At 44.7% G+C, this 72,089-nt stretch overlaps 1 protein-coding gene across 1 annotated transcript; it reads right to left on the reverse strand.

The window, feature by feature from the left end:
• Positions 1-28,384: 28,384 nt before the first annotated feature.
• LOC146813122 (olfactory receptor 5V1-like) lies at positions 28,385-51,211 on the reverse strand. The gene is made up of 2 exons (XM_085615266.1): positions 51,116-51,211; positions 28,385-29,332 (listed from the first exon to the last, which is right to left on the reverse strand). Exons 1-2 carry the CDS (start codon positions 51,209-51,211, stop codon positions 28,385-28,387), a joined length of 1,044 nt encoding a protein of 347 aa, XP_085471392.1.
• Positions 51,212-72,089: the final 20,878 nt, after the last annotated feature.

Raw genomic sequence — 72,089 nt, forward strand, 5'->3', positions numbered from 1 at the left:
GCAGTATCAGAGTTCTGTGTTTCAGTTCGTTTGTCCGTCATGTACTCTGCATCACTGAAGGGGACAAGCCTAGGAACATGTTCTGTCTCGGATACACCAAATCCCTGTCTAACCCAGTTGTCGTAGGGGAGTGGGAGAGGCACACGCTTCATATGGGTAGCGTGCACCCAATTTTTCCTGCCAGCTAGGCGTACAGCAGTTCTTGTGGCCAGGAGCACCTGAAACGGGCCCACGAATCTTGGCTGGAGGTTCCGGGTCCGTCCAAAGTTTCGCACCACAACCAGATCACCGGGTTTCAATGTGTGACCTGGACTCTCTGGCAGCTTAGGCAAGGATTCAAATACCTGTTGATGAATAAGACTCAATTTAGCAGTCAGGTCAAAAAGGTAATCAATCAACATTGGATATTCGATCTGTTTGAATTCCTTGGGCCTAGGGACTCCCCAGACATTAGCAGGACGACCAAACACAATTTCATATGGGCTAAGCCCTACTCGAGAGTGTACAGTCGCTCTGGTGGACAATAAAGCCAAAGGCAGTGTGTCTGGCCAAGATAAACCAGTGGAAGCTTGGATTTTAGCAAGTTTCAGCTTCAAGGTACCATTGTACCCCTCAACCAAACCTGCTGACTGTGGGTGATTCGCACTGTGGAATTTTTGCTTAATTCCCAAACCCGCACACACACTCTGCATAACTTTCCCTACGAACTCGCTTCCATTGTCCGACCATACAATCCGTGGCATACCATACCTGGGGAAGTACTCTTTGAGGAGGATTTTGGCAGTGGACATAGCAGTGTTATCCTTTAATGGATACGCTTCAATCCATCTTGAAAAAGCACAGACTACCACTAGGACATATTTGAGATTATTACATCTGTCCATGTGGATAAAATCCAACTGAATCACTTCAAAGGGACAAGAAGGGGGAGCAAAGTGACCAGCTGGGGTTGGGGTTCCCTTGCCAGGATTATGCATCAGGCATACCATGCAATTTTTCACCACTCTCTCCGCACACTTAGTAATTCCATCGTTCTTCCATACTGGAGCTAACATCTTACAGATCCCTTTCGAACTGATGTGCGCCGCTCCATGCGCCATCGTGACTTCCGCAAGTACATACGCATCAGGTAACATCCAACGCTGATGCTCAGACAAATCAATCCAACATCCACTCGAATCCATTTTACCCGTTTTCTCCTTCCATGCATTCTTCTCATTTTCAGTTGCTTCATTCTGGATTGCCTTCACACTTTCAATCGTATTCTCACACATTCCTGATTCAGCAATCCATCTTGCAGACGTCGCAACGTACATTCGGCTCATCATGTTCTTGGCTGTCTCTTTGGCGACCTCATCAGCAAACGCATTCCCACGGCCAACATCATCCATAATCTTTCGGTGTGCACTGCATTTCACAATCGCAATTTCATTCGGTAAGGTCAGAGATTCCAACAGGTCATTGACTAACTGTCCATGTTGGATCTTAGTCCCATGGGACGTGAGAAAACCTCTTTCTTTCCACAAGCGACCAAAACTATGTGCTACGCCGAAGGCATACTGGCTATCAGTAAACACATTCACTCTCTTTGCCTGTGGCTGTCCTAGTACTCACTTTGCTGAACTTCTTCACTACCTTCATAATAATCCTCAACATGGTACTGGGGAGATCTACCTGATTGTGCAGATTGTACATTTCGCTGATCGAAATAATTAGATGGGCGATCAGTCTGTGGAGGCACAGTACCACGTCCTCTACCTCTAGGAGCTTGCATCAACCCACCATGACCTCTCTGAGCTGGGACACCACTAGTTTGTGGGTGCAGAACTGGACACTCATTCTTATAGTGACCCTCCTTTTTACAATAGGCACACTGATTCCATGCTAACTGTTGTCGGGGAAAACCATAGTCAAATCTTTGGGACATCCCTTGCTGGAATTGTGGCTGTTGCTGAAACTGGGGTCGCTGCTGTGAATCTGACTGATGCGAGCGAGGCGGATACGCCTGTTGCAAAAGAACTTTAGTTTTCAAGTCTTTTGTCTTCTTTTCTGACTTTTCCTTCTCTTCCTTTTCTCTATTTTTGTAATACTGAGCAGTTGCAAGTATCTGTGCTGTTGTCGACACCGCCCATGCACTCTCAGAATCCTTCAACTTGTTACTAAGCTCAGGCAATAAATTAAACACAAACTTGTCGACAAACAACCTCTGACCTCCCTCAGTACTCATATCCTGCCCACTGTGATCTACGAAGGTCTCTTCAAATCTAGTGAAGAAGTCAGAGACGCTTTCGTCCTTCTTTTGCTTACATGCTGATAGTTTATCCCAGTTGACCCGTAACGCTGGCATCAGTGTTTTCATCAGATTTATTATTCTGCCAGGCAAAGCAGCAATTAGAGGCTCAGGTTTAGCACCCCCAACTTGTTGTGCATCTGCCGCTACAATAGCTGGCCAATCACCTCCTAAGGCAACTTGGTGATTCTCATGGCGAATTTTGGCCCATATAGGCTGTGGCACTACATTGCCAAATAGCATTTCGATGTCTGCCAAATTCATGACGCACGCTTGAACTGTCTGGGTTAACTCTTTATAATAACCAGCAGGATTCTTACGTGGATCCGGCAATGCCTGCTTTACTGCTAATACTTCGGCCCGCTTCCAAGGGATATGTATCCACACTCTATGGAAATGTGCTGGAGCAGCTAAAATACCATTGGCCGCATCAGCTTGAACTGCTTCGCGCCATATCGGCGGAACTTCCCTCATCGGATACTGACCTTGCTTCTTCCTAGTAATCGGAGAACCATCAGAGTCCCTAGGTGATCGAAGAGGAGAATCAGACCTGTAGGCTAAAAACAGTTCAATCGCTGCCTTTACTTCCGAACTTATCACCATTCCTGCAGCGAACTTTTGCTGAATATGTATCAAGTCAGCGGGAACGGAATCTAAGTCATCATTGTCCCATTCCTCGCGCAAAAAGGAACACATTACGTCAAAGACATAACGCTGAGTTGGTTCATTCCATTGCATAAATGTATCCAACACTATTCATGCATCATACTTCACAGCTTTCGACATCCACCTAAGAGCTGTCGAATCTAATATTCCTCGTTCCTGGAGACCAGGAAGCTGACTACGTCTCTGTGTAGAGTCAGAAACGGGGGTCTTAATTAAAGACCTGTAGAGAGGAGTTAAGATATTAGTTACAGAGTCAGTTATTTTCCGACGAACAGAAAGCGGAGTCAGAATGTTTACAGAGTGTGGGGACAAGGAAGCTGGAGCAGATAAAATTGTAACGGTAGACGTAGTAGGTAAAGCAGTTTGTGAAATGACAGGCAAAGGCGGAATAGGCAACCCAGGAAGAGGGGGTGCCGGAGGAACACTAACCACAGGAAGAACAGGAGCTTGAATCAAAGGGAGAGGAACAACTATTCCAGGCTGACCAGCAGCCGGTTGCACAACGGGTGGTAACTGTGGTGCTGTAATACCCTGCGCATACGGTGGAGGTGATCTCAACAGATAAGACAACAAGGGATCTTTTTCAGAGTCCTCTATTGGTTTAGCAGGACACAATGGCAAGGCAGGGTAGCACTTGTCAATCGCCAAATTATGTTCTCTATTCGCTACCTCTATTGCTTTTTCAGTTTCGTTGACATGCAACTGCCTAGCAGACTGCATTAAAGTCAACCCTTTCTCTTTCTGTTCCTTCTTCATTTTTCTAATTTCTCTCTGTCTGGCTTCTTTACGCCAAAAGCGAAAAGAATCGAACATTGCCGGCCGGGCTTTCTTTTTAAACAACTTCACTTCTAGATTGTCTAGAATTTCAGTTTCAAAGCTACCCTGTGGTGGCCAACTAAGGACACCATCTTTTCTGGTGTAACGGACCCACACTCCATTATAAGTGATAGGACCCACACCATGTTTACAATAGAGCTCATATGTAGGAGTTCCAATCGGAGGAACCGGACACGGATCCTCCAACCGGGAATCCCTGTTGCAACTTAACCAGGACAGGAAACAATTACTACGGCTATCCATTACAAACTAAGGACAAATTCTAACCAATGTGCGCAAAGAACTTAGGCCTACCAAATGAACCAATACCAAATCAAAGATTATCTTAACAAGAGCAACCAATGATAATCTACAAATCCAAAACAAACGTATCCAGAGAACAAAAAGGATTATACGAACAAGAGCAACCAATGATAGATCCTTACAAGAGCGACTAAGAGCAACAAAACTGGGCGCGACCCACTTAATACTTAACTGAAATGTCGAAGACGTCACCAAGGAGAACCCGTCTACGTCTCGCCGTACTAAGGTCTGCACCTCGGGTCCAAGACAGGGCGACAGTCAGGGCAGCGGTCCTCTGTAGCCGTCTGGGAGCGAGAACCCTCGTGGAAGAGATCGTCGTGCCACTTTTACGACACACAGGGATCGATGAAGCGGGGTACCCCCCTCCGAAATCTTCACACGAAGCTCCTCGAAATCTTCAGGCTTTGGACCGGTACCGGTTGACGTCGGCCGACGTTGGGCGCCAAATTGAGGTTCCGGACTTTCTTAGAGTTCAGAGGTGTCAGGGAAACAACACCCAAAAGACCCCTGAGTTCCTTCCTGCCTTGGTGCACAAATAAACAGAGACACGGGCTTCTCGATGGTGGCGTCAGAGACCAAGGTTTATTTACTGCAGGGACACAGAAGTCATAGGAACCACACAAAGGCAGAATCTAGGAGACTGTTCGGCTTGTACAAAGTGGGTCGCTCCTTAAATACACCAAATATGTCTTTAGGCAAAATTGCAAAAATATCTTTCATGCCTAGCCCGGTATCCCAAACAAACAATAAACATATACCAAACGATAATTATTTGTAAGTTTCCAGTATTCGATCAAGTCTTCATGTCAGTTTTCCATTCTTCGACTGATCCTCCCCGTCATAAAAATTGTATCCTCCCCATAGTAAAAGCCCAGAAGGAGAGGAGCAGAGCCAGGTGTAAAAGATAGAAAAGTAGGATAAGAGATGCTTGTGGGTCATAAACGGGCATGGCTACTGTCTTCGGCCTCCTAATCGTGATCAGGACAACGAACTCAAGAACCAGTATAGCAGGACTGGCCTCAGGCAAGGGAGGCGGCTTCTGCCTAGTCACGCAGCATCAGCTTCCTTGGACTAAAGCTTACGTGTCCTTAAAAAGGTGATTCAGCCAGGGTCATTGCTTGTCCATTGACTATGTGAGGGCAAGAAACAAAATGGATGCCGTATCTAAAATGGATGCCATGAATTTACAACAGAATGCCCTATTTCTCAGTGAATCCATGCTCGTAGCACAGCGAAAACACTGTCACCTACTAAATGGATCATTTACGGTTCACTGGTACCAAAATCGTGTCAGTACTACGATACCGAACACACGGGTTCGGATCGCTACAGAACCTCAGGATAGCTTGATTCCAGTGGCACAGTGAGCCCAGGACCCACGTCTGGGCATACCTGGTGCACTTATGGCGAGAAAGCAAAAGACACACAATTGATGGACGGAATGCAGAACAAGTCAAAACATTCACCCCCAGTCAAGAGATCTGGGTTAAATCCATCATTCTTTTGCTGACCATGCTACCCCAGTTTAGACCTGGCCACAGCCCGAACTGCCAATACCGGTCCCAGGATGCTTGTTTCCGGTCCAGGGAAAACATTGCTTGGCAGTTCGGGCTGGACTGTTCCCATGAGGCACAGGGTCAGACTGATTTGCATATGGCCATGTCTGAACTGGGGTGGCGGAGTGAGCAAAAGAATGATGATGGATTAAACCCAGATCAGTTGACTGGTGGTGAGTGCTTGCATTGTTCAACACTCTGCCCATCATCCCCTTTAGTTTTGCTGGGTTTTAGCAGGAGCAGGTTCGAGGGTCGACAGGCCTGTAGGGCTGGGGCCAAGTCAGTTGGTGTCATCCTCTTGTTAGCAGCTGCACGGCAGGTCTTCTTTCTTCTTGTTCTTCTTGCTTGTTTCGGATTCGGGATCTGAGGAAGGAAGGTTCAGGGTGCCCCTAAATACAAATTTTAGGGGTGTTACAGGTAGGTAGTGGTCAGGGACCAATGGGGCCCTTCCCTGGGGTGGGTACACCCCCTATCCTGCCACTCTCCAGTGGGAGGGGGGCAGGAGCCTAGTCCTGATTGGGCAGTGCTCCCCATCTTCAAGATGGCGAGAGCCGGAGATGTGCTTCACCTCGCCTCCCCCACCTGAGGGGTGGGGTTGGTAGAGGCTGGCACACCCCCTTTCCTCACTTAGGTTTTCCCGCTGATCTTCCCGCCAGAGTGGGGGTCAGAACCGGTGGGGGCCAGTTGCTGAGTACAGCAAGTGGCCTGGAAAAGCTCACAAAGGCGGCATGCCTTTGAAGCTTCCCCTGCCCATCCTGGGGGAGGAGGCCTAGCACCTCGCCCAGGATGTGCATTGTTGCAGACCCACGAGAGCGGATGGCTCTCTACCCAGAGGTCCAGCAACATGTCTGCTGGGTGGCAGCCTCGGCAGCCTCTGAGTCAGGACACTGGTTGTTGGTTAGGTTCTGTCGTGCATCTTACATTAAATCCCACACTGGCATCAGTGTGGGTTTAATGTGCTGAGAGGTTTGATACCAAACTTCTCAGTCTTCAGTGTTGCCATCATTGTGCTGTGGAGTTCGTGTTGATGACCTCCCAGCACCATATACTCTTAATGGACCTGGGTACTGTAGGGCTACAGGGCTCATGCACCTGTACCCTCACCACTGGCACAGTGCACCCAGCTAGAGGGGTGACTGAGATATGTCAGGGCAGTGTGTTTGTGGGCATGGCACACAGGGATGTGTGCCATGTCGACTCTCTGTTTTGTTCTGCACCAAGACACTCAGCCTGCAAAGGCAGTGTGTGTGTGTCAGGGTGCAGGGCCTCTAAGGGTGGCACAATAAGTGCTGCAGCCCTTAGGGGCCTTTTCTGGTCACAGTGCCCTGGGTACATATGGTACCATTTACCAGGGGCTGACACTTGGCCAGAGATGCCAATTGGGTTTTGGCTTCAATGTAGTTTTAGGGAAGGAACACAAGCCCTGGGCACCTGATTGGCAGGAGCCCAGGGCACACTCAGTCAAAGTACATCAGCAATTCAGCAAAAAGTGGGGGCATACCATGCAAGAAAGATGGCACTTTCTCACATTTCCGCTTTCTGCACCTCACTTGCTTCTTTCCGCATCGCCCTTGCCTCTTATTGCACTTCTCTTGCCTCTTTCTTTACCCTTCTTGTCTCTTGCAGCACCTCTGATGCCTCTTTCTGCACTTCACTTGCTTCTTTCTGCATCCATCTAGCCTCTTTCTGTACCACTCTTGCCTCTTTGTGCACCTCTCCTTCCTCTTTCTGCACCCCTCTTTCCTCTTTCTGCACATCAGCTAGTTCTTTCTGCACTGCTCTTGCTTCTTTCTGCACCTCTTTTGCAAATTTCTGCATCCCTCTTGCCTCTTTCTGTACCGTTCTTCCCTCTTTCTGCGCCACTCTTGCCACTGTCTGCACACCTGTTCCCTCTTTCTGCACCCCTTTTGCCTGTTTCTGCAACTCTTGACTCTTTCTGCAGTTCTATTGCCTCCTTCACCACCTCACTTGCCTCTTTCTGCACTTCTATTGCCTCTTTATGTACCTCTCTTGCTTCTTACTGCACCCCTGTTGTCTCTTTCTGCACTCGTCTTCCCTTCTTTCTGTACCTCTCTTGCTTCTTTCTGCACCTCTCTTGTTTCTTTCTGCACCCCTCTTCCCTTTTTTGCATCCCTCTTGCCTCTTTCTGCTGTTCTCTTGCCATTTTCTGCACCTCGTTTGCCTCTTTCTGCACCTCACTTGCCTCTTTCTACACTTCTCTTGCTTCTATCCACACCTCTGTTACTTCTTTCAGCAATTCTCTTGCCTCTTTCTACACTGCTCTTGCTTGTTTCAGCACCTCTCTTGCATCTTTCTGCACCTCTGTTGCCTTTTTCTGCACCTCATTTGTTTCTTTCTGCACCCCTCTTGCCTCTTTTTGCACCCCATTGTTCTCTTTCTGTACCTCTCTTGCGTCTTTCTGCACTGCTGTTCCCTCTTTGTGCACCTTTCCTGCCTGTTTCTACACCTCTATTGCCTCTTTCTGTACCTCTGTTGCTTCTTTCTGCACTTCTCTTGCTCTTTCTGCACCCTTCGTGCCTCTTTCAGGACCTCTGTTGCTTCTTTCTGCACCTCACTTGCTTGTTTATGCACCCCTCTTGCCTTTTTCTATACTTGTCTTGCCTCTTTGTGCACCCCTGTTGGTTCTTTCTGCACTGCTCTTGCTTCGTTCTGCACCTTACTTGCCTCTTTCTGTACTTCTCTTGCTTCTTTCTATACCTCAGTTGCTTCTTTCAGCAGCTCTCTTGCCTCTTTCTGCACTTATCTTGCTTATTTATGCACTTATCATGCATCTTTCTGCACCTCTGTTGCCTCTTTCTGTACCTCACTTGTTTCTTTCTGCACTCCTCTTGACTCTTTCTGCACCCCTCTTCCCTCTTTCTGAACCTCTCTTGCCTCTTTTTGCACCCTTGTTCCTTCTGTCTGCACCTTTCCTGCCTGCTTCTGCACCTCTCTTGCCTCTTTCTGTACCTCTGTTGCTTCTTTCTGTACTTCTCTTGCCTCTTTCTGTACCCCTCTTGCCTCTTTGTGCACCTCTCCTATTTCCTTCTGCACCCCTCTTGCCTCTTTCTGCACATCTGTTGCTTTTTTCTGCACTGCTCTTACTCCTTTCTGCACCTCTTTTGCAAATATCTGCATGCCCTTGCTTCTTTCTGCACCCCTGTTGTCACTTTCTGCATCCCTGTTGTCTCTTTCTGCACTCGGCTTTGCTCTTTCTGCACCTCTCTTGCCTCTTTTTGCACCCTTGTTATCTCTTTCTGTATCTTTCCTGCCTGTTTCTGCACCTCTCTTGCCTCTTTCTCTACCTCTGTTGCTTCTTTCTGTACTTCTCTTGCCTCTTTTTGTACCCCTCGTGCATCTTTTTGCACCTCTGTTGGTTCTTTCTGCACTGCTCTTGCTTCATTCTGTATACCTCGTCCCTCTTTCTTCACCTCGCATGCCTCTGTCTGCACACCTGTTCCCTCTTTCTTCGCCTCTTTCTGCAATTCTCATGCCGCCTTCGGCACCTCACTTGCCTCTTTCTGCACTTATATTGCCTCTTTCTCCACCTCTCTTGCTTCTTTATGCACCCCTTTTGGCTCTTTCTGCACCCCTGTTGTCTCTTTCTGCAATCGTCTTCCCTCTTTCTGCACCTCTCTTGCTTCTTCCTGCACTACTCTTGCTTCTTTCTATACCTCTCTTGCTCCTTTCTGCACCCTTCTTCCCTTTTTTGCATCCCTCTTGCCTCTTTCTGCTGTTCTTTTGCCATTTTCTGTACCTCTCTTGCCTCTTTCTGTACCTCCCTGCCTCTTTGTGCACTTCTTTTGCCTCTTTCTGCACCTCTGTTGTTTTTTTCTGCACTGCTCTTGCTTCTTTCTGTACCTCTGACTTAAAAGGTAGTTTTAAACCCCTCTTTATTATTATGTACTAGGGCCTTACAGGGGAGGTCATGCCAATCACATGGGCACCCCAACCCATAGTGTACCCTAGTGTATGTAGGTGTTTTCACTGTATTCTAAGTGTCTTTTAGCATAGCACTGGCTCAGGGCCCGGTTAGTCAGAGTCAGTTACCACCAGTACCAGTCAGCAAAAAGTTGGGGGCACTGGATGACTTTGCAACAAGGCCTCTTTATACACCTCAGTTGGTTCTTTCTGCATATCTCTTGCTTCTTTCTGCGTCTTTCTTCCTCTTTCTGCATATGTTCTACCTTTGTAGGCATAGTTAGACATTAGCATTTAACAAACCTTAGACATTCACTGAAAAAAACATAGGTTTCAGGGACGTTATTGTTAGAAATTAGTATTTTAAAAAGCTATGAAATTCTCTGAAAAAAATAGGGTTCAGGGACGTTATAGTTAGAAATTAGCATTTAAAAAACCTTAGAGATTCACACCCATGAGGTCACTCATACATACTGGCTGGCCTTAAATTCAACCATGGGAAGTTGGTGGGACTGGTGGCTTCAGGGGGAGAGGTCCTCCTCCGACTGCTGCATCTAGAGAACCCTTTCTGAATAAACCTGGATTTGCTGCCATACCTGACCCCAGATCTGCATACCAATACTAGGACACATTTTCAACATCTTGTTCACTCACTAGGGCCCTCACCACTTCTTTGCATCTTCATGCTCTCTCCTGGATTGGGAGACTTGCCTCCTTCAAAATGACACCCCTCCCTGAGATTTTATATATGTTCCAGGCACTCCAGTCACCCCTGCATAGGAAGGATCAGGATTACTTGACGGTCATTTGAAAAACATTTATCTGGGCCGATAGACGCCCCAAACTCAGTCCCCATATGAGAATTCATCCTCTAAAGCAGGAGGGTTGGGGGTTCGCAATATTTACCTCTACTGCCTGGCTCTGCAGGTGAGATATGTGGTAGAGTTGCTCCAGGGTGAAACCAACAAACTGTGGTACTTTATAGACCACCTGACCATTAGCTGAGGTCCTTTGGCTCCACAGATTGCAATGCTGCCACAATCTCTACCACGCCTCAGTTACCAGGGTCACCCTTTGCGGCATGAGACTACCTGTCTAGATATAGAAGGGTTACTGATACCCGTCCCCGCTCACCCCGATACACTGGACCTTAGATTTTGCCACACGTGTCGCGAGATCACACTTTTAAACATGAAAAGAGAGTGGCTATTACTGCTCCATGACATGTTCCATAATGCCAGCGCCAGCCTTTGAAGAACATCAAACTCATGCTCCTAATCCTGGAGTAAGAGAGATTCTATTACTGGCAAAGTTGGCACTGGGTTCTGCAACCCTTAATAGAAGCACAGAAAACAAGTGGTCCTAGTCCATATTATTAAATAGTGCAATCAATGATAATAATATTTCTTATTCATAAATGTTTGAATCCTGAAATAAAAAAGAGAAACAAGGCCAAATACATTCAAAATGAGACAGTACTCACTTTTATGATTATGCCAAAACAACATTTAATTTAATTGTAGGCAATTATTCAATTCAAAACATACAATTTATTTGAAGAGAGAAAACAGGGGGGCTACTACCAGGAAGGGTGAAGAAGGTGAAGGATTGGTGCTCATGTGAAAGGGAAAAAGTCAGAATAATTGAGAATACAATAATTTCACTATCTAAAACATCCGCTAATGCCGAAGTCCTTAGGATTGACAGGCCTGCCCCTATTGTTATTCAAAATTTAGTCGAAATTATTCTTTAGTCCAATTACAGTAATACTTCATCCGTAATGATGGTAGAGGGGTGGGGGTACATAGAGTACAGGCCAAATTGGGGGCGGAAAATTTGTCAACGTTTCGACCCAGACGCAAAAGGGGTAAGTAATCTCCTCCGCTACAGGTCTTCCTCAGGACAGGGATAGGGGAACCTAAGTTCAGGGATGTAGCGCCCCCGGCGGTAGGGTGGGCAACCCGTCAATGGTGTGCCATAACCCACAATGTCAAAGTCAATTCCAAAATGGTCGTAATGAAAACGTCCAAAGGAAAGGGAGTAAATCCCCAGATAGCCGCTTTGATCTAGTGGCGAGAGACTATCAAGAGTGAAGATTATTAGGAAGTTCCACCATTCGTGTAAATTATGCCTTCAATAAATCAAGGCGCGTCTTCATCCGTAAACGCTCTGTTATGCAACTAATGGTTTCCATTTAGTTGCATAACGGAGTGTTTATGGATGAAGATGTGCCTTGATTTATTGAAGGCATCATTGAAGGCATCATTGAAATTATTGTATTCTCAATTATTCTAACTCTTTCCCTTTCACATGAGCACCAATCCTTCACCTTCTTCACCCTTCCTGGTAGTAACCCCCCTGTTTTCTCTCTTCAAATAAATTGTATGTTTTGAATTGAATAATTGCCTACAATTAAATTAAATGTTGTTTCGGCATAATCATAACAGTGGGTACTGTCTCATTTTGAATGTATTTGGCCTTGTTTCTCTTTTTTATTTCAGGATTCAAACATTTATGAATAGGAAATATTATTATCATTGATTGTTCTATTTAATAATATGGTCTAGGACCACTTGTTTTCTGCAATAATTGATACCCAGGTCATTTGACTGTTCTCTGGGTCACCCCATTTATATTAATGGTACCCTTTATAGAAGCAGCAGCATGACACCTCTCAAATATTTCGAGAAGTGCTTTCAGAACCTCTCCATACCACTTTGTTATGCACATTTACTCTGTTTTGCTCCTCAACACGCCTCAAATGCACACTGTGTACAAGAATAGGCGGGAGGAGGACCTTGGTGTTGCACTAGATGATAAACAATGGCGGACCATACACATACACACAACCAATTTTGGTGAGGCATGCATAGGGTAGGGAATCACTATGCAAAATCTTGTATAGATGGCACTACACCCCTGCACAAATTCATGGGTGGGATAATAACAGACCGGGAAAATGCTGGGAAAGATGTGGAGGCAGGGGGATTCTATATCATATTCTGTGGACCTGCCCCCACCAGGACCGGTTTGGAGGGAGGTCCTGGAAACCACTGCAAATATTGAAGAAAGATCATTGGTTAGTGAACCAGCCTCCATCTTACTGGGGCTACACCAAAAGCATTTCTACCCACTGTACTACCCTAAGGAAAAAAAGATATCCCACTTCCTATTGGCGGCAAAGCAAACAATCTAGGTCCTTTGGGGGAGAGACACTATTCCTAATACCTCAATGTGGCTTCACAGACTATTGAAGTTCATAGCCAATGTAAGAATAGCATATGACATGCAGGATGACTTTAACAAATTCACCAAGATGTGGAACCATATCTCAGAGTACCTCATCTACAACAGTAGAGACCTCACTTGCCCGGGCTCCCTTGGGGCACTAGGCATACTGTCTCACTATAGGTGGCAAACCTATGATGTTGCATAACTGTACCGGGGCTGAGGCACAATAACCTACTGCTTCTCTCACTCACTACAAAAGCATAGTGGTGGCATCAGGGGGAACATGTTGGGGATCCGTTATATATCACCAGGACTGGACAGTTTGGTTCTGCTGGTCGGCATGCCTGCCTTACTGTCGTATATGAAAAACCCATTACAAAATAATTGAAACTAGAATGCAGTGGAGTAGCTCAGTGTCAGAGAGTAGAGTGGAGTGGTGTGGCATGAAGTGGAGTGGTGTGGAGTGATGTTGTGAGTCAAAAAGTGTCACAGAGTGTGGTAAATTAGAGTTCCATAGAGTGTAGTACAGTTTTGGGGAGTGGAGTGGGTAGAGTAGAGTAGAGTGTGGTGCAGTGAAGTGGCATAGAGTGGAGTAGTGGGAGTAGAATGAAGTAGAGTGTCATAGAGTACAGTGGAGTAAATTGGGGTAAAGTGGTATGGAGGGAGTTGCGTAGAGTTCGCCGTCATACAGTGTCATGTCGTAGAGTGCTGTATCATAAAGTATTGTGGTGTAGAGTGTCATGGCATAGAGTGTTGTGGTGTAGTATAGTGGTGTACAGTGTGGTGGCGTGGAGTGTCATTGTGTAGAGTTTCATAGTGTACAGTGTCTTGGCATAGTGTGGAGTGGCAGAAAGTAAAATAGTGTACAGTTCCATACAGTTGACTGGTGTACAGTGAAGTGGTGTAGAGTGGATTGGCATTGAGTGAAGTGGTGCGGAATGGAGTAGTATAGAGTGGAATAGCATAGTGTGGACTGGCATAAAGTGGAGTGGCATAGAGTGGAGTACGTTGAGTGGACTGGTGTAGAGTGGAGTGTCGTTGAGTTGAGTGGCATAGAGTGGAGTGCCATAGAGTGGAATACCGTAGAGTGGAGACCCATTGAGTGGAGTGGCATTCAGTGGAGTGGTGTATAGTGAAATAGCATATAGTGAAGAGGTGTAGAGTGGAGAGGGGTGGGGTGGGGTACAGTGGAGAAGTGTACAGTGGGTAGGGTGTTGTAGAGTAGATTAGAATTGCTTAGAGTATAGTTGAGTATAATAGAGTGGAGTACAGTTGATTGGTATAGACTGAAGAGGCATACAGTGCTGTGTCATTGAGTGTTGTGACCTACGGTTTCATGGTATAAAATGTCATGGTGTAGAGTGTCATGGCGTACACTGTTGTGGTGTAGAGTATTGTTAGATGTAAAGTGGAGTGGCGTAGAGAGGAGTGGACTATCTCTCTAATTTGAATGAAAAGTCTAAATCTTGAGATGGGCACCACACCTATATTACTATCGCTTTAACCTCACATCATGTTTTTTCACTATGGTCTTACATCACTGGTCCTCTTGCCCTATGTCTAGCTTTTCTACTTATACACTCCCTCCAACCTCTTTCTTGCAACTTTTTTCCTGTACCCTATGTATTTATCAGGTTTTTTGTTCCCAGTGTGTTACAAATACTGTTTGTATTTATAAACATATATTGTTCATGTATATGTGCTTATTGACAAGTATATATTATTTGCAGCCTTGAAAAAGTCCAAAGGACAAACCACGTGTCGGCTGCCGCTTTTTGTGACATGTTTGACAAGATGTGTGATGCACACAAGGATTAAAAACTACGTATACAAGAAGAAGAAAACACTTTGGACTCTATTTGTTTCTTACTTTATAGTTTTCACTTGCCATGATTTAGCATTGCTGTATGGACTACTAATATGTGCTTTGGTACTTATTGTTGTGTAGGTAACCATATAGTCACAGATGCAAGTGCTAAGGGTCTTGGTGCAACATTATTAAAAAAAAGACAGAAAGTAAGGAAATACTTCTTTCATGTATTTCCGGGTGTTTGAACAGCGCTGAAACTACTTTGTAATTCAGAGAGAATCTATCTTCATTTACTAGGCTTGAGAATATATTATAATTTTGTTTGAGGAGAGTGTTTTAAGATAAACAATGATCATAAACCACAAAAGGAGGTGTTTGTAAATGTGAAAGATGGATTAGACTCAAATATCTTCATGCATTAGACACAGTAAGATTTCTCTGCAAGTGTTTAATTTTGAGGAAGATTATAATCCTGGTATAAAGAACCAATCTGCTGATTGCCTCTCACTTTTATGTCACTTTTGATGTGACAAGAAAGTCAGTCTGTGAACTGACTACAGGTATTGTCTCAGAAAATGATTAGAAGTCAGAATTGGGAAAAGATGAAGAGTTACATACAGCAGTAGGGGTTGTTCAGTCTGGAAGAATTACATTTTTGAAGATTTCCTGGTTCATAGTGAGGGATATGTTGGCATTGATAGAGGATATCCTATTAAGAGGTCATATTTTTGTTTACATTTTTTTTTATTGGCATTTCAAAATTATACAATATATAAACCAAGGAAATAAACCCCCAGACTGTAGCACAACAACATCCATCATCCAGTGAATGCATAGCCGACAAGTTACCTGTAATTAACATGCACGATAAGTATTCTACGATGTACAACTAATCCATTTGGTTTTCGCGTAGATAGTCAATCAAGTATGACCAATAGTCTCATGGTTTGGCTACAGTGGGCAACTCCTCCGTGTATGTTTGCAAAGCATCTCTACAATATGTCAGATCCTGGAGCCACTGTTTAATCTTTGGAGTCACTTTACTATCCCAGCTCAACGAGACTCTACGTTTTGCTAGCAACAGAGCAATTACACCGAATTTTGCTCTTACTGGTACGCACACCTTGAACGAGGCCCAATAAGCAGGTGCGAATGATACATTCAATATTTAAATATTTGGTTCCTCTTATTAGCCTGAGGGATCAGTTGGTTTCGGTAAGAAATTGGCTTGTTGCTTGAGTGAGATTGTAACGCTCAAACAACAGCCACAACCTCCATCAGGGTCAACCACACAAGTCAGTAAATTGACCTGTGGTTAAACCTCTATTAGCTTGGCACAATAGCACTCAAACTTAAATTAGAGGCTATGTGTAAAGTAGTTCTGGAGTACAAAAACAGTAATAAACTGAAAACAAAACACAAGAGAAATCCCACACAGATTTAGGAAGATAGAGTAAGTCAAAGTCAAAGTCAAAAGTTAGCTTTATTCGGTTAAAAATGTTAAAACCATCAAAGCATACACAGTAAAATTCCTTTCACAATTAGTCACATTACTGTGTCATAATTAACACAACTAAGTATATTGCAATCTAAAAAGTGCTATACAATTGATGAGTACAAAAACACAATAAAAAGTTTGTCACCCAATGGAAAATTAATTATTTTTTATAAAAATTTCAGAAATCATTGCATCAAATTATCGTTAAAATAAAACTTTCTGTTACACTGCGGACATAAACAGGCAGAAGGGGGCGATTAGGGTAGCAGCATTTTCTTACGACATCTCACAGCCCCTATAATGTAACTCGCCACCCCGAAACATATTGCAGAAGACCCAAGCATTTGTAAATAAACCAAAGCTGGTCTGACCTGTTCAAAATTACAACATCTTAGCAGTGGCAGCATAAATTTATTTCGCTGCAGTACATAGAACTCGCAGAAAAAGATCATATGCAGGACATTTTGCTCTGATTTGTTGTCACACGGACAAGGCCCTAGAGTCCCATTTTTGGCGTACCCCCGGGGGAAAGATAACAACCATGGGAGCATGCCGTGTTTGACCCTTTGCAGAACAAACAAATGGAATGGCTTATTTATGTATGTTAAGTACGGCTGAATCTCTCTCCCTGTGCTTAACATAACAAAGTTTCTAACCAATGGTTTTGCCAATTCCTCCTCTTCCCTTAGGACCATCAACCTGTTTAAGTACTGAGATTTTACTGCCTTAATCGCAATTTTACTTAAGGCCCTAGGGTTTGTAAACAAATCAAGGCTAGCCATTGACTCCATTTGGGTTTTAATATAATGGATCCATGGTATAGCCATGGCCTTGTCCAAGGACAGACAGTCCTGAATAATTAGTTGATTTAGATTCAGAGCTTGCTGTGACCAGATTCTAAGCCATCCTAATATCGGAGCCACAGCAATCTGGTCAGAAATATAACCAGCGCCCAGGTCTTCATGTATGTTAAAGGATGCTGCAGATTGAGGGAGCGATAGGACTTTTCTAAAAAAAGACATTTTCTGCCATTTGGATCTCGCTAGATTTAGTATAGCCCCACACCTCACTCCCATACAACACCATGGGCAAACATTTGGCGTTATAGATTTTCATGATGGCCGGTAATGGCTTACAACCTAAACATTTGGCAAAGCCCAACAGGGCCCCTGTGGCCCTCACTAATGTGTTTTTTTTCAATGAGCGTTGCATTGCCCACGATCTTCTATCGTCAAAGACAATACCCAAGTATGGGAAGGCAGGTATTTTACTTAGCTCCTGCCCTTTACAGACAAATGATGCCCTTTTCGCCCGTCTACTGCCTAACGTCATGGCGTGTGATTTTTTAAAATTAATTTTCAAATCGAAAGAGTCCATAAAACTAATAAAACAAACCAGAAGTGATTGTAAACCTCTTGCCGTCCTGGCTACCAACACAGCATCATCTGCGTATAATAGCGCAGGAATCTTTTTATGGCCCACTCTCGGAATGTCCTAACATGATGCAATTAAGGCTTCACCCAACTTGTTTATATAAAGTGTAAACAGCAGAGGAGCAAGGATACATCCTTGCCTTACCCCTCGCTTTACTGGCCAGGCGTCCGTCAAGCTCCCGTTCTCATTGTAACGCACAGCAGCACTAGTATCTTTATGAATATCGGCTAGGAAGGATATCAGTATGGGATCTAGACCTATATCAGACAGGGCAGTCCAAAGTTTCTGACGGTTTACAAGGTCAAAAGCAGTGGATAGATCCATAAAGGCGAGATGTAAATCCCCCTGCTTTGCGACCGTGTACTTCCCTGTGAGGAGGTGTAAGTTGAGGCATTGCCCAACACTACCTCTTCCTTTTCTGAACCCGTACTGCAAGTCTGAGATAACTGCATTCTCTTCCAACCAATTTGTCAGCCGCTCCAGGACCACCTTCCCCATGATTTTTGCTGCTGAGTCCAGGAGAGAGATCGGCCGATAACATGCCGGATCCTCTCTTGAACCCTTTTTAAATATGGGAACAATAACTGCTTTGCCCCAGGACACTGGGGGGCCCACTATGGTGACTGCAATAAACACAGCAGTTAAAACCTTTGCCCACAAATGCAGATCAGCCCTAAAAAGATCTGCCGGCAGCCCATCCGGGCCGGGTGCTTTCCCGTGTGCCGTGGACTCAATGGCCTCCAGCACTTCCTCTTCTGTGAAGTTAATCTTTCCTACCTGAGTAGGTTTACTTTGAATCACAAGAGATGAATTATTTAATCCAGCATAGAGGCCACCGTAATGCTCCACCCACTTATCTGGTGGGATGAAGCAGTCTTGATTAGTGTTTACTGTCTCATTAAACAAGGGACTATTGATCACTTTCCAAAATTGAGTACTACTTTTCAGAGTACTCACTTTGGTCAGTTCTTCCCAGGCCATATCTTTTAACTCAATTTTCCTACTTTTAATAGCCTTTTTATAAGACCTTCTTGCCTCCGCAACCTTCTGTGCATCATTGCCAGATTCTTTAAGCACTTCTAAAAGGGCCGTATGGGTGTCACTACAAGCTTGGTTGAACCAATTTTTCAGTTTCTTGGGCCTTATTTTACTTTTCCAAGTCAAGTTAACTGTTACCTGTGCTGTGATGCGATTAAAAGCATCCAGGATTTCCCTTGGATCTGGATTTTCTCCTAAGCATTTTGCCAGATTCTCTGCATTACTCATGTACAGGTTTTCTAGAAAGTCGCTAGGAGTGATGACCTCCCACCTTAGCCTGCGTCCTTGACATTTAGAGACTATATTAGAATTTAAAATAGTGGATGGTACAAATTCAGTATTAAGTGCCCTGATATTGATGGTCAACGTGAGTGGATTATGATCACTAAAGCCTCTCTGATCAACACTAAGAGGACCTAGAGAGTCCCTCAGTAGACATGACACTAAAATGTAGTCAATCGTAGACTCATTGCCTTGGCCATTAAAAGTTGGGACAGGGCACTGAGTTTCCCCTTGTGCTGGGGCAAACAAGTAATATGTCGATAAAAAACTCTCCAGATAGACCCCACTCCTAGTGTGCTCGAAATGAATATTCCCGAGTGGGTCTTCCTCAAAATCCAAATTCTGTAAACATTACATGTGACAAACATGAATATTAAAATCCCCAAGTGCTAACAAATAATAAAAGGTATTGTTTTGTTCATCATAATCGTCCAGGAACCCTGATAATGCTAATAGATGTTCTAATTCGTCATTCCTAGTGAAGGAATTATAATAATTTACCACCAAAATAGTAGGCAAGTTATCACCCTCCAATCTTACTGCTAAAATGTTTGGGGAGCTTGTCACTACTAATACAGCTTTGTATAGAAGTTTCAGACTGAATAACAACAGAAGGCCACCCCTGGATCTCCCCATTGTGGAAGGAGTTGCAAATTTAATAAATGATTGATAACCATCCAGGTAATAACCTTCTTTAGCTTCCCACGTTTCCTGTAAAGCTATAACATGATGGGCAACAAGAAAAGCCTCCCAATTGGTATCCCCTCTTTTGGATCTTAGTCCGGCAATATTCCAGGATAAGATTGCCATCTTGTTCTCAGACACTGCGGAACCTAATTCTTTGGGGTCCTGATTCCCTGTTGGCAATCTGTCACTCACTGGTGAGTCACCGTCCTCATGTTCCACTATGGGGCTCCCGAAACCACCTTTCCGCCCTGCGGGCTCCCCCATTAGTGTAAAGCTTAAAACAGGCCCGTTTCTCATATTGTCCCCTTCCCTGGGCAAAATATTTTGGACTCTATCACTGGTGGGTGTGGCACGATTTACCATTAAACCACGATCAACACATTTTAATCCCAAATCCGTGGTCGGGCACACCGTACATCCATCCACTGAGGGGATTATTCCCAGTTCTACACTGTCACCATCCCCAAGTCAATCATTTGCATTTAGTGAGCTTAGTGCCTCATATCTATTAGTCAGGGCCACTGTGCTAGTCGGGTAGACCAGTTGTATTCTATGTCCTGTCTCACTATTTAATCCAATGTTGACTGGGGGGGTAGAAAAACCTAAGTGGGAGTACATTTACAGAGTCAGAATGGATCCTTACTGATCCGGCCTGTTTAAGAATGTGGTCCACCAGTAAAGGGCAGCTAAAACTTACCACCGCGCAATCCTCCTTGAGAGACTTGATAGTTTTACCCACCCAGGGTACCCTCCTCACCATTTTAAAGTTCTTAAACAGGTGTTCCCCTAACACTGTTTTGGTGGTTAAGTAATGTAAGGCCATGTTTTTAAGAGTACTCCAGTGTTCCTCTTTTCCCTCCTGCGTTTTCGGTATGTTTGCCAAAATCACTGTATAGGGACATGCTTCTGGGGGGAGGTGCAATGCTCTTTCTCGCGGGTACCTCTGCACTGGGGGGCTGATTTTCCTCTCTGGGCCTCTAGGACCCTTCTTTACTCCCTTAGTTACTCCCACTCCTACAGCTATGGGCGGCGTGGTTGGCGCTACTACATGGGGTACCTGAGGTACCTGAGATACTTGGGTTGCTATAGTCAACATCGGGTCAGTCCGGTCAGTCCGGTTAATTACTGTGGTAGCAACGGCTCTCGCGGAGTGCACCTTGAGTGGCATTGAACCCTGCACTGACGCTTTTTGACCAGCAATATGCTTTTCGATGGTAGTTAATCTGCCCTCTATTTGCTCTAATTTCACCATAACCGGTGAGTTGAGTACCCCTAAACATTCTTTCATGGCCTTGATAAACTCCGACATTTTGCCCCCCCAAATATTTCCTAAATTTGAGTCCTCATGAAATAAGCCCCCCATCTCCCTCCCATCTGTACCATAATTTGAAACATTTTCAACTTAAACATCAGCCCCAGTCACAGAATTTTTGCTATTCCTGGGTTGTTTCGCCTGTTGCCTGCTGCCCCTGGGCACATTACTGGCCTTTCTTTTCCCAGTAAGAGATTTACCTCCAGCCGATCGGAGCTGTCTAGTACAAGTTACTACAGGAGAAGGAGGTACACTTGGCACGGGGGATACCTCCGCTGTGATAGACAGACTCAGGTCTAATACCGCTCCGTTCGAGGCTGGGCAAACTGGGAGGGCCAGAGTCGGGGCAATTGTCTTAGGCACCTCTATGTTAAAACTTGAAGGGAGGTTTTGAGAAGATGGGTCCAGAGATAACCTTCGTTCCACGAGCTCAATTTCTTTTGCCACAGCAGTCTCTGCTCGTTTTAAATAAGCGTCCAATGTTCCAGCCCCCCCCGCACCCTTTAGCAATGGATTTAGCCATGAAGTGAGATCACAATATCACAATAAGACCTAATAGTTAATGTACTGCTGGCAGCTGAAGTCCACAATTGGTACTTATGTCTAAACAGAGCGGCCTCCTTACATACCGCTGTTATTTTCCGGCTGTAATTGGAAGGGACGTGGCCCAGCTGTCGGCTGAGTTCCTTTTTGCTCACCTCCTGGCGCCGGAAAATGCGTGTGGTGGCTCCCGCCGCTAGGACGTCTGGGATCTGTAGTCCCGATGCCCTGAACCCCCCCTCCTCACTGCGGCCGCTGGTAGATGGATGAGGTGCGGCGGTGGGGGGGGAGACCGGAGACAGCTGGGCAATCAGGGAAAACAGCAGGTATGACTCACGAATTGCGAAATCCCCCCCAGTGCAGTACTGAGGGAACAAGAGCAAAATGGTGTGATAAGGGGAAAATATACAGAGAAGTTACTCCTGTGTTGAAAGCAGACTCTGCCCCCAGTGGCTCCTGGGACCTGCGGCCCGATGTTTGTTCCTCGCCCCAGAACAAGGGAGGCGCGCCCCCAGATCTGATACAAAACCGGTAGTACTTTAAAGAATGGTCTCCCGAAATCAATAAAAAGCCAGAAGCAATCCTCACATGAACAACACCAGAGGGAAATCCAAGCACTGCTCCGAGAAAAGGAGAGTGGGGGCTCCACCGGACCCGAAGTCCACCTTTGCAGCGTGATTCAGTTCAACGTCCGCTGGGAAATGAGCTACGGAAACAGGTCTCGCCCGCCGCAGCTGGGCTGTCCGTCGTGTCCGGAAGATAGAGTACATTTTAATACATATTGGGATAACAAAATGACAAAAATCCAACCAGTAGTAACGGTGTTATTAATTTTTAAAGTATAAAGTGAAAGGTAGCAGCTAAAAGAACAAAGTGGCAACTGAGGATATCTAGTCGCATAAGACAAAGTCAAAAGTTAAAGCTGACCGCGATGGAGCACGGCTTTGATACAATGAGTAGATCGGGGGTTGTCTCTGCTTACCATAGGGCTTCAAAGAAATTTTCAAGAAAAAGGTCTGAGAAAGTAGAGCTCAGTGGAACAAGGCTGTAAGCAACGTCCAAGGAGGAGGTTCATCGTCATGGTGCCACTGGACGAAGTAGAGGTGAAAATGTCTATGTTCAGACTTTGTTGTCGAAATGGATGTCGAAAATCTACAGCGGGATGAGGCTACAGACTTTAGGGGAAAAGGAATCCATGAGCACAAATACCTCTTCTCAGAGGGGCCCCTGAACACGATGTGCTGCTGCTGAGAAGAATATTGTAGGAGCTGCCATAAAGTCAGAGCAACTGGCAATGCACCTCGGTGGCTCTCTGAGCAGGGAGGCTCTGGTCTCCTCTCAGCACTCAGAGCACTTTTTAGCCAAACATTTTTGAAGTCCAAAGTTTGGCGATCTGGTCACTTTCAGGGGTCCAGGATTGGTGGGGCATTACTTGGATGGCCGGGGATCAATCATTCTGGGTTCAAGTGCAGGTTGAAGATGAAGAAAACCAGTTATGTCCTAGAGGCTCTGATCAGGAGACCAGCCAACTAGTCCTTGGAGTCACTCTAGAGGACCTGGGTTTCACTAAGGCAGCATGGTACCAGGGCATCGGAACAGCAGAGTAGCAGTCCTTCCAGCAGCAGTGCAGAACAGCTGTCCTTCTTTTGATTCTTCCCTAGGTCCAGATGTGTACAGACGAATGGGTCTGAAAGTCTTATCCTTATACCTGCTGCCTTCTTTCAAATATAAAGTGTTTCTAGAAAATTCACTTTGAAGTGTTTGAGGCTTCCTGCCTTCCGTGTCCTGGCTCCTGCCAGACCACAGGGGGTGTGAATCCCTTTTTGTGAAGGCAGGACACACCCTGTTGATATGCAAGTGGAGCTTTGCCCAGCTCCACCCCTACCCTGCTAGTGATGGCCAATCCAGGCATATCTAATCCCTCTATTGTGTGGCTATCTGAGAGGAATATAAAAGTTCAACTGCACCAAATTATGTGCCCCAGAAGCAGGCTGCAAGTCTCAAATGGCTAAGGAAGAAAAATGCCAGCTTTCTAAAAGTGGAATTTTGAAAAGCGTGACTTAAAATCCGACTTTGCCACTAAAAAAGGATTTTAAATTACAATTTCAAAGACACCAAACACAACCATTTCACCTGTTCCCCATCAAAATGGAACACTTACTAAATGTAATAAGGCAACCCAGTGATAGACCGCACATTAATAAAAACAATAATTTTGAAGTGTTTCACTACCAGGACATGTAAACTTAAAAGTGCATGTCCAATATTTTAATTACAATGCACCCTGCCCTAAGGGCTACGTAGGCCCTAACTTAAGGATTATGTATGTGTAATAAGGGGTGTTTAAGGCTTGGCAAGGGCTTTATTTTATCTAGTTGAAATGATAATTTAAAACTGCTAGCAGGCTGCAATGGCAGGCCTGAGACATGTTTTAGGGCAGTACTGAAGTGGGTGGCACAAGAAGTGCCGCAGGCCCACTGGTAGCATTTAATTTACCTGCCCTGGGTATTTGGTATACCACTGTAATATGGACTTATAAGTGAATTATTAAATATGGCAATCAAATATAAGCCAATTCTATTAAGGTTTAGGGAGTAGGCACAATCACTTTAGCATTGGTTAGCAGTGGTAAAGTGCAAAGAGTCCTATGGCCAGCAAAAACAAATTCAGAAAAATAGAGGGTGAAGGAAAATTGCTTGCGGAAAGACTGCTCTAAGGCTGACAGATCTAACAAAGGTCATATGGGAATTGCCAAGACTAAAGAAAGATTACAGTTAAACTATTGGTGGCCTGGAATGGATATTGAGACAGAACATTGTGTCCAGGAGTTCAGAGTGCAACAACAGTGAAACAGTGTATGTTCTGACAAATACCAGTGGTGTGCATAAGACTACCGAGTTATTCATGGGATGAAGTCTTCATGGACATAATAGGACCATTGTGAGGTGAACATCAAACCTCTTGTGTCATTGTTCTGCTTGATTTGTATTCCAGATGTATTCAAGTGCCTTGTGTTTCTGACAAAGCAATCACCAGTGTCATTGAGTCCTAGATCATTCTAAGCATTTGTGTCACCATTGCGTTGTACTAGGTGATGCTGAACAACACAAAATCTTATTTGGAATTTACAAAGCCATGCAAGGCCTGATTTGCGTGACCTTGCATGGCTTTGTAAAACACAAGGCAGCTGCTTGTGCTGCGTTACGTTGCATTTCAACTTGGGAGAAGATCCAAGGGCAGAACATCAGCATTCCCATGCATCCACCATTAGATTTTGGCACATTGCTAGATTTATAAAGGCTTGTAAAACCTGGGAATGCATTAAAATGCTTGGCCTTCCCAAGTGAGGCTTAAAAAAGCGAAACATCTTTATTCTACTCATTATTTCCTCTTTTCACATGTGCAGCACATGCAGAAAGAGAAAAATGCCCCTAAGGATTGTTTTTGACCGGAAAGGGTCTCCTTCCTGCAAAAAAAATAATCCTACCTGTAATTCAGGCACCCTTGCACATTGGTGCAAGGGTGCCTGCATTGGCTCTAGGATGCACACGGTACATCAGCACAATGAGAGAGCTAATATGCTACATATCTTTGTATATATGGAGTGTTTCTGCTCTCTTCTTTTCATGCACTAATGGTGCAGCAGTCTTGCTTACTGCCTTGCATTGCATGAAAGATGGGGAGTACTCCAAATACTGCACTTACTAACAATGGACCTCAAATAAGTCCAAGTGAATTTGACTTATTTCTAAATAGTTGTGGTATCATACATAAAAGGTGCTCTATTTCTCATCCAGAAACAAATTGTGCTGAAGAAATATTGAACATTGAACAAGACTCTCAAGAAGGGATACAGTTGGCTAGCGTCCATGGTTTGGATTGGAAGAAACCATTTCAGGAGAACATTGCTGCCTATCGAATGTCTCCTTCCACCTGCACTGGGAAATCTCCCTTTGAACATTTCAAGAGTCGTACTCCCAGTACTTCACTGTGTCCAAATTGGGTTACGTTTTAAATTTATTAGTATCAGTGACTGATGTCCTAAAGAATTGGCACAACAAGAACAAGTATATAGTGTATTTAGTTTAAAGTAAATCTAAGAGCATGTAGTGGTTGTGCCCCATGGTCCAAATTCACACAAAAGCATAAGGTCATTAGACTTATCAAAAACGCTGGAAAAACTGATGAGGAAGGAATTTGGAATCTTTGTAGAATAATGAAGAAACAAACAAAACCAACAAGTGTGTAAACAATTATACTTTTCTGACCCTCCACTTTGTTTCATAAATAAACAAAATACTGATGCTGGTCAAAGGAAAAGTGATAGGTCTCATCGATGAACAAGCTATCTGAGTGATTATGTGATTGAATAAAGTGGTGTTTGCTGTTTCTGTTTTTGAACATTTGAGAATGAAAATTGTATGTCATATTTTATATTTTATTCTAGCTTTAAATATCATCTTGTTAATTATAACTTTCTTTGGTATAGATAGTCAACTTTATTTAATTTAATATAGGTGTATCGCAAATTTGTATACTAAAAGGGGAAGATGTAATAATGTTCCACTCATGCCTGGTGGGTTGTTTTAGTGACAAAGAAAGAATCAGCAAGCGCTAACCTTGTATGTAGAATGTTCATGTGGTTGAGGAATGTGAAAATGGGTTGGTAGCAGTTGGTCTCTAGAGACTCCTGTCCGTTTGGGGTGTGAATAAAGGCTCTCCACCTATCTTACTCTTCTGCCTACAATTAATTTGTTCTTGTTACAAGGGAGTAATCAACACTAAAACCGTTATCTTCTAAAGTGGTCTTTGAAATTCCACACATGGAAAACTACATGTAGGTTTTAATTCTGAGTAGTAACAATCCACCCTTAAATACCTATTGACTTTAGCATATGCTTTTCACAATCAATATGCAAGGCATACTGCCTTTATTATTAGTTCCCATAATAAACAATCAAGCCTATAGCATATAATGATTGCATTTTGACCACTGAAAATAAGCTTTCTACAAGGCAATCATCCAGCTTGAAGTTTTAAAAGTACAAACATATACACAATTTCAGTTGTCAAAGCAAAATACTATGGGCTTGATTTAAAAAGGGAAACATAACTTTTGCGTGGGTTTACTATTTTTTTGATTTTCACAAACTACAAGTTTAATTATACTAACAGTAATTTTATGACTGCAGATAGTCTGGGGTTGAGAGAGAGAACTTCACACATAAAAAGAAAAGGACAAGCATGTAGTTTTATATTCAGAGTCTCCACCACAAGTGTGGAGTCTCCATAGATGGAAAATTAAAATTAGCAACATTAAACTCATAGTTTTTTAATACCCCAAAAATTGAAAAACAAAAAGAAAGTTTACTTTTGTGAATCAAACTCTACCTCTCCAAAGAGAGCCTAATAAGTTCTATTGTAGTATATACATTCAATTCCTGCATTTTTCCAGATGAATCATCAACACCAGACACCTTGCCTACTGTGATAATATGTGCAATTCCATGTAACAAATTACCTGCTTTAGCATAGTGTAATAACAATACATATTGTCTTTAATACATACTATTAACAATAAGTAGGTCAGCACATTTCATAATAAAGATTTCATAATAAACAGATCAAACCTCTGAAATAAGGCAAGGTTTTTCCCAATTAACCAATGATGCTTTTAACCTTTACCATTGTATTTCACTTACCCAACAACGGTCTATTCAACTGCACATAAACCGACAAACATCATACATACAGTTATAAATGTACAAACATAGAAAATTACAACTTGAAAAACCCCTCAACAGGACCTAACAAGTATCTTAGTGAACACCTCAAGGCCCTGTGTGAGTGGGAGGCCAATGCCAACACCGTTGTCTTCTACAGTAATCTGTGAAGCTTTAATATTGAGCAATAATAACCCACTCTTAAAGGCCTATTGACTTTAAACGTGCTTTTCACAATAAAAATGCCAGGTGGCCTGCAGCCTTCATGGTAATATTTCATAATAAGCAGATCAGGTGTATAACCCTGATCATTGGTTTGCTACCACAACCAACTCTTTTCTGATGTCTCAAGTATACGTTTTAAGCCAAATAGCAGAATACAAGCAGTATTTTTAGTAAAAGCACACAAATGTGGCCAAATCAAATCCTTTTCTCAAAAGGAACCAAATGTGGATGGAGCCTAAAATCCTCTCTCAATAATACTCTGAAAGTTTGTTTTAGTTGATCACATACGTTCATGCAAACATTACACTGTCAAAACTGACTTAAAAATCAAAATAGATCAGTGGAACTCTGGGCATTCCATACTGCTCTCAAACACAAATAGGCACTCTGAAATTGAAAGGTAATGATGGATGGGAAGGGCCCTGGGACTGCTATACATTCCTCATGGCAAACATGCATCCATCTGTTTTACTGTCAGAGAAAGTAAAACTGAGTAAATTATTTAGTTTTCTAGGCACTTTAATAGTAATGTCATGTGTGTGACCTGATAAGTTCAAGATTGGGCAGCTGGATAAATAGCCAAAATTGTCATAGCTGTGTAAGAGCAAGCACAAAAATACCTATCTTGGTGATCATCAAATAGTTGTCTAGCAACAGCTGCACTGTTAAGGCAGACCACATTTTTGTTTTTGACAGGAGTATGTTTCCAGGGTGGACAATACGTCTGGGTACAAATCGAAGTACCACATCAAGATAAAGGTGACTCTCAATTATTTGCAGGTTATTTTGATCACCAATATTTGGGATCATGTCCATCAAAACCTTACATTTTATTTGTTTGACTATCTATTCTGTACAGTTTTGTACATTTGATCTCTGTCTTCATTATTCTGAACCCTTCCTCCCCAGTAACCATCATGCTTATCACAGTCCAAAATTTAGTATTACAATCCATAGAATCATGAATTTTAGTTGATGTTTTTCTGCTCTGTAATTTAAAGTAGGTCACACAATTATCTGTGACGTGGGTCCTACGTTGTTGTCTTTACTTTTCGTAGGGCATTCTTAAAATCTTTATTTCTCAGGGTATATATAAAAGGATTACACAATGGAGTAATTGCTGTATATGATAGAGACAATAGTTTGTTGTCATTCATGGAAAATGTTGATGTTGGCCGTATATATACACTACTTATAGACCCATAGAATAAAATAACCACAGTGAGGTGGGAGGAGCAGGTGGAGAAGGCCTTGAGTCTCCCCTGTGTTGAGTGGATTCTAAGGATGGCCATGAGGATGTTGACATAAGATATTATCACTAATAAAAAAGGCAATAGACCCATAACAGAACCAAGGATGTAATTTGCTGTGTCTATCAAGCCAGTGCTACTGCAAGAAAGTTGCACCAGGGCTGTCACATCACAGAAGAAGTGGTTGATGGTGTGAGATGAACAGTAGGAGAGCCCCGACAGTAGCAAGGTATGTGGTATTGAATCCATGAGGCCAAGTATCCAGGTTCCCACTGCCAGCCGAATGCACACAACCTTGCTCATGATGGTCATATAACGTAAGGGATTGCAGATCGCCACATACCGATCATAAGCCATGACTGCAAGAAGAATTAGTTCTGTAGACAAAACGACTAGGAAAAAATAAACCTGTAGCAGGCATTCTGTTAGGGAAATTAAGGGTTTTCCCTGAAAGAAATGAGTCAACATTTGTGGTAAAATAATTGTAGTATTACTGATGTCAATGAAAGACAAATTTGTTAGGAAGAAATACATAGGGGTGTGTAAATGTGTATTTAAATAAACAATTGCAATTATAAGAAAGTTTCCAAGTAAAGTTATCAGGTATATCAAGAGGAAAATAACAAAAAGAGACATTTGCAACTGTTTCACACCCACAAAACCAACAATGACAAACATGTTTGCTTCAGTTTCATTTTCGCCTTCCATTTGTTCCTCGATGGAGTCACTCTTGGAAAAACCTTAGCACCAGCTGAAATTAGAAAGACAGAATATTTTATTATCCAAGACAAGCTGTCAAGAGTATTCAAGTAGTGTGGATGGTTGGCAGACACAATTTAACAATGTTAAAAAAGAGAAAAACTATGAAAATACAAACACACAAACATGCTTACAAAAAATCCTTTTAATGCTACTGCATAGCTCATACATTTGTTGTTCAAATTGTACCATGATTTTCATTTTCTTTGGTCATTATTCATTCTTTATTAAACTGATGATATGTATTTTTGACATAGACATGTTTCTTCCATCTACCCATCACAGCTGACTGTATGTCCTGGAAATCACATCATCCACTCCTATAATTAGACTAGGTATTCTGCTACATTGATTGAAATTTAAGAACATTTCAAATGAAATGTGGTTGCACTATTAACTTTCTGGTGTGAATCAAGTTCTAAATCTGAGGCCCACCTATGAACTTTATACTAGACGAACATGCTTGAGTCAAAATACTTCGTTGTTCTTGAAGCACTATTTTAAGCCAGCAGTGATATTTTAATGGCATGCTACATTGAAATCCTAGTACTACCAGCTATGGATTTGCTTATTTGGATGTGTGTTGGGGGAAGGATTGTAGTGACTATCTTAACGAGCCCTCACTGTGTAACATGGTTTTGATTAACTATCATTCTATCTCACAACTTCTTCTTCTTTCTAAGTTATTGGAGAAAACAGTTGATAAAAAAGGCCTTTCTTGAGAATTATATATTTCATTCCATGCAATTTGTCAGAGCTTCACCACCAAGACACTGGAGGGGACTCAGCCGATTAGCTGATGTTTATATTCCAGCATAGCCGATCATGCTGAACATGTATGCAGCTTTCAGCATCATACACCAGCAGACCTTAATTGATTTGCATGATAGCCGTGGTGTACAACACACTGTGCTAAATTGTTTTAAGACGTTTTAGATATTTGTAAAGAGAATGTTGAGCCAGATGTATGAAGACATTTTGCATTTGCAAACGGTGCGAATCACAAAATTCGTCCGTTTGCTAATGCAAAATGACATATCTTGAAGTATGGAAGGCTTTAGGATTCGCAATTTAGGTAACCACATTTTTTAGTGATTACCTAATTTGCGAATGCAAACAGAGAATTGCAATTTGCAAATCCCTAAGAAGCATTCCCAAAATGCTAATTGTACATTTAGAGAAAATGCTGTTACCCTCAACTTCAAGTTGATGGTAAGAATGTGCAAACTTTGAAAAATTAATATAAGCGCATTTTTCAAAGTGCCATATAGCACGCACATGGCACTAGGACATGTGTGTGCTTTAAATGTGCACACTTTGTTTTTTTGAGGTGTTTCAGGGGGTCTTAGGCCACCGGTCACCATTGGCTTTGCATTAGCTAATTTGCAATTACAAATTAGGTAATCGTAAATTAGCTAATGGAAAACCATTCACACCTATGGGCCTTTTGCGTCATAGGAATGAATTAAGTAATAATAGCTAATAGCGTTTTTCTATTTACCGAATCACTATTAGGTAATATATTAAGGAATCGCTAAATATTTTGCAATTCCTACATACATAGCATTTTGCAATTAGCAAATGGCGATTTGGTAAAAATCACTATTTTAGAATCTCAAAATGGTAATGTTCATACATATGGCCCTAAGATCGCATCCTTTTTTCATCCCAGATCTCCAAGGCTCTATTTATATCCAACTATTATTCAATTGTTATGTTTTCCCACTCGCATTATTGATTTAAACTTTTGGCTTCTCATTTGTCATACATGCTTGTGGCACTGAAATAGTTTTGAAGATGTAGAATGAGTTAGAGTCAGGCATGGGAAGTCAACATCAATGCTTAAAAAGGTGAAGACGCGTGGATGAGCTCTAACCATGAAATAATAAATGAATTTATTCATGATTGATTACTTAAAATCATTACATAAAAACAACAAACATAGCATTTCCTAAATATGAATAAACAAAAATAGTAAAAGCTTGTGAAACAAGGCTATCTGCAGTGCTGTTTAAATGGAAATGGCATGTAAGCAACATTAAAAATTCTTTAAAATAATAGCATGTGATAAAGCAGCATGTATGTTAACTCTACTTGACTTACAACCAGATTATTTTAATAATACAATATTTGCATATGTCCTTTTAGACGTACGGGGAGCATTCATTTTTCAAAAAAGCGCGGGCGCAAGATAAAAGGGGGGAGGGGAACAAATGAAATATGGTGCTCTTGACCCCAGAAGAGGAATATAAAAAGTACATGGCATACGTTGGAACCGAGCCAATGTCACCCAGTGGTGACCTTTAGGGTGCTGATTGCATTACATCTTCGAATTTCCCCAACCTTGCAAAGGCCATTGGAATGTTATTGCAGAAACACAGGTTAGAGGCTTTTCTACAGGTTCTTTTTCCATGGGCCCAGAATAAGGGGACTAACAGATGATGACGGTCGCGGGCGAGTATTGGGGCAGCAGTATAACAGGTGGAGTCAGGATTCTCTGCGGTATTTGCAAAGTCTGCAGGATATTACTTCATCCTGCCAAGCCCTAGCGAGGTTTAAACCCATGATTGGCAGGGCGAGGATCCTCATGTATATTTTTTTCTTGCATGTGTGAACTGTGTGGGCTTGCTGATGGTAGGGCTGAGCCTTCTCCAGCGTGTAGGAGGCATCAAGGGCCTCAGAGGTGTGGCTGAAATGGAGACTTTCAATGTCCACTTTAAATTAGATTTTCTTGACCTGTATATTCACTGCCCTTTTCAAGGCTGAGAATGGTATGTCTGGGAAGTGTAGATTGGTGGTCCCCACCTCGAATATTGTTTTCGATGTGCTTTGAGTGTGTTCTCGGGTGCCCAGAGGGTCCTGATGTAGTACTTTAATAGAACTCCTCAGCATTCAAGGTCTTTTCTCCCGAGGCCCAGCTCCAGTCTCAACCTCGCTCTACTGGCTGGCCGAGGTGCTGATATGCAGAAAATATTTTTTTATATGGGGAAATTTGTTTGTTCCCAAGTGTTCTGCTTGGGTTTTTGGATCAGGTGGAATTCGCTCATCAGAGCCTCACTAACCCAGCCAGAACGTTTCTTCGTCCCTAGGACCTATCTACAATAGGTAACCACATATATCTACCACCTAAGGACAGGGAATTCCTAATACACATACCAAGACCTCTTACAATCGGCGGCCTCGCGGTCCCATACGAACCCAGGACTCTCTACCCAGACGGCAGTATCATAAGCGGCGGCCTCGCGGTCCCATACGAACGCAGGACTCTCTACCCAGACGGCAGTATCACAAGCGGCGGCCTCGCGGTCCCATACGAACCCAGGACTCTCTACCCAGACGGCAGTATCACAAGTGGCGGCCTCGCGGTCCCATACAAACCCAGGACTCTCTACCCAGACGGCAGTATCACAAGTGGCGGCCTCGCGGTCCCATACGAACCCAGGACTCTCTACCCAGACGGCAGTATCACAAGCGGCGGCCTCGCGGTCCCATACGAACCCAGGACTCTCTACCCATTCGGCAGTATCACAAGCGGTGGCCTCGCGGTCCCATACAAACCCAGGACTCTCTACCCAGACGGCAGTATCACAAGCGGCGGCCTCGCGGTCCCATACGGACCCAGGACTCTCTACCCAGACGGCAGTATCACAAGCGGCGGCCTCGCAGTCCCATACGAACCCAGGACTCTCTACCCAGACGGCAGTATCACAAGCGGCGGCCTCGCGGTCCCATACGAACCCAGGACTCTCTACCCAGACGGCAGTATCAGATCACAAGTTCGTCCTATGATTACCATAACATCATCACACAAAGACTGCTAGTTCGAGCACTGCCTGTTCTCTGGTTCGAGGGGCTCCCCTTCTCCCTTATTCAGTTACCACTCATCCGATCAGGATTAACATCTGTTCATATAGCCGCAGCTGACTAGAGGAATAGGCTACCCTCTTATACGAGAACACGCAGCACACATTGGTCCACTACAAACTGGAGTATCATTATTCATCAGATCACACAAAGATTGCTAGTTCGAGCACAACCTGTTCCCTGGTTTGAGGGGCTCCTCTTCTCCCTTATTCAGTTACCACTTACCTGATCAGGGTTGACATCTGTTCATATAGTCGCAGCTGACTAGAGGAATAGGCTACCCTCTCATACAAGAACACGCAGTACATGTTGGTTCACTACAAACTGGGGTATTTTATTACACAATCACATAACATTACAACATTACAATATAACTCACAACCTGTAAAGAAAAGCGAAAGATTAATTTGTACAATCTAATAAGAAAGGGTCGACATCACCTTAATAATGTGTAGCCTGCACTCCGTGGTCATCTAGGTTCCCTTCTCGTCTATGCCTCGGCTCGTCTGGGAGTCACACCTCCGCGCACGGATCTGTTCCCTTCACCCTTCTCCGAGCCACTGGGACCTCTTCCTCATCGGCTACTCTCTCCTCTCCGGCTATTCTACTAGGAGAACATCTGTCTCTCGGTTTCTTCTCCGCCTTCAAGATGGCGTTTGTCTTCCCTGGAATAAGTAGTAGCTCTACTGCTAACGGCCAGACGCCGCCTACGGACTGAAACAAGTGCCAAGCAACTGCCTCGGACTTTCACTAATATAGAGGTGCATTTCCTCATGGAAAATTCCGGCCCGTGACCTGCCGCCCACCAAATTCTTGTACCTCCCCGTACCAAGGACACTCTCCCAGCCGGCCGGCCTGATGTAGCGTCTTCGGCACGAAGAAAAATACAATCCTTCGATAAGGGCCGGCCTGAACCGGTTCTCTCCAAGCGAATAACACCTCATAACTAAAACATCCCCTTTTACCTAGAAGCTTCCCAAGCTGCTGGAGCAGAAAGAAAGATGGAGTCTCTCCCGTTTGAGGCCTACCAGGCCTGAATTCAGCACGGCTCCAGGAAATACCCTCACTATAGGGCAGGTTATCCCTAAAACTAACAAATCTATCCCCTAGGTTATGTGTGCAAGCCCTGATCTACGGGAAGAGCACAGGATCATGTTAAAGTGCCCAGCAGATAGGCTCCATTCACTACTCTAACCCTTAGACTTGGATGGTAAGAGACTGAAGTCACAGTAATCACCCTACAACACAAAAGGGCCGGGAAAATCGAGCAGAACATTTCACCCTTGACTTTAGTCTATTATACATCCATTAAACGGAACTAACATCTGTGGAAGAATAATATGAAACAAAACTAACTGATCTATGTCTAGTACCAGGTGTGCAAAATTGAAGTAGTGAAGGAACACACTGAATAAAGCAACAGATAGATATTAAAATGGCGATAGCAATCAGAATACCTCCTAATACTTGACGTAACATTTGGACATCGGGTAACCAATTAAAGATCCAGTCAAACCAGCCCTGGTCAATGTGTTTTCTAACTTCTTCTGTCAAATCATGTAACTTATTGATGTGGGTTCGAATGGATTGTGTATGATCAGACAAGTTAAAACAACAAAGACCCTCAAATTCAGAACAGTCATGTCCATGTTTAAGCAAAAGATAATCAATGGCCGCTCTGTTTTGCAGGATAGCCCTGCGTTCACCCTGGGCGTCTAATAGCATGTCAGACAGGACTGTAGACGTATGATTAATGGATTTCACCATCCAGCAAGCCATTTTCCCAATAGATTTGGCATTATAAACTGACAAAGCAGGAACACCAATAATTGAAATAGCCAGGCTAAGGTATTCAGACTTGGAATATAAATGTAAAGATGAGTCACAATCCTCATGCAACTGCACTGTATCTCGAATCACATGAGCGTTGGCATTTGGATGTGAAGCGAACATGAGTAAACTCAGTCTAGTAATAGCACAAGGGCCTCCAGAGATATTCGCGGGGACATATGGCCAGGAAGTATTACCACATGAGAAAAGCCATCCGGCAGGTAGTAACATCGTGTGATAATGACTGGGGGCAACTACCAAGCTCTTGCAAGTCATATTATTTAGAACAGGAGTACATGTTTTCGGTGTCCTTTGAAGGCACAAAGTTCGTTCATGAGCAGTAAATGACGTGGCACCTTTTAGTTTGAGGCGCACACATTCAGAGATCGCACTAGGATTACACGTAAGGAAAAAACATAGATCACCTTGTGTGATATTATAGGTAGTTATTTGAGACTGGATGGGAGGTATCGGATCCGAAAGTTCAGTACATGAGGGGCAATATTCATGGGTGGCAAAGTCTCCCAGAAGAACATTGGGGCGAGCCCTGGATATATTAAAAACACGAGTTAAAGTCTCCAGTGACGCAGGGACAGCAACCAGACAAGTTGCTAAAATATCATTCACTGATCTCATCGGTGTCAAGCAGAAATGAGGGGCGCTAGTCACCCGCTTCGCTAGTGCAGTCCAAAAGTTCGACGACGAATCCCACGCAGTGAAGGAACGCGACACTCGGATTCTTGGCTCAGCCCGGGTTGATGGGATCCCTCCTCTCTCGTCGTACCAGCCCGAAAACAGTGCGCTTCCGACACATCCTGCAGCAACAGTCCAAAGAATGATCTGAAAGAAAGTCAAATACAGGCATTATTCATTCTCGTAAGTAACATTTGTCAGCCGGGACTGCGTCCCAGCTATCTTTCCCTGGTCTCATAACTAAAATGGTATTATCATGACCGGTAGCAATGACCTCTGCTTGTTCAGGGGGATTCTTAGGCGACTGCACCCAAACTCTGGCCCCAGGATTATCCGTGGAGCCAAATCCTTTCTGGCCTCGTACAGTTAGCAACGTTGGGGCAGTGCCTTTTATAACCTCCCCACTGAAAACAGGCATTATTAACAATTGAGCCACTCGGTCGGTTGATCGTATTAGTAAGTCAATCTCACTGCTATTTAGCAGGAGCACCTTAATCTCTCCCTGATAATCACTGTCAATTATTCCTCCAAGTACCTGAACGCCTTTCACAGCCAGCCCCGATCTAGGGGCGATTAATCCGAAATTCCCAGCTGGTATATGAACACCAACACCGGTAGCAAGGATGACCCGATCTTTACTTTTTAAAACGGTGTCATCCATGGCATGCAAGTCTAAACCTGCCGACCCTGGGGTCGCTCTACATGGAGCCAAAGCTCCGGGAGTAATTTCCCAGTACATCACAGTCTCTCTGATTTCATTTGGCTGAGCATTAACATTCGGAGGGAACAAACGCATAAGTGGAGATTCAGCATTTAGAAAAGGACGATTATTCAGTATCAATAGCGCTTGGGACAAAAAGTCTCGCCAATTCTTATAATTGTCATGTGTTAATTTACGTAGCTGCCCCTTCAGCAGACCATTCAATCTCTCCACAAGACCCGAGGCCTGTGGATAGTATGGGACATGAAAAATCCATTCAATATTGTTTTCCACACAGAATTCCTGTACCAATCTTCCACGAAAATGGGATGCATTATCAGATTGAATTTGGAATGGCACACCATAATACATCATAATCAATTCCAATGTTTTAATGGTATTCAATTGGGTAGCTTGCTTACAGGGAAGGGCCACCAATAGGCCACTGTATGTGTCAACAATAGTGCAAACATATTGACAATTCCTACTCATAGGAAGTGGGCCGATGTAATCAATCTGCCAAATTTGAGCGGGCAATTTCCCGCGATGCAAATGACCTTTAACAATTTGGGGCACTTTACGCTGCCTGATATGTTGACAAATGGGACAATGTAGAATGACATTTTTAATTAAGTCTAGGGGAATATAAATCCCTCGATCAGCAGCCCACCTGCTAGTGGCTTTCTCTCCAAAGTGTCCTGCTTTCTGGTGGGCCCATTTCGCCAATCCCGCAATATCAGAATCTTGCCTGTCCACCACTGCCTCAGCAATTTTGGATTTCTCATCTGCAATGTTATGAAAAAATTTGTCAAGAGAGTCTATCGGGGTATGAGCATCCACATGGAAGATTGTAACAGTACTCTGTGGGAGCATTTCCCAAATCTCCTGCCATAATTCTTTTCCCCACAGTTCTTTGGAATGTAATTCCCAACAATGGGAATGCCAAGTCGGCAACCAAACTGCCAGTCCATTGGCAGTAGACCAGAAGTCGGTGAAAATATGACATGTACCAGGTAACTCTTGTTTCAAAGCTTGATAGACAGCATAGAGCTCAGCAAACTGGCTGCTCTTACCCTCACCAGTTGTGCTCAGCAATTTTTGTGTGATCGGATTGTAGGACACCGCCTTCCAATGCCGCTTCGTCCCTATGAACCTTGCTGAACCATCCGTAAACCAGACATGATTTCGGTCCTCAGCGGACAAATCATCAAAAGGTTTACCCCATTTAACAGGAGACTCCTGTACTAAAGGTACGGAACATTCATTCTCAGTCTCAGTCGATGGCGCTCGCGCCACCTGCTCATGCAAAGATGCAACTCCTTTTTGTCCCACACGCGCCCTGTCTTGTATATACCACTTCCATTTAATCACACTCGCCTCTTGAGCATGTCCAATTCGGTGAGTTTTCGGCGAACTCATAACCCACTGCATGATAGGAATTTCAGGTCGCAAAACTATATCATGTCCCAAAGTCAATTGCTCGGTATCCACCAGAGCCCAATAACATGCAAGTAACTGTTTCTCAAAAGGTGTATAACGCTCACCAGCATCAGGCAACTTTTTGGTCCAGAAACCTAACGGTACTCTACTCTTGCCTTGTTTCTGCCACAAACTCCAATTCGCATAAAGACCTTGTACCGACACATTCAAATCCACATCACCATCACGTACAGGCCATAAATCCAGAGCATGCTGAATCGCTTCTTTTGCCAGACTGAACGCATCTTGCTGTGGTTTATCCCATTCAAATGCATTCTTTTTACGAGTGACACGGTACAAAGGGGCCAATATTTGACTCAAATGAGGAATATGCTGTCGCCAAAAACCAAACAAACCAATGAAGCTTTGGGCTTCTTTCCTACTCCTCGGAACTGCAAAGTCAAGGATCTTCTGTTTAACCTGAGGGATCACTTCCCGGTGCCCCTCATGCCAATTAATACCCAAAAATTTTACAGCCTGGGACGGACCTTGTAATTTATCCGGGTTAATTTCCCAACCTTTCTCACGCAGGCACTCAATGACTCTGTCCAATTGTGTCTGAACTTCCTCGTGTCTCGCCTTGGATCAAAATGTCATCAATATAGTGACATATCTGAATTTGTGGATGAACCGGTACCTCAGCCAAATGCTCTGCCACCAGCCGGTGACATATCGTAGGACTATGTACATAGCCCTGGGGAAGACTTCTAAACGTCATCTGACGCCCATTCCATGTAAAACTGAATTGTTCCTGACACTCAGGGGCAATCGGAATCGAAAAGAGAGCATTAGCAATATCAATGGACGCATACCATGTACCTGGATGTTTTTGAATTCTTTCAAGTAGTGTAATGACATCCGGTACTGCAACAGTCAAAGAGGGTGTGTGTTTATTTAATTCTCGATAATCAACAGTCATACGCCAAGAATGATCACTCTTACGTACAGGCCAAACAGGATTATTCCAAGCAGAAGTAATTGGGGTTATAACTCCTACATCCACCAACTCCTGAATAGTGGTACTAATCTCTTCATGACCACCTGGAATACGATACTGCTTCTGACAAACCACTTTTGTCGCCTGGGGAACCGTTATGGGGGGCATTCTTAAACGACCAACCCGTACAGGCCTGGACGATATATAAGTTTTTGTTCCAAATTGATAACATCCGTCATCTAAGTGCAAAGTCATTCCTTTCAGAATATCAATTCCAATTATGAATTCTAAGAGTGGCACCACTAATACAGAGTATTCTTTTCTAGGAATTCTACCTATTCTCATTTCAAGTAACGTTTGAACTGCGGGAGTTTCCTTTCCTCCTAATCCGGTAATTGTAAAAGACTGACCTTTAAACTTCTTTGATTTTCCATGAATAAGAGTGGCCTCCGCTCCTGTATCTACCAATGCTCGGGCCCTTTGGATATTACGATGTCTCCAATAAATATCAATATCTACATAGGGTCTATTATCTCTGTGAGCCCATCTGTGTACTGGAGCTTGACCTATCTCCTAGTCATTTTTACTGCATTCTGTGTACCAGGATAAATCAGGATAGAGACTCTCACGTTTCTTAGGTATCGATACCTCCTGTTCATATCCATCTCCATTACGAAATGGATTCCTGTCCACTGTACTGTGCTGCGGGTGTCGATCAGCCAATCTGTGCCGATCCTCTCTCCTCAACTCAGGGGATTGATCCCTATCATCTCTGCGTCTGCTATTAACATAATCATCTCTCCCCCTTTCTGTATCCCCCTCTCTCTCTCTGTCTCCATCACGACGGGGGGACAAATCACGTACAGGACGACGATCATCACGACGAACAGAGCGCCCACGGCGGTCGTCATCACCGCTACCGTCAGAAAAACCACGATCGCACTCAGTCGTGCGGACACGCCGGGCACCCTCCTTTCGATCCAAGCCACGTTTGCGAAACATTTCCCACAAACGAGCAGTAGTCTCACCATCAATATCCTCCTTCCGCACACCATCAGCCACAAGAGCAGCAAACATATCACGTCTAGAAAGTTTATTGTCACCAGGAGTACGAGTGTCAGGCCGGGACTGTCGTTCAGGTTTAAACCACTCACCCAACTCACCGAGTTGGCGTACCGATTCCAGCACCACAGATAACACGTTACCAGTCTGGTTAATCAATAAAGTCATCATGACCTGCTTATAAGCAACAGGGGAAGAACGAATAATACGATTCCGCACAGAAGACGTCAAGAAACCATCAAGCAACCTGTCAGAAGTATTTAGAAAAATTGCCGTTTTCATCACCTCCTCTTTGAGGCGTTGTGCAGCATCGCGCAAAGTATACCACGGTTTATCATTCACAGGCCAGTCAGACTCAGTAGGACATTTTAGATTACAACCCTCAGTCGCCAATTGAAGCAAAGAAATTTGACCACCACCATTAAAGTTACGAAAATGATCCTGTATAGTAGAATCCGAACTCAAGGAACAAAACTTCAAACAATCGCCAGCATCCAACATAATGCCAGCAGCGCCCAGTTCATAAAGGCGAACCATCCATGTGAGTAAGGTCTCACCAGCTCGCTGGCGAAAGCGCTGCAAAATATCACTAATTTCTTGTTGAGTAAAATCCTCCAAAGAATCCAAAGAAACACCATTCGGAGCAGCGGGACACTGCTGCAATTTCCGTCGAAAAACTGGATGTGCCGAGACCGCAGGACGAGCATCACAAGGAGCCCGAGCAGTACACGCAGGGGAACAATCAGTGGAAGAAGCAGCGACCCCACTGGAGGGACGAGTGCAATCACGGGGTGCACCATCAGAGGTGCGAGAAGCAGACTCACAATCACGGCCGGAGCGAGAGGACACGCGCTTGGCAGACTCCTCACCCGAGGAACAAGAGTCACTCGAGTTCCAGATATTACCATCCCATTCATCAGGATTCCAGTCTAGTCCAGCTTTCGCCACGACCAGACGCACCTTTCGCGTCGAAACCCGACCACGCCGGTTCTTGTATTTATAACGAGCAATTCGCACAGCCGCCCTCTCGGCAATAGTTTGGTACGTCTCAAGTTTGTCAGTAAGCAACTTATTCTGACACCGCAACAAAGTATGAGCATTCTGAATCTCAACAAAGTTCGCTTCCACGTCCTTATGCACTTTCTGTAAGTTCAACAACCTCTCATGCAGAATCCTGTACGCAGACAGAACAATCCAACCTCTGCGCCCCAAAATGGGAAGCTCATCACCCTTAGATACGGGTGCCTTCTGTAAACAAGTAATCACATTAGCCGGCTCCGCCAGCTCCAAAAAAGAATTCCAATTCTCACTCAAACCAGTGGAATCAGCCCACTCGCGGGCTAAGGCTTCATAAGGCGTTGAACCCCAACCGGGAATCTCAACGGGCAACTGAAAAGTAGATTTCGACTTTCTGGAAAACATCTCGGAAAAAGAAGAAAAAGAAAAGAAAGAAGAGAGAGAGAAAAAGAAAAAACTATACGCACAATTATACCACAAATAATATACAAACAAAACCACGCACGCGCCGAAAGCAAACACGACACAGCAACAACGCACACAGGTTTCGTAAACGGTTCGTGACGCCAAATGTTCTGCTTGGGTTTTTGGATCAGGTGGAATTCGCTCATCAGAGCCTCACTAACCCAGCCAGAACGTTTCTTCGTCCCTAGGACCTATCTACAATAGGTAACCAAATATATCTACCGCCTAAGGACAGGGAATTCCTAATACACATACCAAGACCTCTTACAATCGGCGGCCTCGCGGTCCCATACGAACCCAGGACTCTCTACCCAGACGGCAGTATCATAAGCGGCGGCCTCGCGGTCCCATACGAACTCAGGACTCTCTACCCAGACGGCAGTATCACAAGCGGCGGCCTCGCGGTCCCATACGAACCCAGGACTCTCTACCCAGACGGCAGTATCACAAGTGGCGGCCTCGCGGTCCCATACGAACCCAGGACTCTCTACCCAGACGGCAGTATCACAAGTGGCGGCCTCGCGGTCCCATACGAACCCAGGACTCTCTACCCAGACGGCAGTATCACAAGTGGCGGCCTCGCGGTCCCATACGAACCCAGGACTCTCTACCCAGACAGCAGTATCACAAGCGGCGGCCTCGCGGTCCCATACGTACCCAGGACTCTCTACCCAGACGGCAGTATCACAAGCGGCGGCCTCGCGGTCCCATACGGACCCAGGACTCTCTACCCAGACGGCAGTATCACAAGCGGCGGCCTCGCGGTCCCATACGAACCCAGGACTCTCTACCCAGACGGCAGTATCAGATCACAAGTTCGTCCTATGATTACCATAACATCATCACACAGACACTGCTAGTTCGAGCACTGCCTGTTCTCTGGTTCGAGGGGCTCCCCTTCTCCCTTATTCAGTTACCACTCATCCGATCAGGATTAACATCTGTTCATATAGCCGCAGCTGACTAGAGGAATAGGCTACCCTCTTATACGAGAACACGCAGCACACATTGGTCCACTACAAACTGGAGTATCATTATTCATCAGATCACACAAAGATTGCTAGTTCGAGCACAACCTGTTCCCTGGTTTAAGGGGCTCCTCTTCTCCCTTATTCAGTTACCACTTACCTGATCAGGGTTGACATCTGTTCATATAGTCGCAGCTGACTAGAGGAATAGGCTACCCTCTCATACAAGAACACACAGTACATGTTGGTTCACTACAAACTGGGGTATTTTATTACACAATCACATAACATTACAACATTACAATATAACTCACAACCTGTAAAGAAAAGCGAAAGATTAAGTTGTACAATCTAATAAGAAAGGGTCGACATCACCTTAATAATGTGTAGCCTGCACTCCGTGGTCATCTAGGTTCCCTTCTCGTCTATGCCTCGGCTCGTCTGGGAGTCACACCTCCGCGCACGGATCTGTTCCCTTCACCCTTCTCCGAGCCACTGGGACCTCTTCCTCATCGGCTACTCTCTCCTCTCCGGCTATTCTACTAGGAGAACATCTGTCTCTCGGTTTCTTCTCCGCCTTCAAGATGGCGTTTGTCTTCCCTGGAATAAGTAGTAGCTCTACTGCTAACGGCCAGACGCCGCCTACGGACTGAAACAAGTGCCAAGCAACTGCCTCGGACTTTCACTAATATAGAGGTGCATTTCCTCATGGAAAATTCCGGCCCGTGACCTGCCGCCCACCAAATTCTTGTACCTCCCCGTACCAAGGACACTCTCCCAGCCGGCCGGCCTGATGTAGCGTCTTCGGCACGAAGAAAAATACAATCCTTCGATAAGGGCCGGCCTGAACCGGTTCTCTCCAAGCGAATAACACCTCATAACTAAAACATCCCCTTTTACCTAGAAGCTTCCCAAGCTGCTGGAGCAGAAAGAAAGATGGAGTCTCTCCCGTTTGAGGCCTACCAGGCCTGAATTCAGCACGGCTCCAGGAAATACCCTCACTATAGGGCAGGTTATCCCTAATACTAACAAATCTATCCCCTAGGTTATGTGTGCAAGCCCTGATCTACGGGAAGAGCACAGGATCATGTTAAAGTGCCCAGCAGATAGGCTCCATTCACTACTCTAACCCTTAGACTTGGATGGTAAGAGACTGAAGTCACAGTAATCACCCTACAACACAAAAGGGCCGGGAAAATCGAGCAGAACATTAAGTTACATTTCCAGCGCACCAGGAAAGGCTAGATGGCCGTAATTTAGAGCTGAACGTTTTGTTCTCAGCACTTCTATCATTGGTTCAGTTGTTGGGCTGTGCAGGCAATTGTTTGGGAGTTTCAGGCTATAGATGACTGCCACACCCTTGCTTTTAAGGTGCTCTAGATGGGTAGTAGGCCATGCCCCTTCAGTGAATCGGACCCCAATATAGCTGTAGTTTGCGACCGATGTAATTTGTTGGTCCCTGAGCTGGCACTATACTTGTTTCTTATTAAGATATTTTCCAAAATGATGATTTTGGTCTTTCCTTGGTTTCCCCTGGAAGTTATTGGCCTGGTTGAATCTGTGAAGTACATCAAGGGTTCTCTGCAGACCTGGTTTTGTGTGATTTTATATTACAATACCATCTGCGTACTGCAGAATTGGTGTAACTAGACTAGCGCCTTCCTTTTCAGTGCTCAGGTCGTCTGTTTAAAAATGAAAAAGTGAGGGGCCAACATGCAGACCTGCTTGAGCAATCGCTCTTTTTGTAAATCGGGAAGAGAATTGACCATCTCCATGAAATTGGAGCCATTGCAGTGTCAAAGGGATAGTTGAAGATTGGAGAAAGTATCCCTTCCCAAAAGACTTTTGCAGATTTAAAGACTAATTAAGGCAATTAGGTCTGGGGACTCATCTCTCCTCATTTTATGTATGGTGGTTTTGACTGAGGCCTCTGTGAAAGGGAGGCTTTTTGAGTGTATCAGTCTGAAACTGGAAGTCGCTGGGTGGGTGTTGTTTCTTTTGCCATAGGAGCTTAACATATGTGATCCACTACATTTCCACCACGGTGTTCTCTTTGGTCTGGGCAAAGTTACTGAGGCTGTTTATGAGCTTCCAAAAGTGGGAATGATTCTTCTGTTGTAGGATGGGAAAGATCTTTAGCCATTTCTCTTCATTTTGTTTGTTTTTTGTTGCCATACAATCCGCCTATGAGCTACTCTGTATGCTGAAATTGTTTGTCCAGAAAAAGCTTTATCAGCACATCATTTGGTTGCTAAGGCCCTTCAGAAGTTGCCCTTGCTTTTGACCGGTTTGGTGGCTGTGATGATGGTGTGGTGGATGTTTGAGTGAGGATATTTCTTCTCAGAGTGGGTCTCAGTCCTCTCCCCAGGGCTGTACAAAGTTCTGTGGCAAGTTCCTCCCAGTGCACTGGAGGAGTAAGTGTTCTGGGTGACATAGCACCTGCCCAACTGACCCGCTACCTCGAGGAGAACAGCATTCTGGACCCGTCCCAGTCCGGGATCTGCAGCAACCACAGCACCGAACCTGCCCTCATCGCTGTGACCGATGACATCAGGGCCCTGCTGGGCCACAGCAAAACCGCGGCCCTCATCCTCCTGGACCTGTCAGCTGCCTTCGACACTGTCTGCCACCGCACCCTACACACACACCTCCAAGACGCTGGGATCCGGGACAAGGCACTGGACTGGACCATCTCCTTCCTCTCCGGCAGACCCCAAAGCATCCGACTCCCCCCTTTCTGCTCCACAGCCACCAAGGTCCTCTACAGCGTACCCCAGGGGTCATCCCTTAGCACGACATTATTCAATATCTACATGGCCCCACTCGCCCACGTCGCCCGACTGCATGACCTCAACAACATCTCCTATGCCAACGACACCCAGCTGATCCTATCCCTCACCACGAACCCTCTCGCCGTCAAAACCAACCTCCACGAAGGAATGAAAGCCGTCGCCGAGTGGATGAAGAACAGCCATCTGAAGCTAAACTCGGACAAGACGGAAGACCTCATCCTCGGTGTGAGAAGTTGGCCTGGCATATGCTGGTCACTAGTTATAGTGGCCACCTTGCACCAGTCCAATTCGACTCTTGGTAGATAGGTTAAAAGACAACCTTTTAAAGAAAGCTATCCTAGTGGTAGCTGTGGAGAGCAGCCTTCAGGCTAAGTCTCTGAGGAATGTAAAGCAGCTTGTTTTACCTTATAATCTCTTGAATTACCAAATGAAAAGACACCACACAGGTATATATATCAAATATATATGTATTTATTACTAAATAAACTCTACTAATCTCTTTATGAGATTAGAGCCAGGTAAACATTCAAAAGATCAACAATTCTCAATAAATTAAGCACACATATGGCTGTAGCCCTAGGGGCGTACTAGACCATATACTAAAAAAATGGTATAACAAACTCGACTTGCAATATGAAGAGGCCTAGGGCCTTGGGAATCGCTGGGGCTTCACTGCTGCAGTGTTTACAGGTAAGTAATCAGCCCACAGGAGGCGCGTGCAGTGTCTAAACACACACGCGGGTTTCTCGTTGGTTTCAATGGCAAAATGTCGCGGTTTGTAATTTACAGTTCTAGGGCACTTCGGAGTGGACAACAAGCAAACAACTTACAGGGTAAGTATTTCGATAGCCAATACACACTTGGACACCTTCATGCAAGAGTTACCTCACCCAGGGAAGCCGGGTGCATAGGTGTCCTTTGGTGTCGGGTCGCGATGCTGTTTTCAATGGAGATCACTGAAGACTTGCTGCTTGTGTCGTCGAGAGAAGTGTCCGCTGGAATCCGAAGCCCACGGTCACTCGCGACGAGGTAGGCCGCTGATTTTCGGTACTAGACCTGCTAGGGACTTGGACAACAAATGGTCCAAAGCACAAGTTTGTAGCTTGTCGTTTTGGGCTTGCATTTGAAATCAGTGCACGGTTCCCTGGTATCGCTGTTCCTCGTCACTCGTGGGGTCCAGATGCCACAGCTTCGCTGGGGACTCAAAATGGCTGTCGAGAGGTCAGGAAATCTGCTTCAGGGGACGCAGAGACTTCGGGCTCCAGCGGGAGCGGCAAAGTTTGCAACCGTTGTTCAGTCCTTTAGGTCTTCTAGAGGTAATAGAAAGTCGAAGGGCCAGGATTCTTCTTCTTAGAGCGTCGTCCAGGTGTAATCTAAATTGCATTGGCAATGTGTGGTATCTTATACTGATAAGATGGGAGGGACTAGCTCTATGGCCACTCCTCTAGGAGGGCCAGGGTAGTGGGTGGTTACACCCACTTCCCTTTGTCCAGTTTCACGCCAGGACAGGGGCAGGCAGCCCCTGAACCGGTTTGAGCTGGCATATGCACGGAGGAGCCTACTGCTCCCCCAGTGCAGGACTTCAAAGCACTTTAAGAGTGCACCCACCCAGCTCCAATACACTAAATCCTGTCTGAGAGGTGGTGACACCTCCCTGTGACAAGAAACCCTTTGTTGGGCTCCCTCCACTGCGAGTTTCGGTCAGCAGCAGGAGGGCAGTCCGGTGTCTGTGCTGGTGGCATCCATTTTGTGATGCCAGGGCTCTGAAAGATTTCTACCGTGTAGTACAGTGTGTACATGTCGTCCCCTCTAGAAGGGTGGGATCCTACTCCCACACCAGTTACTGGTGTGGGGTAGGATTCCAAGTTGTTTGACACCAAACACGACATGTTTTGATGCAGTCATTCCAAAGTTAGCATTTACCGCGAGGTTATAATGCACTTAAGAGTATATGGTTTAACCGCATCCACAAACAGCAGCAGAGAATAGACTCTGCCAGCTGCAGAGGGGTCCTTCTCAGGCAGAAGCACCCCCTCACATAGTAAACCAAGCACCCTGCCCTTGGGATTGATAGGGCCTACCATAGGGGTGACTGATAGGTTTATATGTGTGTGTATGGTGAGATATAGGAACCTATACCTCAGTGAGGAGTGCTAGCACTACCTCACACAGGCTGCAGTAGCAGGCCTGTGGTGTCAGATTGTGAGTGCTTCCCAGGGGTGGCATAATACATGCTGCAGCCCCTGGTAGGCCTGTGAAGTACCAATGCCCTAGGTGCCTAAGGTACCATATACTAGGGGCTCATAAGGTACCACAGTATCCAATCACTAGTGCATCTAATATGCACACCAAGTTGTTTAGAGAGATCAGTTAGACTGGGGCCCTGATTAGCAGGGACCCAGCCAGACTATAGCCAGAAACCAGTGTATACATCAGAAAAAAAGTGGGGGCAACACAAGTGCAGATCCTACTCTCCTACACTCGGCTCCACCCCTTCGGCCTGGGATGACTCCTGGTGGCCGACCGCACTGGGAGCAGCACCAACACCCACCGACCACGCACACAACCTGGGGTTCATCCTCGACTCTACTATCTCCATGACTACACAGATCAATGCCGTCTCATCCTCCTGCTTTAACACCCTCCGCATGCTCCGCAAGATCAACAGGTGGATCCCCACTGAAACAAGAAGAATGGTCACCCAGGCCCTCGTCAGCAGCAGGCTGGACTACGGAAACGTCGTCTACGTGGAAGCCTCGGCCAAACTACTGAAACGACTACAACGCATTCAGAACGCCTCTGCACGCCTGATCCTTGACATGCCTCGCCGCAGCCACATCACACCCCACCTGAGAAACCTGCACTGGCTCCCCATCAAAAAGAGGATCACCTTCAAGCTCCTCACCCATGCATACAAGGCACTACACATCACCGGACCAGCATACCTCAAGAGACGACCCATCTTCTACACCCCCAAACGCAAGCTCTGCTCCGCCGAACTCGCCCTTGCCACCTTCCCCCGCATCCGAAGAGCAACCACAGGTGGCAGATCATTCTCCCACCTCACCGCCAAGACCTGGAACACCCTCCCCATCCGCCTACGGCAGACCCAGGACCCTCTAACCTTCAGAAGACTACTCAAGACCTGGCTATTCAAGCAGTAGCAGCTTACCCCCCCCCCCCCCCCAGTGCCTTGAGACCCCCACGGGTGAGTAGTTCGCTTTACAAATGTTCTGATTGATTGACCGATTGATTGATCCAATTGTTTAGCTTTTTGCCAAAGTTGTTTTTCCATTTGATTCTGGGGAGACCCTTGTGATGTTCTTCCCCAGTTGGTTCCCTAAGTGGCAGTAAATCACAATGAAGCCTTGATGTCTGATTGCTAGATTACCCAAAGAGGTCTGTGGTCGCTTTTGTCCCATCATCTACTTCGAAGGTGCGGAGCTTGAGTGTCAGCATCACCAATGAAAAATATAATGGTTGTATGAGGGAAGCCCACAGGCATTTACCCCTCACTCCTTTACAATGCTGTCAATACCCTGTGTGCAATGTTACCACACGTTACTTTAGCATACAAGTCGTCACAACAACTTGCTATAGGTGGCGCTGGAGTTTGGAATACTATAAATTATGATTCCAAATCCATTCTACAGTAGGAAACGAGTTGGACTCAAAACTCCAACACCAGTCAGACAACGCGCCCCCTACAGCTAGGTGTTGTAATGACTTGCGTACTAAAGTAACACATGATAACGTCGCTTGTGGGGTACTGACTTTGTTGTAAAGGCTGGTAGTTGTAAAGACTGCGGGGTAAAGGATATTTCCCAAATATAACCAGTCTTGTATATGTTCCCGAAGGTAGGGAGAATTTGGCATAAGCTTCTTTTTGGATTTCACCGAGACTAAATATGATATGTAATGAGGCTCTGAAATGATACAGCATCTGAATACAGTCTGATTATTTGATGTGACTGCCCACTGCCGTGGTGTTCAAGTCTTCGGGAAGTATAGGCATATGTAAATCATATTATGTATTATCTCTTTTATTGCAGTTATAAGATAATGTATGGCCTGCTTTGTCTGTTGCTCTGCAGGGTTGATGTAATATTTTATTTCCAAAGATGTTATATTTTATTGCTGGAGTTTGCAATTCCTAGTAACCTCTGAGCATTGTTGTTACTTTGGCCTAGGTCTGCTGAACACATAGGATGTCTCCTCTGTGAAGATAATCAGGAGCTGAGTTGTCCTCTGGGATTTTCTTGAGGCCTGCTACATTCCAGGAAATGATTGTCAGCTGAGGGATGGAGGGGGCTGCCCTAGGGTCTTTACCTTGAGCCCAAGTCTGGGTGGTGTTAGGGATGCCACTGTTGGGGATTAGGGGCAGGGCAAGCCCACCGTACATGTTCCCGGTCCACTTTGCCTTCCTGAGGATACACTGCGTTTTGATCGTTTGCGCATAATATTTTGAACGTGTTATGCTTTTTAAGCTCATCTTGATATTTCACACTATGGTTTGTGCTTTTTGTCGCTCGCATTATGGGTTAGGCCCCTGTCTTCAGAGATTCAGCCTGGAGCCCGTGGGGACATTTCTATGCATGAAGAGCACCATGGCTGAAATCCCAATACCCATTGACCCTCCAGCCCATCTCAATACCATTTGACCCCCTCTCACGTCTGGGTACCCTTCCCACTACTTCTCCACAAGTAAGAAACCGAGGGCCTAAGTTTATTGAGAACTGTAGCAAATTAGGTCATTAGTTGAGACAAATGTCATTCCTTCTGAAATATGAAGACCATAACTTGCCTCTTTTAGGAACCCTATTGTAGCACTTGACCTTCAAAGGGGTGCTGGTGTGGGCTGATGCCACAGGCCTTGGGCACAGAGCAAACAACTCTCAATCAATAATTGTCCAGTCATTGATTTTACTTATAAAAGGTAAATGTGCTTTATTACATATTCCAACACAATACTATGTATAAATTAATAACAGTTGACCCCCAATCAAGCCTTGAACCTTAACACTACAAAACATCTGGCCGAATCAGGACACAGTATAATGGGGAGAGTCATTAATGTCAGACCTTTAGGCTTTTGCAGTATGTCTCCCCCAGAGTAAAAGCAAACATATGTAAGTGACAATGAAATGCACCGGCATCTAATAATGCATGTACTGACTCACTTTGAACTTTGTCAGTGCTACTAAAACATTAACATGTTTAATATTCTTGTTGTCTGATGTTTTTCTGCAATTATACACATGCTGGAAAACAGTTGTACAATACAACACAAAGAATATCAAGATAAAAAAAATCCCAGCTCCAAACACTCTTGAACGAAATTAAAAACCTCTCCTAGGGTTATTATGTCAAGCCCCCGAGAGGCTTAGGGTGACAACTTTAAATATATGAAGGGGTCTCCGGTGGGGGCTGCTGAACTGCTAGCAGCCAAAAAAATATGTCTTATTTTGTTGCTGATGTTCCTGACCTTTTTAAGCAGTAACACTAATCACCAGACTTATGTTGACATTTTTATTGTTACCTGAAAATGCTGGGCGCAGAAGGAAGTTCACAGCTTTTAAACCCATAATTTATTTTTAAACACAGCATCCCCCACCAAATTCAGCTGCACATGTTGCACCGCTCTAAAGCCGGCCCTGGTGGAGACAGGGTTCTATGTTCTTCTCCACAGCCGGCATGACGTCTGTCTGTGTGATATCTGGCAGGCATTATTGTCAGAACATACCAGTGCCCAAGACCTTTAAAGCCCGTGCGTCACTTCCGCCCAGCAGCAGTATTAACAGAAGGTGCTGCCGAGATACACCTGTCAAAAGCCCATTAACTTCATATGCACTGACCCCCGCGGGCCCCGCTCGTGTCAGTCCTCGGAATCAATAACAAAAACGGATAATAATTTATGTGAAGGAAGTCTGCCTGCAAATCCCTCACCTGCCCCTGACTGATGCTGCTGTACAAGGAGTACAGAGCATCAAAAACTGCTGTCTCTGCACATCTTCTACCATCAGAATCTAAAACAAAACCCATCCGGACAACAAAACAAAAACCTTCTAATTCACGGTGATAATGTAAACGCTAAACAATTAAAGCCCACAGAAACGCACACACATGTAATACAAGTGTAACAACATTGAAGAAATCTAAAAAACGAATATACAAAATATTAAGAAAAAAGGGTAATGGGAAACGTCGTTTCTGTGTATGTGTGTGGAAGCTCTACACCTGCCCTGTTGTGAGCCTGCCTGTATGCCTTAATATATTTCACCCTAACAAGAGAAACGAGAAAGCAAGAGTCGTCCCAGCCTGTACATGCTTCACGACACGGAAGCGCGGTCTCAGACTCGGCGGATATGATTGGACGCCTGAGAGCCTGGTGGACCAATCGCTGAAGGAGAGTCAGCCCTGCACATCTGCGCTTCAGGTGCATCCAAGTTCAGATGTTGCAGCTTCAAAGAGAGGGCCTTGGATGACAGAAACATTTGAATTCTTGTGATCGGGCCCTATGAAGGATGACCGAATGAGCAGCATAAAAACCAAAGTTAAAAAAACATAGTTCCTTTTTAAATTTTACAGATATAAATAGATTTTTTTAAATGTGAAAAGTGCTAGCAGGCAGGTTTTAGGTCGAGTGAGAAAATAAACTAATGCACATTTGTTTACCCTTGAGCGTAATGCCGCAACCTCTCTGATGTATTGTATTTTTTTTTAATTCATATCCGAAAACCATTGGCACTGTTTATCCATATGTTTAAGAATATTGCATCAAAATGCACGATTGAACAACATTTCTGTAAAAATGCCTTGACTTACCACCTCATCCACCACCTCCTCTTCCACAAACACTCACTCCCATCTTAAGTGTTTCTGTTTGTTGCACTCGCTCAGGGTTTTTAGAAGCTATTTAGTGAGCTGAATATACATTACAGATAAACATAAATTATCCTTCAAATGCTTTACATAGATTCTGTGGGACTGCGCGATGAAACCGCATGAGAAGGCGCACAGTTCATTAAATCAATTGTCAGATCTGGCAGAGATATCAAAAAGCTCAGCAATTGCACGAAAATGGTAGGTTGATTGTAAGAATGTGGGGCATATTATCAAGCGGCAGCGATAATTACCGCTGGCCGCTCTTAGCATGAGGATTTATATCGCCGGCTATCGCTGTATCAACAACGCATAGTGCAATGGCGATAATTATTCCAGTGATAGCGGTGTTTTCCATGGAACATCGCTGGTTTTCCAGCGATGTTCCATGGAAAACGGCGATATCCTTGGTAATAGGGCCTGTGGTCTCAGCCACACAATCCACCCCCTCATGTTAGGTATGCCTTAGTCAGGAATTTAACAGACATTAAATTCCTGCGCTAAGGCATACTTAACGCGATTTCAAATATCGCTAACCCTCGTTGATAATATGACGAAGCTGGGTTAGCGATATTTTCCCAAGGGAGTCTTGTCAGGCACGCCTCCTTTGCATCTCATTAGCGATGCGATGGGAGGCGTGCTGACAAGGGGCACTAATGTAAGGAAACACGCGCTACCGTGTCCTTGTTGATAATGCGATAAAATTATCACCGCTTTTTGCCCGAAAACAGGGTCTAAAACGGTGATAATATTATCGCCGCCCCTTGTTGATATGCCCCGTGGACTACTAGTTGGAGTGGATGTGACCAGTAGACCTGAGCGGTGAACTTCGCTCCGTTCACGGAGTTTTCTGCACTCCTCACTCCAAGAAGCTTGCAGCTGTGCAGAGGAGTTTTTTCCCCGCTCGCGATTGCAGGAATACCAACACAAACTGCAGTTCGCACTGCACACCGCCACTCGCGGGAATTCGGGGAGTCTTTTTGAAACCTCATGGAGTTCCATGTATCAAAACTCCACGAACTACGCCCAGGCCTGGTGACCACCAACTAATAATGTCACAATTCTGGCAGCAGAGCACAATTTGTTGATTATTGTGGATGTACTATGGATGAAGTGCCCTATTCATTGTACAAATGTAGCAGGGCACAGAGGCAAAGATGCAGGACACAGCCCTCTATGCACCTCAAATTCAAGGGAAAACAAAGGGGTATATTTACCAAAAAATGTCAGTGCCAAATTTGCCAACACCGTGCTCTGGCATTTTTTAAACACAAAAGGGCACCATATTCACAACAATATGGCACATCCCTGTGTGTCCCCTAGCACTGGTGCAAAAAAAGCTGCCTCTCGCCAGCACAGGCAACCTACTGCCATGTTGCAAGGGTGCCTGCACTGAAGGGAGATTGTTTATGTGCGGTAAGGGACACCTTCCTGCACATAAAAAATTAATGATGGTGTTTTGCTCTTTCTATGTGTGCTGCAGAATGCAGCGCACACAGAATTAGCAAAAAATAGGGAGAAATTATTCATATACTTATAGGTTTCACCTGGTCTTCGTTTTTGGCACTACCTCAGTCTTGTAAATCTGGGGCAACATCAAAAAGCAATGTGTGTTGCGGTGGAACACCCTCTGCAATACCCAGTGCATGCCCCTTTGCAGCAGAGGACTGGGGCAGAAAGGGGCATATTTACAAGGTGGCATTGTAAATATGGGAAATGGTGCTAGACCACCGGAACGTCAAAAAAGTGACGCTCCCGTGACAATCGGGCTTGTACACATTGTAGTCTAGAACACGTACAGCTTTCCTAATTCCGTTTTAGCGCAAAATAAAAATCCATGTGGTGCATTGATATCCCTGATATCCCTGCGGCAAAACTGTTTGTGCCATGGGTTAGGCCGAGTTTGCAGTGAAACCATGTGTTGCACCCCTTCCTATACAAGTTGCAAAAGATGCACCCTGGAATCTAAATCGGTAAAGACATATATTAACACAACATTGCAAGCACACGCTTTATTTTGTAGTCCTGGCATTTAACCAGATGCAAACAACGGAAGTACTAATACATATTTAAGATGGGGATACTGACCTTGCAGAAGAGGTGTTCAGGCGCGCGAGCACCTCACTGCTCACAGAACTCACAATGTTCCTGAAAACGAATACTTCAAAAGCATGTTTCCACTTCAGTTACATAGGGTGAAAGAGACAGCTGGCCGAGGGGAAAGGGACTGCAGTCTGATCCAGATGAAAAGACCATCCCAGCTGCTCCACGGATAGAGTCGGGCAACGGAAAGAAGGCAAGCACTGAGACAGCACCTTAGAGAGATGCCAGCCATGCAGCGGCTCGGAGTCCCCCTTCCCACCTGCACTGGCCCATCACAGCAACGGGTATTTAACTGCTCTGAGATTCCAAACCTGTGCAGCGAAAAAAGTTTAACAGGCAGCTGTGGGAGAAAGTAATTAACACACATCCCTTAATTTAAAGTTGTGATCATTGTTCCCCGAAGACATAACTTTTTATCAGTTTAACAACCTGTCTCACAGCTTGACCTGGAAACTTTTTTGCATAATTAAATACAAGTTATTTGTTCATAAAAAGATTAATTGGGCAAAGTTGTGTTTATCCAAGCGAAGTTTGCACCTATTCTCGATTTTATTTTCATGACATAGCAAGATCATTTATTTCAAATTCATCCTATTTAGAATAATTCTCCTTAAGTATACCCTTAGCAGAGACTTTTCTGTGAAATGTTTGATTATGCCAACGCCAAAAACATTGCACAGCAGGAGAAACTACATGAAACATTACAGCCAAAGAGCGATTTCTGCTTCAACAACACATTCTCAATTGTGCCCATGCACATTCCAGTATGAATAACACAACTATTTCTATGAGGAGAAAGACCCTCAGTGAGAGACACATTTGCGGGAAGCACTGTGCAAAGGGTGTTCTGTGGATGTTCCTCATTCCTCAAAGTGTAATCCTAAAATACTGGGATAATTCTAGGGGAGGGCGATATAGTACCCTCTGCCGGCTGAGTTTTGGCCATTCCGCATTCCATACGTGCCTGTCAAGTTCTGCCAACCTCCGCGTGGGGGATTTTCTTCTCTTGTGCGGCTCTCCAATGGTAAGTTGGGGAGAACGAGCAAGATTTGACATCACCTAGCACATTCTTTGGTTGCTAGGAGGGCACCAAGCAAGATTTCTCCCAACTGTGGCAGTCACCACCATTCATGGTCAAAAAGTTGTCTGCTCGAGTAGAAAATCTACCTGAGTGGCAGCAAAATCAATTAAAAAAGCAGTATCCTCTGGTGTGCCGTGTGGTGCAGTTTCTGCCTATTTTTCAGCAGAGAACTAGCTCAAAATCAGCATGAGAAGTGTGACGTGCCTAATTCTGCCCGCTCGCTGATTTTTGTGAATCTCGCAGAGTGTACATGTAACTCAGTGGAATTCTGCAGACTGAAACTCCACGAGTTCCTCCCTCCCCCAGATAGTTCTGCATCTCAGAATTACTGAATATTGGTAATTTCAAGTGTGGAATCACCGATGTTGAATTTTCACACAAACACAACATTTGAGGAGGGCCTTAACATTTTCAGGAAAACAGTTTTTCTAGAGCTTGTTTCAAAATTAATGATTTTCAGGAGGACATGGCACTGTGTATTTTTACAGACCTTTGTAAAGATTGCAAAAAACAAATCAAAATACATATCTCTGTTACTTAATACAATCACGCAGTTTATACAATGTTGCAACATTATCCAGTTAGTATTGTGGGTTTAAGCCCAGTCTAGAGATGATATTCACTATAATCAGCCAACGTCTGTGCCAGGACTTAAAACGACCCCAAGCACTCATCAGCTATGCTCAAAGGTAGCAAGATTTGCCCCATTACGTCCGATCTGTTTGGAAACTCCCATTACTGCACTTATCACAATTGTGCCAGTCCTGCCACCCCAATTATGATGCAACCGCCACCACGGCGGTCGCATCTGGCATTTTAACATTGCGGTGGGTGCTGCTGGCTGCAGCACCTGCCGCAATGGTAAAGTGTCATGTTGTGCATTGCCATGCACAACGTGGCAGGCACTGCGCGGTACCTTCCACCTTCTGCATGGCAATGTAGGGGGTGTATCATAGGTAGCCCCCAAGTGCAGCCCCCCCACCCCCTGGGGTCCCGCAACGGGCGCACAAAGCAAATCCCTGCCAGCCTTTCCATTGTGGAATCGAGGCCTTGAAATCCAAGCACCCTAATATGGGGGCGGTGCCTGCTAGGCACCGCCACCATATATGTGCCCCAGCTCTGCCCAGCCAGGAATCATAATGATTGCCGACTGGCGGAAAAACGGCGCACGGACTTTCCGTCCGTTGCGTTACCCACCGCCATTGTAATCTGGCAGTGTGTAAATTAGGTTACGATGGCGTGACGGTTGCCACCGCCTGCACGGCGGTGGTGTTTTTTACGCCATCCTAATCACCCCCTAAGTAGCTTAACTTATAAATGATATGTGCAAAGTCAAAAATAATGTGGCTAGGAAACTTGTCTCCGCACTTGTTTGTTTACAGCACAGATTTTAGAAAGAATTATAAACACAAGATATATAAAGTATGGAGTTTTATATGTATATTTGATTTTAAATTGTTATTTTTTGTATTGAAACGGTTTTAAGTAACTATGCAAATAAATAAACTTGAAACACTAGTTGAATCTGTATATCTGTTAGTCTTCAAAACATTCTGAAATCTTTGATCGGAGTTGGGGTACAGGTGTTTCATTAACTTGACTAAAGCGATTCCAATCATTTCTACCATAGATGTGAGGGCAAAGACAAGGATGTCCCCTACTCTTCTTCTGATGAGTGTGGGGCTGATGATTTACCCCTATAATCACTTCCGAATTCTCAAGGACACTAAATCATCTGCAAACTTAACATCTCTTTCCATCATTTCCATTTTTAGGGGGTTAATTGAAGCACAATTGCTCTATAAGAGTGTTTTAGGTCCGTTTTTTTTAAATGTGTTAAGGTGAACAATGTCAACTATACCTTCACTTTAACCACGGAGTTTTGTGTGATATTGTGGGGTTATTTGATCATATACCACATCCAAGAGTTCCCTGTGCTCTAACCTGGCCATCCCGCTGTGCATTGACTTTGGCTGCATGCCGTGGGTTTGGCTGCAGGGCAAAGCCTCTAGCAGCTGGTCTACAGCCAGACCAATCTGTATTTTTTATTTTTTTGGGAGCGCTGGTTAAATATTCAAACAGCAACAACAGATTATCAACAAACTACACAGTTGCTTGCAGTCTTTGGTTCCTGATCTGGGACTTCATTCTAGGACTGTGGATCCCGAACTGCCAAGAAAAGCTTGTATAACACTGCTGCACCAGCCTGTGAAGCTTGTCCAGGCTCTGGACAATGTTCAATCATCTGGAAGAGAGCGTCCATACTGCATCTGGTGAAAAAACGCTCTCTGGACCCTAAGCAGGTGGAAAGTTATAGGCCCATCTCCCGTCTTCTGTTCCCAGCCAAGATTCTGGAGTATGGGTATGAAGGAAGTAATACTTTCCTTCCTCGATGCCAACCAGCTGCTTGATTTGTCTCAATATGGTATTGGAGCAAATCATTGTACTGAATCAGCGCTGGTGGAAGCATCTGAGGAACTGAAAGGACTAGTTGACAAGGGTGGCAGAGCGGCATTGATCTTGTTGGATCTCTCTGCCACCTTTGATACGGTTCATTATACACTTCTCATTAAACAACTGCATTCTCTAGGCTTCAGGAACACTGCACTAGAATTGCTGAGCTTGTTTCTCAACGGGAGACAACAGGGGGTAGAGATGGGAAATGCCAGTTCCAGATCTTTCTCTCTCCCGTGTGGGATGCCTCAAGGATCTGGTCTCAGCCCCACCTTATTTAGTGTATATGTCACCCTCCCCCTTGTCAATCTCATTCATACTTTTAGCCTGGAGGCATTTTCCTACACCAACGATAGACAGATTGTGGTATCAATCTCATTGGAGGTGGAAAAGGATGCAGATCATTTTTGCAGATGCATGGCCCAGGTTGTGGACTGGATGCAAAGAAACTATCTCAGACTGAACTCGGATAAAACAGAGGTTCTGCCTTTTGGAAAGGTTGCCTCCTTCTGGGATGCATCCTAGTGGCCTTCGGAGTTGGGCACCTTACCAAAACCAGTGCAGAAGGCAAGAAATTTGGGTGTGATCTTTGATACAAAAGTATGCTTCTCAGAACAAATCAATGCTGTGACCTAAGCAGGGTTCTTTATGCTAAGAGTACTTAAGAAAATTCTCCTGTTCATTCCTTTCGATCTACAAAAGACGCTGGTGATTGCACTCATTGTTTCGGAAATAGATTACTGTAATGCCCTATATTTAGGGACTTCCAAATATTTGATAAAGAAGCTCTAGTCTCTGCAAAATGCATCAGCAAGAACATCACTGAAGGACGCCAAATTTGGACCAATTTCTCACTTAATGACTGGCCTCCAATGGTTACCAGTGGAAAAGAAGATTTCATTTAAGGCACTCTGCATTATCCACAGGGTCTTGCACAGAGCCGGGCCGACCTTGTTACAGGATCAGTTTTCCTGGTATATTCCTTGCATGAACTTGAGATTGAACTTGGCGCACATGATCACTGTCCCAAGAATAAGCAAAGCACAGTGGGGTGGAGGAATGCTTTTGTACCGCAGGGGAAACTATGGAACTCCATGCCTCTATCCCTACGCTCGCAACTCAGCTTGCAGCTGTTTAGGAAAGAGCTAATGACCTGGCTGTTCTCTCAATAGGTCATCATCTGTGTTTTGAGGTAGGCCTCGAGTCTCTCTCCTGGGTTTTTGATCCGTACAGCGCTAAGACATCTTCAGGTATTGCGCGCTTTATAAAATTACCTCACTCAATAATTCATATTTTAAATCTGGAAGCCAAGTGGCCTCGCAGGGGACCACTGGTCCAGCTGTTGGATCTGCAGATTCCTCAACAAAATCAACATTAGAAAAAATATTAATCACGGGCAGTCCCTTTGGGATCCCCCACATGAACCTGTGGGTTACACGGTGCTCACTTGGCCCTCTTATGAGCCGTTGTGCAGCACATAGCATTTTCTTCTGATGATAGTGACTGCCAATCAAATACTTTTGGATTTGCTAATCTGACATCGGATCCTCAAACCCGAAATGACTAAGGGGAGAAAAAAAGTCAGTCAGTGAATCAGATTTGTGTACTTTATTAATAGAGATCAATGCTACAGGAAGTTGGACTTTTGATTACATAATCTGTACATTTGCTCTTTATGCTTCATGTTGGTTTGCCTGGCTGAATTTCCTTGCCCTTGAATGATTATTTCAGGGCACCACAATCATTTTTAAGCTCAGTTTGAGAAAATCCTTCAAATTGTTTTTATCTAGATCTGCTTTAGCTTTACTATGGGTATTATTGTTTGAACTGTAATCACAATGACATGCTCATCTTTTACAGTAAATCACAAGGTCTAAAACATAGCTTTATGTTCACATTATAAATCAATTACATCTTGTCTATAATTTTTAAACCGGTCAAATCTACTGTTATTCATGGGTGGTGACACAGATTTCACTGTGGAGATATTAAAACAAGTTGTGTGGGGGAGAAATAAGACACAATCGATTTATAACCAAATAACTCGTTTAAAACTGGGCAGCTCCATCAAGATGGAAGGCCACTCTATCCAGTGTAGGCCTTCCAACACCATTTTCAATATGTTTTTCCATGGTTAGGTCCACCGCACAAACAAGTCAGTTTTGGACAGGGAAAAATGAACAAGTATATTAATCTTAAAGGTGTTTTAGAAGGAAGTACTAGGTTTGAGGGTTTGTCTTTGAAAACATAACATGTTTAGCCAATCCATCATGAGTGCATTGTAGGGCAGATTAGCTGGCATTGAGAACTTCCACTAAACGTCCTCCTGCTGTGACAGCAGAAGCACTTTTAGAAATAATTCCCCACTCAAAAGTGGGGAAGCCTATCTCTGATGGCTTGGTCACTGCAAGGCACTTATTGACTCATTAACTCATGTTTGCCATAAAGTTATAGACCTGGTTGTAAATCCTCATTCTCACCTAAATCCATCTAGTGCTCAGATCCCTATGTATCATGAGGATCTCGCACTTTACTTCTTTCCCCACCAAAACAGCCACCCCCCCTAATAGAAGAGGTGTAGAAAGTGTGTTGGATAAAAGCGGGAACTCAGATTTAAAATTAATTTATTTGGGCCTGGTCCATGGTATTTTGCTTTAGGTATCCTTGTAATCATAAATTCGAACACCTAGAGCTATTCAAGATGTCTTTGAGCTTGGTCTGGGCATCCAGTATCTCTCGTTCCAACTTGCTGATAAGCAATTCAGACCTCTTCCAAAAATCCTTGTATATGTGCTACTCAACTTCTGTAGTCTCGTATTAAATTGAAGTAGATTATTGGTAATTTCTCCCAGCAGGATTTGTATCTCCTTGTGGGTCTTCTGATGTTCCTTATTCAGCTCTCAAATGTCCCTTAAAATTGCTTGGAACATGTCACTAAAGAGAGAAGGTTCTGCAGCTATTCTCGACATTTCTGAGGACTTGCTGGCTGGTAGTGCTGGATCTGAGTCACATTTTTTTATTTTTATGGTGCCATTGGTAATGGGGGGAGATTTTAATATTCTTCCAAACATAATTTTGGATTCTTTTAGGCCCAACAAACCACGGAGTAAACCAAGGTTAATTATGCTCCTGCGCTCTTTAGTGAACAATTTTGCTTTGGTGGATCCTTGACGGAATAACCATTCCATGGAGAGAGCTTACACTTGTCAGTCTAAACCCTTTAAATCTTTTTCGCATATCAGCTTGTTTTTAGTTACTTACTCACTTCAAAGGGCCCAGTCAGACATAATTTCCAACTAATTCTCAGATCACTCAGTAATTTCTCTAAATCTTCTTATAACAGATCATCAATATGAGAGCTCAAGAAGGGTGTTCGATAAAGTGCTACTTGCCAATGATCAACGGGTGACCCAAATTGCGGGGATCTTCAGAGGCCTTTTTAGAATGGAATATAGACACAATATTTGAATTTGCAGTTTTGGGGTTGTGAAGGCCTTTTTTAGGGGAGGGGTAATAGCATTCCAGGAGGAACTAAGGAAGAGCGAGAAGTACAACGTCCAGTCTCTTCAATCAACTTTGAATCCGGCAATAACTGTGTGTTGGGGGTCCCCTACGAGGGTGTTTTAAAGCGCACAGTGGCCTAAGCTAAGTACAATCTTCAGGAGCATTTTTTTTTTAGAGCGATACTAAACCATGATACAATACTTGCTAGATTTGCCACATTTTTGAGTGCTTGTTCAAGTTTTTGCACTCTCAGTTGAACCTTTTGTTAGCATCAAAAAAAGCAAAACAATTAAAAAAATTAAAAAATCACAAGAAAAACAAAAACCTTAAAAAAAAATGTTTACAGTTAGAAAATCAAGCCGGATACATAAATAAGTGTATAATATATCTATATTGATTGAATGAGTGGTGTATAGATGACTGAATGTGTGCATGAGGGGTGCAAGCATGTTAGAATGATTGTATATGGAGAGCGGCACGCGGCGCAAAGCAAGATGGCCGCTAATACGGAGCTCCAGTCCGCGACAGGATAGGCCGCCGTGATTCCTGCGGTTCCAGACTCCTTTTTAGCTTGCACCTGTGCTCTACAGGTGTCGGCAGACCCCCTGCACATCCTGTAGGTACTAATATGCTTTTTTCCGGTTTTGTCTGGAGATAATTTGAAGATTCTTTTCTCCTCATATCTGGCCGCCATTTTGAATTTTCAACAATGTTGATTCTCTCTACAATTGCCTCATACTTGAAGTAACTATCACTATAATTACACCTTTCATAGTCTTTCATATATATGGCATGGTTTATTTTGCATTTCCTCAGACTTTTTTGACCAGCTGAATACTTTGGCAGTTTAATTTGGCAGCTTACACGCAAGTAGTATTCTCAACGTTTACCTCCTGCCTTTTTATTCTTGAAGCGTACTATATCACCAGATCTTCTTTATGCTGAAAAGTTATACTCCTAATTCCCTACAGTTTTCAGTCTTTTTCTCTGTCCGTTACCTATGGGAAGGAGTAAGAAACTGCTTTTTATTAATAAAAAGGCTAATATTAGTGCTTCTGATTCCTGCGCTTCTCATACTACTTCCTCAGTGCAAAGTACCGGCAAGATGGCGCAATCTAGTTCTTCAAGATCAGTGGCCTCGCCGACCTCTTAATTAAATTGCAAACTCCATCCTATGCCACCAAACATCTTAAGCAGGATCCTCCTTTTCCACCGAAGTCTGTCTCTCCTATTTTCTTTGTCACTGCACTGGATGAAATACGTGCCCATCGTCCATTTATTGAAGAAACAAATTCTCGTCTGCAAGTCTTAGATACTAAATGGAAATCCATGGAGTCTCATATTTCTACTGTGGAACAACATGTTGGAGAGTTACATGACATGTCTGTCATGGTTGCTACCCTAGGGGGCATGGCCAATCCGGTGACTAAAATGGCCGCCTGGCTCTGAAGCTCCGACAAGCGTCCCAGCTTCCAGGCATATTCCCGTGACTGAATCCGACATAACGCTGTAAATTATGCTGTGAGGGGCAGCGGATGATGTCCTGACCCCACCGACCAAAGAACGAAGCTGCGAGGTGCCCAAAGGCTCCAGCGGCAAAGCTTGGTGAGATCCGCGATGCGGCCCGGGCTGCTGTGAGCTACTTGTCCAGCCTCCTTCCTGGTGGGTTAGGTCTGCGTGAAGGAGGGTCAAAACTCAAGACCGAACCTGACACCACTGCCATTCTTCAAGCCTGGTGAGGAAACGCTGCGCCCACCATTTCCCCCCTGCCCGGAGTCAATCGGACCGTGGCTGCCTCCTGGGGAGTGACGCACACTGCCACAGCAGCATGACCGGGGTGAGGCTGTAACTGCCTGCCCGACTCATCGCTCCACAGCGGGCCTACTCGAGACACGTGGTGACCGGAGAGGCCTATGCAATATCAATTACAGGCCAACTAGCAGCGACTCCGCCACTTCCTACAGGGACCGCATCGGCCCCATGTGGACACTGCAGCAGGTAAGGGCGAGCGGCAGCTTCCGCATCCCGCCTGAGGCAACCTGCGCACCCGCAGGCTGGAGTGAAACCCTCCTTTGCAATCTGAGGCATCTCTCTCACTGCCACCCTGGTCTCCGTGCTGCAAACCCAGAGTTCCTCTTGCAGCCAAACCACACCCCCGCCTGGGTCCACTCTCTCTGCTATGGGAACTGAAGACACACAAACCCCCACTCCTTTTGTATGAGGAGGACACGCATCGCACCACCATTGCGCTCCTACTGCAACTGAACCCCTGAGGTCGCTGTGGGCCATCCTCGTCGCACAGGCACCACCATCCAGGTTGGCATCCCCTGGCCCAGTGCGTGAGTCTATGTCACAGAAACGCTGTGTTCCTGCCGTAATCACCTGCCTGGCCCCGGTTCTCACCTGTGCCATTTCCTGACCGATTGGGTACGTGCATCGCCGCACCCTGGTGTTTTCATCTTTTGTGGCAGATCACTCAGCAGGAAAGAGAGGGTTTGATATGTTTGAGACACCCGCTAAAGCTTTGCGAGCCGCGGCAGCACTGCTCTGACGTGGCAAGGGCAGCAAAGATCCCTAGCAAAAAATGCTACCATTTGAACGACTGGTCGACACAGCCCCGCAACACGGCCCCACCATGGCAGAATCTGCGCAAAACTCAGAGCAAGGAGACGGCCCCCTGGAGGTGACGGGCTCTCTACTCCAAGAGATGAGAGCCGGCTTTAAAGCACTAGACAGCCGATTTGAACTACTTGACAAAAATATCTCCAGTCTTGGTGCCAAGATCCAGGTGCACGATAGACGGCTCGAAGTGGCGGAGGCTCGCATATCAGACATCGAAGATGGGACTGCGCAATCTGGTAAACTTCTTGAAATAGTTGAGCGCCTCCTGACGGAGGTGGCCATCAAAAATGAATATCTCGAAACACGTAGCCGCCGAAACAATCTGCGCATCCTTGGTGTTCCGGAGACAACCCCCACTGGCCGCATGGATCTATTCATTGAGACTTTGTTGCTTGGGCTGTTCGGCAAGTATTCCTTTACTCCTGGCTTTGTGATCGAGAGAGCACACAGATAACTGGGACCTAACCCGAACCCCGGTCTCCCCCCCAGACCCATCGTGGCATGCATCATGAACTTCCGGGACCGAGATGCAGCACTTCGACTGGCTAGGGAGAGAGGAGACATAGACTGGCAGGGCTCAAAGTTGTCCTTTTATCCAGACTTTACAGCCATGGTGTAAGATGCAAGGTGCAAATTCAACGGGGTCAAGGCCACCCTGAGGAACTTGGGATTAAGATACAGTATGATATACCCTGCCAGGCTGAAGGTCAAGGTGAACACGAGGGCTGGCATCTTTGAGAAGCCTACGGAGGTGCAGGAGTTCTGCTGCATTTATAAACAGAATAACAATCAATCCCCCAGGGTGGGATTGGGTCCTCCCCTCCACACAGTGGATCCGATGCAAGTGACGATCTCTTTTCATGTTCTGGCATGGGATGATTTAGCCCCCTGACTCACGCCAAATTGTATTAATGCTATATTTGTAATACGTTCTACGCCCTGCATTGTTATTACAATTAGCTGGTAGCTTGCCTTGGCGTTGCCGCCCCCATGGTGTTTCCTTTCAGCTTGGTTTGGTTCACTCTGGGGTTCTGCTTTTGGGGAATAACATACCAGCGTAAAGTTATTTGGTACTTCACGTTCGCCATTACTTTTTGGATTGGCCCTTCCCCTATTGGGCTTTGGCTGGGTGGGGGGTGAGGGGGGATGTTCGCATTTGCAATACATGTCTATTGAGATATGCTGTATCCTTCACTGCTGACCATCACTGTTCATTGTCGCTACACTACTGTGATGAAAATGTTGCAATATGTAGATGGCCAGGTTTAGTAATATAGAAGGGTCCTTAGACCTCTCCCTGATGTCTTGGAATGTAAGTGGCCTTAATAACACTCGAAAAAGGAGGCAGGTAATTCACTATCTATTGCTACATAAGGTGGACATTGTTTATCTACAAGAGACACATCTCCCCAAAACAAACACAGAACACTTTGGTGCTAGTTGGTGTGCACATAGATACTTTGCCAATTACAGCAACTGCGCAAGGGGAACGGCCATTTTAATACATAAGAGGGTTCCATTTCGCTTTACCTCCATGCACCAGGATGGCGAGGGTAGGTACCTTGCAGTATTGGGGTCTCTGATGGGTAGGAATGTTACACTGCTGTGCGTCTACGCCCCTAACACCGATGCCCCCGATTTCTTTCATGCCCTACACACCCAGCTTACCAGGCTGGAGCCGCAGACTTTGCTTATTGGTGGGGATTTCAATGTATTGCTCAATCCTGGGATGGATAGCATCTCTGTGGCTCCAGACTCTAATCCATGAGCCCGCCGTGCCCTTCTGGAGCTTTGCGACTTGTTCACTCTATTGGATGTCTGGCGCAAACGTAATCCCTACACGACAGAAAATACCCGTTATTCAGGCCAACACAATACCTGGACGAGGATTGATTTTTGGTTGCTCTCCCCAGATATTTACGATTGGTGCACCTCGGTTGAGACCCTCCCCAGGACTTACTCAGACCACTCCTCAGTTGCACTACATCTTAAAGTCCCCTGCCCAGAGGGCTTTGAAAGACAATGGTGATTTCCCAGCCACGCTTTAGATGATGAAGTGTTCAAGGCAGAGCTACGTGAGGCCATTGAGGACTACTTTGCCATCAATACTGGCTCGGTAGACTCTTAGGTAATTCTATGGGAAAGCTTTAAAGCTGTTATTAGGGGTGCATGCATTACCAAACCCGCAGGTGTCCTTAGAGAACCTATCATGTCTCGAGGACGAACTCATGGCGCTGGATGGGGCTTCCACACATCCCACACAACCCACTTACGAGGGCCGAGGCTTAGCTCTCCTGGAGGAATACAGGGAAACAGTGGACCGGGAAATTTTGTACTTGGGGAAATACCAGACGGCCAGTCGATATGGCGAGGGTAAGAGGCCTGGAAGAGTTCTGGCCCAGCTACTGAGGCCGCCCTATCACAAGACTTACATCACTGAATTATGCACCCCTGACAACCACACGCACACCTCCATGACAGACATTCAAAATAAATTCCTGGAATAATTTTCGAATCTGTATTCCACCACATTGGGGAGCAATCATGAAGAACAAGAGGGATACCTAGATGAGATCGCACTCGTCTTTCTCGAAAAGCACATGCAGGACTTCCTAGCGGAACCCATCTCTGTTGCAGATGTGATTGGCACCATAGACACTATTTGTGGCTCCTCGACCCCTGGGTTAGATGGATTCACAGGAGACTTCTATAAAGAATACAAGGATCTCCTGCCCCAACACTTATTGAGGTTTATGCCGAGGCTCTGGAGGCACAAATCCTTCCTCCTACACTCCAGGAGGCTGTCATAATCCTACTCCTCAAACCTGGTAAGGATCCCACGCAATGTGATTCCTACAGGCCTCTGTCCCTCCTAAATCTAGATTATAAAATATTAGCCAAAGTCATTTCTAACCGACTGTCCCAATTAATGGAACTTATCATATCTCTGGCTCAATCCGCTTTTGTACCCCATCGTTCCACCTCACTAAATCTTAGAACACTTTTCTCAGTTATACACAGGATCAACCCAGACCCCCCTGCAGCAGCTATTCTTCTGGACACAGAGAAAGCTTATCATTCATTAGAATGGCCCTTCTTCCTCTCTGTCATGCTACGCATGGACATGCCCATGGGTTTTATCGCTATGACAGTGTTGTTATATGATAAACCGACAGCTTAAATGGCACACTCTCCCGTCCCTTCCAGCTCTTCTGCGGGACCCGACAGGGATGCCCCTTGTCCCCTTTATTGTTCATCCTGGCTATGGATCCATTGATACGCCACTTTCAGGAACGGCACTTACAAAGAGGCCTACAATTCAACACTGGCCCCCTCCTGGTTTCGCTATACGCAGATGACATGATCGTATATGTTAGACACCCCCAAGATAACTTAGACGCACTGATCAGGGAAATTATTAGAGTCAGCCGATTCTCTGGCCAAGGCATCAATTGGCATAAATCAGTCATCTTTCCTTTAAACAGTCAGCAAAAAACCGTGGGAATGCGAATTCCCTCCGGAGTGGTGTACTGATTCAGTTAAATATTTAGGAATCCACATTCATTTAGACACTGCCCAAATACTAAGCCTAAATTATGGGTGAGCCATAGACACGCTTACAACGCAAATAGAGAAATGGCTGAGCCTACCCCTGTCACTCGCAGGCCGAGTATCGATTCTGAAGATGGTAGTACTTCTCAAATTTCTATATCTCTTCAACAACATACCAATTCCTCTCACTAATAACTTTTTTCATACACTTCATACCCTTCTGACCCGCCTGGTCTGGGCCAGGAAGCAGGTGTGAGTCAGGTGGGCAGTCCTCACATTGCCATATGATAGAGGGGGGTATAGTGTCCCTGATTTCCAGCTATACTATCTAGTGGCCCTGGTTTCACCCGGACACCCGGATTCCATATTTGAGGCCGGAAGCAGACCTCGTTCTCCCAGAGCGGCTTTCAACTGTCCTACGGGTGTCCCCAGAGATCCCCAGGACATCCAAACCGTATCCTCCACAAGCTGGGCATGGAATAAACTAAGCAGGGTCACGGGTGCAGATACAGTGTACTCTTCGGCACTACCCATTATCAACCCCCATTGGATTCCAATCACAGGTGATTGATTGGACAGCGTACTCTGGCAACATTTGAGCTTTCACGGTTAGGCGATTTATACCCGGGGGGTTATATCTTTTTGATATCAAAGGATACTCATTTCCAATCTGGGAGCATCATGGACAGGTTCGTCCTGGGCCGCATTTGATCCACCCTACGTTCCACCTTGCTGACCTTTCCACTTGAGCCGGCCAAGTTCTTCCCTGTCATGATGATTATAGAAAACCCAAATAGTATTCACTTAATTTCAAAGCTATATAAGGCATGTGCTGCTCTGAAACCTATAAACGGCGTCAAAGTCCACAGCGCTTGGGAGGCAGACCTGGGACTATCAATCACAGATGAGCAATGGGCCAAATGCTGTACAGTCACACAGGATGTTTCACTGAATAGTAGACACAAGCTCCTACATTTCAAATTCCTGAGCTGTGTATATTTCACTCCTGCTATGGCACACAAAATAGACCCGTCCAAACCACACAACTTCCGTAAATGCTCCGCACCTCATGCTGACTTCGCACATCTCACCTGGACATGCCCGAAACTGCACCACTACTGGGAACGTATACACCACACGCTAGAGCAAATGATAAATCTTCCTCTGATCCCCACTCCGGAAGTGGCCCTGTTGGGATATACAGTCAACTTCCCCAAGAAGATCAGATGGTTCGCATCCCCTGGTCTCCTGCTAGTGAAGCGAGAGGTGGCTGTCCACTGGGGGCATAAGTCTGTTCCCACTGTCCAGAGTTGGCTACACAGCCTGGCCTATTGCAAAGTAAATAGCGAAGTCTACTCCAGTGTGATGCCTAGTACATCCCGTCCTAAGGACATATGGGGCCCCTTTAGGTTATACATTGAGGCCATACGCCAGGATTCCGGCTCCCAGATGGAGCAGGGCATTGTTCCGGAGGGAGTGGGGTAAACTTGTCATTACATAATCTATTGATTTTATTGTATCACAGAGGGCGTGACTTGTCCGGATATATGTCAACTTAGTTAAATATAAGACACGTCTGCTGAGATTTATGGACGGACTGGGGGTTGATGAAGAAGGACTTTCTTCCTCAAAATGTTATGCTACTGTTACAGCATTTACCTACCCGGCAAATAAGACCAAGATAGTAATTTGTTTTTGTAACATGTATTGCTATGACGCGACAACGTATGACAATGCACAAGTGAAAGAATATGCATAAATGCTTCTTTTGTATTTGAGAAAACTGAAAATAAAGTTTAAAAAAAGAAAAACGGTTGCTACCCTAGAGAAGGAGGTCCACCTGTTGAAGAAATCTGCTGAAGATCTGGAGAACCGAAATAGACGCAAGTTTTAAACGCTGCCAAAGCCAAAACACAATTTACTTGGTCTGGTTCTAAATTATTCATCACTGCCAAACATCGAAAGGATTTTATCGACCTTCGTCCTGTTCTACGCACAGTGGTTGCTATATATGGGTTATTTCATCCATGCTTATTTAAGGTTACTTTTCAAAACGAAAACTCCACCTTTGAAGATCCAGTAGACTTGAGAAAATGTATTCATTCTCACTCCACAATGTCTATGGAAATTGCTGGCCCTTCTTCCTACGTAGTATTGGTTTCGATTTTAGATTAGTTTCACTGCATTCTGTCCATCCAGATTGCCATCAAAAAAGCACAGAGTAGACATTGTATTTACTCCTTCATGAAAGATGGTTGCCAAAGTAGTAAAAATCCTTCCTGAAGCTAATATTTGCCCAGCTACAAAGTTTGTAATTTCAGTATCTAGAGAGCTATGGTAGAGAGCTACGGCCTCCGAATGGTATCCTATGCCGACGACACGCAGCTGGTCATCTCCCTATCGCGCGCACCCGATCTTTCGGCGGGCACCTTTAGAGCCTGTATGCAAGATCTAGCTGCCTGGATGTCCGCTAATTGCCTGAAGCTTAACGGAAACAAGACCGAGGTGCTTGTCGTAGGGGGAGATCGCTCGGCGTGGACATCGGCATGGTGGCCTCCTTGCTTAGGTTCAACACCTACTCCGTGTCTGAAAGCGAAGAATTTAGGCATCTGGTTCGACTCCGACTTAACCTTCGGCCCTCAGATCAACCGGGTGGTCGGATCATGCTTTGGGACCCTCAAAAGTCTCAGGAAGGCACTGAAGTTTCTACCGGTAAAGGCCCGTCAAACCCTTGTGCACGCATTGGTCACCTCTAAGATGGATTATGGCAACCTCCTCTATCTAGGGACTCTGAAAAAGAATTTGAGCCGTCTACAGGTCCTACAGAATGCCGCTGCTAGGCTGGTACTTAGACTACCCAGAAGAGCCACATCTTCGATGGCCCTTCGGTCCTTGCACTGGCTCCCAATCAGAAGTAGGGTTGATTTCAAAGCACTCTGCATGTGCCATCGGATCATCAACTGGAGGTCTCCTCTCCCTTTGAAAGGTCTGCTGTCGCCTTATGAACCGCCCCGCTCCCTCAGATCTTCTGGCTCAGGACGCCTTGTTGTCCCCAAGGTATCAAGAGCACGGATGGGCGGAAGATCCTTCAGGTACCTTGCAGCCGTCAGATGGAATACATTACCCTTAACACTGCGTCTCGAACCTTCTGAACTAATCTTTAGAGCTAAGCTCAAAACTGCACTATTTGAACAGTAAGTATGCACATCTGTAGGTTCCAGTTAGCAGCCGCTCCTTAGCGCGGGGACACGCCGCTGTGCGTCACCAAGCGCTTTACAAAACTCCCTAAATAGAAATAGAAATAGTATCTAATTTTGAACCATTTGGTCTGCATTGTTGTAACATTATTTTAATGGAGTTTCTGGTTTGATTTGCAGTTTGGGCAGGTCATTTATTGGTTGGCATTTTTGGTAAATTGCTCAAATGGCACAGGTTTACAATCTGGTAATTTCAAGGAGAGGAATTATTCTGAATTGATTACAGAGCTGGAGGTGAATTGACAGTCTTCACACTTATGCTCCCATTTGTAAATTAATCCAAATAATCATTCATATTTACTTCTTCTTCCTCTAATACTCTTAGCATCACCATATAAATGCTTGTGCATCTTGTTAAATATTGAGAGAAAACACTACTGATCCAGTAGACATATCTCTAAGAACTCACATTCATGAAATACAATGTATTGTAGTTCTGTCACTGTGTGAATGTTGCGGCACCATAGAGTGTTTTAGAAGATCTCTTATTGCTTTTTGGTACAATTTCGGTGACAACATCTGGTAATTGGAATAGTACATTGACAACAACATTTGCATAGCAGTTAACCCTTGTAGTGTTGTGAAACTGGTAACCTACAATTTCTTCATCATTTAGTAGTTTCCTCTTCTTTGATTGTTGGACATTTTCCTTCTGTACTTCCTTTTGTTCATGATTTATATTCTGTTTTGATATCGTCTTCTTTGGACAGAGTATTCATTTCCCATAAACTGGGTACTGGTCTAAGTGAGGAGCAAACACACTCTTGAACCGACTGTACTCCACTACTCAGATAGCATCAGCACTACTTTTTTTCTCATCAAAGTCAATTAACACAAATTGGACAATGTTCTAATTCGTTATAATGCTACATATGACATTCCTTCTTTGAATACAGAACTTAAGTACTTACAATATTACAAAAGCTGCATCTACTCTTTGCCCTTGTGATTTATGGATTGTTACAGCATATGCTAGTGACACTGGAAACTGCTTCCACTACACATATAAGTCTTTAACTATCAAAAAGCGTACAATGCACCAACAAATCTGTTTGACACTCAGCCTCATCAAGTATTCCATGTCATCTCTGTTTGCACAATTAACAAAATGTATAACTTTACCCATTGCACTATTTACTAATCCTTCCTTAACACTTAAATTCTGATTTATAATTATATTACAGTTTTTACAGAGATGTAACTGCTTCTCCAATCCTTCAGTTTTTGATACAGACTTTTCTAAATAATCAAATGTTGCTTGTAGTTTATCTGTCAGTACTATTGTTACTCCCTGATGTTTTGCAACTGTAACAGTAGCTGTAATTTCCAAACTATATCTTCTTTTTGCAGTTGGAGGAATTGTTCATTGAAGTTTGAGCACTGTTGTAGGGTTGGCATTAAACAAACTATGGAATCGTTTTCTTTAATGAAATTATCCATTAGTTGCGCAGGAGTAATATTCAGT

Source organism: Triturus cristatus, chromosome 7 (assembly GCF_964204655.1).
Source record: "Triturus cristatus chromosome 7, aTriCri1.1, whole genome shotgun sequence".
NCBI lineage: Eukaryota > Metazoa > Chordata > Amphibia > Caudata > Salamandridae > Triturus > Triturus cristatus.

Excerpts from the sequence above, each read along its gene's own strand:
- LOC146813122 (XM_085615266.1), bottom strand. The coding sequence starts at position 51,211 with ATGGGTTTTGTTTTAGATTCTGATGGTAGAAGATGTGCAGAGACAGCA. Across the intron at positions 29,333-51,115 it reads GCAGCATCAGTCAGGGGCAG|AGTGACTCCATCGAGGAACA; the intron begins GTGAGGGATTTG and ends GGTTTTTCCAAG.